Here is a 71582-nt window from a genome sequence, read left to right on the forward strand (position 1 = left end):
CTGAAACAGTTAGGAGCTCTGTACATGGGTTTCTTTGTGTAAGAACCTGTTGTGGGTCAATGAGGTGGCTCAGCAGCCAAACAGAAGCCTGCAGAGGCAGGCAGATTTCTGAGTTCAAGGTCAGCCTGGTCTACAGAGTGAGTTCCAGGACAGCCAGGGCTATACTATACAGAGAAACCCTGTCTCGAAAAAAACCAAATCAAAAAACAAACAAACAAACAAACAAACAAACAAACAAAACCAACAACAATAACAACAAACCCCAGAAACCTTGAACTTGGAAAGGACTGAGAATTGTCCTCTGATCTCCACACAAGTGTCATGACATGTCTCTGTGTCTCTGTCTCTCTCTTACACACACATACATAGAAATTAAACATTAATTATTTATGTATATGTGCCTGCATGAGTTTGTTTATATCATGGATGCAAAAATGCCAGAGAGGGCCAATTCCTAGCCACTTATGCGGATGCTGAAACCACCCTGGGGTTCCCTACAAGACTAGTAAACGCTTTAACCATTGAGCCATCTCTCCAGCCCTAAATAAATATATATTTAAAGGAACTTATTTGTATGAGAGAGAGAGAGAGAGAGAGAGAGAGAGAGAGAGAGAGAGAGAGAGAGAACAGGATCCAGATGGTGGTGCCTCACACCTTTAATCCCAGCCCTTTGGAGACATAGGCAGGGGGATCTCTCTCTCTCTCTTCTTTTTTTTTTTAAAGATGTATTTATTTGTTATATATGTAAGTACACTGTAGCTGTCTTCAGACACTCCAGAAGAAGGCATCAGATCTTATTACGGATGGTTGTGAGCCACCATGTGGTTGCTGGGATTTGAACTCAGGACAGAAGACAGTGCCCTTAACCACTGGGCCATCTCACCAGCCCTGATCTCTTTCTCTCTTTTTCATTTCTCTCTCTCTCTCTCTCTCTCTCTCTCTCTCTCTCTCTCTCTCTCTCTCTCTCTCTCTCTCTCTGACAGGGTCTCACTATACTCCCACAGCTGGCCTGGAACTTTCCATGTAAACTAGACTGACTTCAAACTCACAGAGATCCACTTGTTTCTCTTTCTTTCTTTCTTTCTTTCTTCCTTCCTTCCTTCCTTCCTTCCTTCCTTTCTTTCTTTCTTTCTTTCTTTCTTTCTTTCTTTCTTTCTTTTCTTTTCTTTCTTTCTTTTCTTTTGTTTTGTTTTTTTTGTTGTTGTTGTTGTTTTGAGACAGGGTTTCTCTGTTTAGCCCTGGCTGTCCTGGATCTCACTTGGTAGACCAGGCTGGCCTTGAACTCAGAAATCTGCCTGCCTCTGCCTCCCAAGTGCTGGGATCAAAGGTGTGCAATACCACTGCCCGGTGGTTTATCTATTTATATGAGTACACTGAAGCTATGCTTCACACCAGAAGAGGGCATCAGATCCCATTACAGATGGTTGTGAGCCACCATGTGGCTGCTGGGATTTGAACTCAGGATCTCTGGAAGAGCAGTCAGTGCTTTTAACCTTTGAGCCATCTCTCCAGCTGTTTCTGTTTCCTGAGTGCTGAGGTTGAAGTTGTGGGCCATGGCGCCTCATTAATGCAGACTAATTCAACAATTTTCAAACTCTACTTGCTGTGCTGATTGGTTTTTGCCAACTTAACACAAAGCTAGATATATCTAAGAAGAGGAAATCTTAATGGAGAATTACCACTATAAGATTAGCCTGTAGGGAAGTGGGGGATGCCATTTTTCTTGATTAGTGGTTGATGTTGAGAGGGCCCATCAGGCATTGCCTTCCTGGGCAGGTGGTCTTGGTCTGTGCAAGAAACCAAATTGAACAAGCCAGTAACCAGTACTCTTCCATGAAATCTGCTTCAATTCCTGCCTTCAGGTTCCTGTGTCCAGGTTCCTGTCTTGAGTCCAAGCTTCTTAGTTAGGGTTTTACTGATGTGAACAGACACCATGACCAAGACTACTCTTATAAGGACAACATTTAATTGGGCTGGCTTACAGGTTCAGAGGTTCAGTTGACGGTTGTTGCCATTAAGGTGGGAACATGGCAGCATCCAGGCAAGCACAGTGCAGGAGGAGCTGAGAGTTCTATGTCTTCATCTGAAGGCTGCTAGCAGAAGGCTGGCTCCCAGGCAGCTAGGATGAGGGTCTTCAAGGCCACACCCACAGGGACACACCTACTCTAACAGGGACACAACTCCTTTTTTAAAAAAAAGATTTATGTAATTTTATTTATATGAGTACATTGTCACTGTCTTCAAACACACCAGAAGAGGGCATCAGATCCCATTACAGATGGTTGTGAGCCACCATGTGGTTGCTGTGAATTAAACTCAGGACTTCTGGAAGAGCAGACAATGCTCTTAACCACTGAGCCATCTCTCCAGCCCAGGGCCACAACTTCTAATAGTGCCACTCCCTGGGTCAAGCACATTCAAACTATCACAAAGTAAACCCTTTCCTCCTAAAGTTGATTTTAAACACATGAATTATGTATAATTATATATATATTATTTATATTAATATAATTGTGTGTGTGTATGTGTGTGTGTGTGTGTGTGTGTACATGCCATGTGAGGAGGGGCTAATGGTGGAGGAAGACCCCAGCAGGAGTTACAGGGAATTCTGAGCTGGGAATTACTCCGGTCCTCTGGAAGATCAGAGTACTCTTAACCACTGAACTATCGTTCTGTTCCCAGTTGTTTTGGGCCTTGGTGTTTTAATCACAGTAATAGATTCCCATCAATACCTATCTCAGGTCTCTGAGCAAATCCTCCTAAACAAATAACAGCTATTAAGACACACTGAGTCAGGCCGTGGCACTGCACTCTTTAATCGAAGCACTCACGAGGCAGAGACAGAGAGAGTCTGAGGCCAGCCTGGTCTACAAAGTGAGTCCCAGGACAGCCAGGACAACAAGGAGAAAACCTGTCTTGGAAAATAAACCAAAAGCCACACTGAGGTGCTGTCTGATGGGAGACCAGAAGGCCATTTTGGCAAAACCTTGGTAACTCGTTCATTAACTGAGAAACCTGTGATTGAACCTCTGCTGGGTACAATGTATAGCGTCAGGTTAGGGAGGGGGAAATGCCCCTGGTCCTGCCTTCCAGGAGCTTCCAGCCAGCTGATGGAGAGGCCAGAGTGAAGCTGCATGTCTGAAAGCAAACAGGAGGAAACTATTTTAGAGAAAAGGACAGCAGAAGAGAAGGTGAAAGATGAGAACACAAAGGCTGAGTTCCTGGAACCTTAAGTAGGAAGAAGTGGCTGTTGCGGAGGGTGCTGGGAAGTGAGCCGTAATAGAAGAGGACTGGATGCAACCGGTCTGTGAGTTCAAGGCCAGTCTGGTCTACGTAGTTAGTTTTAGGTGAGCCAAAGGTACATAAACAGTGTCCAAAAAAAAAAAAAAAAAGGTGTCTGCGCTAATAGATACTAGACTAGAGGGACAAAATTGATTGTATCCTGTCCAAGTGGGTCAGCAGCAGTTCAGTTCGGGGTGGGGGATGGAGGGTGGGGAGGGGGGGCAACTGGAGACAGGTTAAAAACGTGTACCAACCCCCACCCCTATTTTTCCTCATTCATCTGCTTCCTGCATTCTATCCTTTGTGCTGGTTTCTCTATGCCCTGCAGCTGCATCTTTTAGGCCAGGATCGAGTTTCTCCCAGTTTTTGGCCTTGGGCGAATTGCCTAGTTAGAGCTTTTAAACTGCTGCTCCCACAAAGGCCTCCGAGGCACATTAACTTCATCCGCCAGTTACTCAGTAACTAACTGCGGTTCCCAGCCACGCGGAAAGGAAAGGCCTGACAGGCACCCTGCATTCGCTTCGCTTCACTAACAGCACTGGAAGAAAGCCTCTTTCTAGAAGTGAATTCCAGTAGGAACAGTCAACCAAGGCAACAATCTGAGCCTACAGGCAGCTGAGCTCTGCTCCCCGCCCCCTTCCCTTCTCCCTCCCCCCCCAGCGCAGGCCCTAGAGTGCTATGTCCCATGCCCATCCCCCAGTCCCTGGCCCAGCACTGCACCAAAGACTGCAATTCCAAGTTTACTCTTAATGTACCTTTTACCCCGCTAAACGCTTTACTTTGGGGACAAGGAAAATCAGAAGAACAATTTCTCTTTTCCAGCCCCACATGGAAACTCTGAAGTGGCTCGTGTCCCTCCTGTAGCCAGAGTGAATCCCTCTGCCGGAAGGGTCAGTGGGGAATTATTTTTAAAAGGACTCTGGTAAACATCCTTACACCCTGCAAGGCAAGAGCAAGCCTCGCTTCCGCAGAACTTCACTCACTAGCTCCAAAGGTGACCTGTGTACATTTCCGGGAAGGTAAAGCTCACTGACTTCATAGCAGACTTAGCTGAGGAGGTGCCCCCCACGGGGGAGGGGTGACAAGCTGGATGTGCCCAGCAGGTAGCTCTCACTCCTAACTTGACCTGAGAATTGTTATCCTAAAAATTTTTGTCTGTGATGGTGGGCTCCAACCCAGGGCCTCATGCATACTAGGCAAGTGCTGTATACCCTTTGCACCTTAGAATTATTAGAAGACTGTGAAGGACTTTGAGGTTAGGTGAAGGACTTTCGGCAGCAGAATGAGGAAGGGGCTTAAAGGGGGGAGTATAGGAGGTTAGGTGAGTGTGGCTAGGCGGCGTGGGGGAAGGTGTCCAGGCGGGCCCTTGCCTGGGCACCTCTGCCCCCGAGGGACCACACACACACACAGACATGGTATAGAATAGAGTTTATTCAGAACAGGGGATGGGAGTTAGTGGTAGAGAGAGAGAGGTAGAGAGAGAGAGAGAGAGGAGAGAGTAGAGAGAGTGGAGAGAGAGAGAGGAGAGAGAGAGGAGAGAGAGAGAAAGAGAGAGAGAGAGAGAGAGAGAGAGAGAGAGGAGAGAGTGGAGGCCAGCCATGACCACGTGGAGGGGGGGGGGGAAGAGCCCCAGGGGCAGAGAGGTGAGAGAGTATGGGAGAGCGGAGAGCAAAGAGGGAGAGGAGGAGCAAGTAGCCCCTCTAATAGTGGGCCAGATCTCTGGGGCGGGGCATACCTGGCTATTGCCAGGTAGCTGTGGGGTGGAGCTTAGACAAAACCCCAACACCCTTCATGTAATACAGTGGTATTATTATTGGGAGCCAGGGCTCAGATAGTAGAAGCAGGTCAATGAAACCATACCTTGATATACCTTGCCTCACCCCCACTCTGCTTCCTAGCCACCATGAAATAAGTTGTCAGATAGCCCATTCCTTTTTGCTCTGATAGTCTGTCTTACCACAGTCTAGAAACACTGGAGCCAGTTGAACATGATCTTGAAACCTCTGAAACCGTGGGCCAAGATAAACTCCCTCCCTTGAAACTGCTTTTCTCAAGTGTGTGTCAGAGTCACAAAAGTCAGATACAGGTGCCTTTGTTCGTTTGTTTTTCAAGACAGGGTTTCTCCATGTACCCTTGGCTGTCCTGGACTTGCTTTGAAGAACAGGCTGGCCTTGAACTCACAGAGATCTGCCTGCCTCTGCTTCCCAATTGCTGGGATTAAAGATACACCAACCCATCCACAAAACTTCCAACCCAAAATTTTTCCTGTCTAGAAGAAATGCAGGGACAAAGATGGAGCAGTTTTGGGCCAACTAAAACTGGCCCAACTTGAAACCCTTACCATGGGTAAACACCAATCCCTGACATTATTAATGATGCCCTGTTATGCATGCAGGCAGGAGCCTGGCAAAGCTGTCCTCTGAGATGCTCTACCAGAAACTGACTGAAACAGGTGCAGAGACCCACAGTCAAGCTTTGGATGGAGGTTGACGACTCTTATGAAGGAGTTGGGGGAAGGATTAAAGGTCCTGAAGGAGACAGGAACTCCACAGAAAGACAAACAGAATCAACTAACCTGAACTCCTGGGAACTCTTAGAGACCGGGCCACCAACCAAGGAGCACACATGGGCTCATATGGAGCAGACATGCAGCTCAGTCTCCATGGCTGCCCTGTCTGGCCTCAGTGGGAGGGACTGCAACTCATCCTGCAGAGACTTTATGCACCAGGGAGGGGAAATACACGGGGAGGAACCCTCTGAGAAGAAGGGGGGAAGGGAAGGGATTCTATTGGGGGAGGGCCAAAGGGGGGGACAGTGTTCAGGATGTAAATTAATTAATTTAAGAAATTAGTCTTATTATTATATTTTATGTGGATGTGTGTTTTGTGTGCACATGTCTGTACATCATGGCTGTGCCTGGTGTACCACACAGGCCAGCAGAAGGCATTGGACCCCCTGGGACTGGAGTTACAGATGCTTGTGAATTGCCATGTGGGTGCTAGGAACTGAACCTGGGGTCCTCTGGAAAAGCAGACAGTGCTCTTAACCACTGAGTCATCTCTCCTGCTCCACAATTTTCTTTTGTACAGGAAATTTAAGGCAGTTATTTTTGAGTCACCCTCTTCTGATTTAAGGATTTGAGAGGAATACAATTCCGGGGTACAAACTTTCTGTACCTAAGTAAGCATGTTCTCTGTCTCTGTCTCTGTCTCTCTCTGTCTCTGTCTCCTCTCCCCTCCCTCCCTCCCTCCCCTCCATCTCTCCCTCCCCCCCCTTTCTCTCTCCCCCTTCCCTTTCTGTTCACCTTTGTCTTTGTCCTTCCCTTCCTCCTTTCTATCTCTTGCTTGAAACAGGGTCCAGTGTAGCCCAGGTTGGACTTGACTTGGCTTCTGATGCTCTTGCCAGCACCCAGTCCATGCCGAGGTTGTAGGCATGGACCAGCATACCCAGGTTACCCGGTGTATTTGTTGTTTTTAACAACCTTGTTTAAGATGGAAAACTTATTTTATGCCTTCGGGCGTTTCTAGCTTTATCAGTTGTTTTGATGTTTCTTGACTCCCAGTCAGCAAGACTAGCAAACTAATCCGAGGGGAAAGGGCTTCTTTCCCTCTCTTGTCCTCTTAAATTTTCCTTGTCTTTCTTTAAAAAAATAATAATAAAGATTTATTTACTATTATATTTAAGTACACTGTTGCTGTCTTCAGACATACCAGAAGAGGGCATCAGATCCCATTACAGATGGTTGTGAGCTACCATGTAGTTGGTGGGAATTGAACTCAGGACCTCTGGAAGAGCAGTCAGTGCTCTTAACCCCTGAGTCATCTCTCCAGTCCTTTCCCTGTCTTTCTATCCTGCCTCAGATACGTGGATCACTGTCAGCTCTAATAGCATCGTATTCCAGAACACAGGAATGGTGCCTCAAAAGGAGAATCCCATCGTTGTCAAGCAAACCAGGTTTCCCCTTTAACACCCCCCCCCAAGCTTCTCTCAAATTCCAGGAAGACCTTCGAGGTAGGGCCTTTGAGGGTAGGGCGGGATCTTCTTCCCCAGTGCTTGAAGGACCCTTGCAGACCAGACTTGAGGTAATGATCAGCCGCATTGGTAGGGCAGCCTTGCTTGACTTGCACGTTTCCAGCCTCTCTGTCTTTGTTCCTTGGAGATCCTAGGTCTATTGTCAGTACCCCAAACCAGGCAGGAGGACACTGCTCTCCCTGTTCTTTTCAGTCTGGCCTGAATATGTAAATTTCTTTTCTGCTTTATCGCCCGCCCCCTTTCCCATTCGGTCCTGTGGGGTGAGTGACTGGGTATGGTCTGCAGGCCTCCAGAGCCAAACCCTCAGCCAGGATTCCAGTAACGGATTCACCCATTGCAAGATCCTGGACTCATGTTTTGTTTCTGTTTTTTTTTTTTTTTTTTTTTTTTTTGTAGTTTTTGTTTTTGAGACAGTATCTCATTCAGTCTAGGTTAAACTAAGTTAGGCTAGTCTAGTCTACATGAGATTGTCTAGACTCACAGAACTTTCTTGTTTAGAGCCTTTTAGCTTGGAGATTTCCTCCTGATCACTGTGATGGAGAACAGGATGCAGTGACATTTCCAGTCTTCAGCTGCCAGGGCAGAATGTGATTTTTGTCACCATCACTACTCACGTGTTCAGCACTCATGAGAAGTGCTGGTCAGGACTTCGGTGACAGGACGTCTGTCCCATGTATACCTTGGGGTCCAACTTCATCCCAAAGGCCCATTTGAACATGTATGTGCACAATCCTTCCGACCTCGATGAAGGTCGAGTGGACTTCCTGGACACCTTCTCATGCTGTCCCTGCTATCTTCAGAGTCCCCCACCCCTCCTCTTCTGACTTGGTAGGGATAGAACCTCCTTTTTATTTTTCTGCATCCATTGGAAGCCTAGGAAACTCACTTCAGATATGGAGGCTTAAAAATGAAAGCCTTATCTTCTGAGCACTCAGGGAGGTGGCCAGTTTGGGATCTCCCCACCCATAAAGGGAGATTGTACATTTTTATAAGATGGAACCCAAAGAAAGGGGGATAAGGTGGGCTGATGCATTGACCAATCCTATTTTGACATAAGGGGTTAAATAAGGAAGGCAACATTGGTGGCTGGGCCTTATCTGGGTCACCTGGTCTCAGGGTCCTTTGGTCAGCTTTTATAGTCAGGTCCCCTCCTGGACTCTGGCCGGGAGTTTTAGAGTGACCAGGGAATGAAGGAGTGGACAAACTGTAGCCAATTAAGTCAAGACAGGCACACATTCATGACTCCAGTGTCTTAGTTTAGACAATGGATAGCAGCATCTTCCCTCTTTACATCCGAAGAAGCAGGATAGGAGCTGGATTCTGAGGCCTGGGAACATGAACTCAGTTTTGACTCTGTCAGCAAGGTAGAACTCAGTCAGGAAACACCCTCCTAACACATCAAGGCCTGCTGTCTCCAATTGCCCTTCAGCAGTTCCGCAGGCTCCTTCCCAGCAAGTCAGCACCCTCCAGCAGAGTTCCAAAGTTCTTTGTCCTCACCAGCTGCCTTTTCTCCTAGGCAGAACTGCAAGCAGGGCCTCCCATCTCCAGGAGCAACACTCAGCAGTGGGAGAAGGGACAGGAAGCCAGTGTGATGCAGTCTACAGAAGAAATCCCAGAGACAAGGCCCTGAAATGATACAGTCTAGGGTGCTCCGTTGGGTTTGTTATCTCTGCCAGATAAAGAATTAAAGGCAGGAAAAATCTGAAACAGGTGGCAGAGAAATCTCAAGCACTGTAGACGGAGCCAGCAGTTAAAGAAAGGTGTTTGTGGGCCTGGGGGAGATTGCCTGCACACAGCAGACGACCAGGGAAAAGACCCTCTGCAGAGCAGTGGGGTCTTTAAAGCCTCTGGGGTTTTAAAGCTCCGGAAGCATCTTCCTTCCCTCATGTAGAGTTGGTCAGTTTGAAAAGAGCTAGGATGGTTAATAGGCCCAGAACTGTTGAGTGACATAAGGTGATCAGGCCTTGAACTTGTTGCCAGCCATCAGATCGGGGCCTGCTAGTGGGAGACAAAAAACTACAATGCCTTTGTTTTAAGATGTCAGGCTTTTGTCTCAAGTCAGGAGGGTAAGGAAGAAGCCGCCATCTTTATTTGCCTAGCCATGGCCCCTCTCTCTGCCTACTAGAAAGTCTGTATGACTCCAGGGGTTTCAATGAGCCCAGTTGTCTTAACCTCTTCCTGACCATAAAGGTGGCTTGGGGGAAGGTGCTAATCATCCTGGTGGAGAATGAGACCATTATCACAATTTTTTTTTCTGGATTTGTTTTTTGTTTTGTTTTTTTTTTCTGGATTTGGGTTTTTTTTTTTTTTTTTTTTTTTCTCCCCGAGACAGGGTTTCTCTGTATAGCCCTGGCTGTCCTGGAACTCACTCTGTAGACCTGGCTGGCCTCGAACTCTGAAATCCGCCTGCCTCTGCCTCCCAGAGTGCTGGGATTACAGGCGTGTGCCACCACCGCCCAGCCACTATCACAATTTTTTGAGCCAAATTTGAAGCAAACTTTATTAAATACTGTCCAGAATGACAGACACTGGCCATTCGTACTGGGGATTCCCAGAGTATGGCCCAGAGTATTCCCAGAGTTGGGAGGAATCCAACAGGAAGCTGCAAGCAAGGGACAAGCAAACTGGGTGTGGCTCCAAAGTGTGGTCAGTGTCCTCTAGAGTAATAGAACCAATGAGTGAACATACATTACAAAGGAGATTGGCTTACATGATTCCAGATAGACAGGGCGACATGGCCACTTGCATCCTAGACACGCTGAGAACCAGAAACTTCTTAGTTCACAAGACCGGATGTTCCATCAGTCTGGTGCTGGAAGCCTGGAGAATTTCTAGAGCCCCACCCCCCAATGTTTAGGACACAGTAGAAAGCCAGAGAAGCTGGGTTCTGACAGCAAGAGAGTGGAAGCACTCATCAGCAGGCAGTGAAGGAGGGCAGGCAGACACAGAAGCCTTTCCCTCAGAGCTCCTCCTCATATCTAAGACACTGCAGGAAGCTGCTGTCTACCCTAAGGGAAGGTCTTCCTCCTTTAATTCTTCAGGAAATGCCTTTACTGGTCTACCCCCAGCAGTCTCTCTCTCTCTCTCTCTCTCTCTCTCTCTCTCTCTCTCTCTATCCCCCTGTCCCTCTCTCCCCTCCTCTCATAGATTTGTCAAAGGCATTTTATTTTATTATTGTTCATGTGGTGGGAGCCATACATGTGGAGATCAGAGGGCAATTGGGGGAGTAACTTATCTCCTACCTTATAGGTTCCAGGGATTAAACACAGCACACCTCTTTGCCTACTAAGTCATCTCACTGGCCCAGAATGTCTCTTAGTTGATTCCAGATCCAGCCAACTTGATAACCGAGGTTAACCATCCCAAAAAGGGAATGAGATATTTTATTCAGAGCCCGGTGTGAGTAACTACAGTCCAGGATACAGATTTAGGTTGCCCAGAGACTCGTTCCACTGAGGAAACAGGTGAATAAAGTTTTATAGTCACCGAACAAAAAGGTAATACCAAACCAATGCATTTACCAAACGCATTGATACGGACATCCGTGGCATTACAGCAGAACAGGGAAGCATCTGATCAGGTCTCAGATGCCATTTAACGATAGTTCCAGCTTATAGGTTGGTAGAGCCTGGTGTTCTGCTAAATTAATGCAGTATAACATTTTTACTTGATACTTACTTGCAAACAGATAGGTGATAAATGGCTGATAACAAGACCAAAGATAGCCCAAAATATCTTGATTCTGGTAGGCAACATTTTGGCTTTCAGCAGGCAGGAAGTTCCAGTCCATCAATCTGCAGAATTGTCAACAACTTGGATTTGAACTTGAAAGTGGCCTTTCAGGGTGCTTCAGTCCACAACTGGAAGCTCTTGCCAAACTTCAAATCGTCTTGGATGGAGTCTGGGGAGAGGGCTCAGTTTGGGAAGGACTTTCTTCTCAAGCACGAGACATGAGTTTAGATCCCCAGCAATCACATAGAAAGCCAAATGCAAGAACAGCAACGTGACTGAGAGGGTAGAAACACTTGGCATGAAAACCTGCCCACCTGGGTTTTGATCCCCAGAACCCACAAAGGAAGGAGAGAACTAATCACCAAAAGTTATTCTCTAACCTCAATGCATTCAGTGTAGTATGTGAATGCCTACACAACACACAAAAAATATGCACATACCTTAGGTGACTCTATTAGAGGAGGGTTCAGGCCACTGACTGGTCTATAAGGTTATTTCCTGGAAAGATTAACTGAGGGGAGGGGCAGGCCCTTCCCCCAGAGTCTGAGGGGAAAAGCTAATGCTCTTGCCTGTCTCTCTTCACTGAGCACTGATGAATTCATCCACCCGCTGTTGCCCTTCAGAATCCAGCTTCTTCAGTGTCAACCCTTCCAAGGGCAATGCTCCAATCACCTCCTTATCGTCCACTAGGGCACACTTGTTTGGCCACAAAATTGCCACACTGGGGACAAAGCTTCCAACACATGAATCTTTGGGTGACATGTTTAAAGCCCACATTTGAGGTGCCGACATAAGGATTAAGTTTGTGCAGAGGTGAGGAGGTGAGAACAAGTCCTGTGCAGAGTGCCCTTCTGCCCTTCGCTGACTTGGCTCTGCTCCAGTCTCTCCTGCAAGGTAGCCGGGAGTAGCTGGGAGAGATGTCGGAACTGCGAGATCGCACCTCTGGCTGGCCGCGGGGGCTTTAGCCATATTCCCCAACGAGATTCCTGGGAGAATTCAATCTCTGTGAGGACCATTCTTTCTATAATCCAATAGCCAAAAGGGAGGGGTAGGCATAGGTTGTTGTTGTTGTTGTTGTTGTTTTAAGACCATCCTCCCATCAGGATGGTCACACTTTCATTCCAAGGAACTACACAATGTCTGCTTGTGCCTCTTCCCGAAGGTGCAGTTTCCTGGTCAAGTGGAAGCACTCTGTAAGCTGTCAGAACTTGCTCTTCACTGACTGATGTCGACACCCATCCAGCATTTTCAGAGGGCCTATGAGGGCCATGGAGTCCCCAAGAGGGCTGTGCTCAGCTCTGTATCCCACTGTATTGGGGACCCCTGACATGGACACACCACACCACACACACACACACACACACACACACAGGCTTATCAGTCAGTCCCTTCAGTCCTTGATGACTGCAGAAAATGTGAAAGCCAACATCCCAGGAAGCCATGGCATGCTTCTCAAAGGCTGCTGCTGCTGCTGCTGCTGCTGCTGCTGCTGCTGCTGCTGCGAGGTTCCAGGGCTTGTCCTGGTCACACAGCTACCTAGCATATTCGGAACCGAGGCTCCCAGTGTGTTCTTTCTCTAGACTCTAGCCCCTGTTGTCCTTCTTGATATTTTGGGCCTAAGAAAGACGAGGTATATCTGTCTCTAGAAAAACTCCACTCTTGGATTCAATTCTGATTTTTCTCTTCTCAAAGCTTGTTGAAAAGCCAAATGAAAATTTCCTTTGCTGGATTTGATTTTTTTTTTTTAAATGAATCTGAAGGGAAAAAAAATAGCAAATCCGCTTTCCTAATGAGATAAGGATTGCACAGTGCTTTGAGAGAGGCATAGCTCTGCTGTGCCTTCACATATAAGGTATTATTATGCCCTTGAAAGAAGTACGCGGGCCTGCAGGCTTCGCTGGGGTGGGGGCTGGGCCTGGCAGAGACAATTTTCTCTAGAAGGCTGACTCATCCCTTGATTATCCACAGCTTGGAGAGCTACATTCCTTGAGGTTATTTTCCACCTCAGTCAAGAACTGGTGGTGGGATCATCCTGGAGTTGGGCTCTGAGGGAGCTGACCATTGCAGGGCGATCTGGCCTCTGCCTGAGGAGCTGTGGCCTGCTGACGCATAACTAGGCTTCTGGATCTGCCTTTAAAGGAGCCCCACTGCGAGCTCCCTGCTAGTGCGGCTGAAAGGAGACCAAAGGAGACCATTGCCAGAGGTAAAGGGAAAGCCAATAGCTAAGCTTCAAAGCAGGCGTCCTAGATCTGACTGACTACTGGTGGCAGGTTTGCACGTGGGTTGGACTGAGAAAGGAGAATCCTATTAATGTGCACAGCACACAGCCAGAGGAGTGGGATGCGGGTCAGTACTTTTTAAGTTGCAAGGTGACTATTTCTGACTTAGGCAACAAACAAACAAAATATGATAAATTAAAAAACAAAACAACAACACAGAAGTGTATTGACCCACATACCTGAGAAGCCTGAGGTTGGGGCTGATTACAGGAACCACTGGATCTTTGGACTCAAACATCAACAGGGCTTGAGTTAACCTCGGCTTGGTCTCTCTTCATTGTGGGCTTCCTCCCTCAGGTTCCCTTGTGTGTTGGGACTTCTTCCCTCTAGGCCCCTGCACTACTAGCAGGTTAACACTAATACTACAGTTTACAGGAGAGAGAGACAGAAGGGGGTGGGTGGGAATATTTTTTTCCCTTACAATTCCTAACTTCATTCTGATTGGACCAACTTGGGTCCTTATATTTTTATTGGCCAGAAGTCCAGTTCTCCACTTTCAGGACCCAAGGAAAAATGTGTTTCTTAGTTATTTAACCTAAAATGGCAGGTGTTGGGGTGTTTCTCAGAGGAAAGATTGTAGAAGGTTCCAGAAGGGACAATGATGCTAAGCTCAGATAATATTGGGCTCTACCTATATAAGTATTTGAAACAGTTTCAAAGTACTCAAATATTTGAGTACTCAAATCAATCTCAAATGCATGTTATCATGTATGAACTTGGTCACCCTTTGCTTGCTGGTGGCTTGAATGGAGAATTCAGAACAAGTGTCTTGATAGAATGTCACTTTTAAGATATGAGGTACAGATTTCAGGTTGGATAGTCCCTCCAGAAACAGATGCATTTTTAAAAGGCCACCTAATAGGGGGATGAAGAGTAGTTTAATGGTAGAGAGCTAGCTGAGGACCTAAATTCAATCTTACAAGGGAGCGCGTGCGTGTGCGCACACACACACACACATACACATACACACATATACACATACACACATACACACATATACACATACACATACACACATACACATACACACACATACACACATATACACACATACACATATACATACACACATATATATACACACATACACACACATACATATATACACATACACATATATACATATATACACATACACATGTATACATATATACACACACAAGCACATACACATACACACATATACACACACATATACATGCAATGAGGGGGGTACATGAGGGACAGCATACAATCTAATACCTCAATCTAATAATAATACAAATTTAGAGGACGGTGATAATTTATAAAGTTCCTCAAATGACACACAACACAGGCAGCACCCTTTATGGGGTTAACTCTCTGGTAAGAATTGTTCTGGGCCTACTTAACCCAGTGACACCATCATCACATCTGTGTGCTGGCCCTGGGGTCACAGTCATCTCAGTCAGTTTCTTCTCTGACCAGGCACTATTTTCCAAAAGCTAACCTCCCTCCATGTCTCTGGTGGTCAATCTCAATAGTCTACTTGATTGTTCTGAGAAACATCTAGATCAACTGTTTCCAGAGACTGTTGCCTAATGAAGTGTTGAATCCAATGGTGATTTAAATTTAAACCCCTGGGAAACCGTGAAACTATGAAGGTTAGGCCGGGTTGGAGGGTCTTCCCTGAAGTGTGTCCTTGGAAGCCATCTTTCACCGGACCCCCCAGCTGCCCCCGCTGCTCTCTGCTCCCAGCTCACCCTGGGATGGACTGCCTTGCTCTGCTTCCTCTGACCTGACAGACTAAAACCTCTAAAACCGGGAGCTGAATGAACCTTTCCACCTTTGAAGTTGGTTTCTTGGGTGTTTTGCCATAGCAATGAGAAAAGTAACTAATACATTGTCTTATTCTGTTTTCTGCTGCTCTACAGAATAACACACACTGGGTAAATAATGAACAATAAACTTTTATTGGCCTATAAGATCTAAGAGGCTAAGAGATCTGGTGAGGGCCATTTTGCTACAGTTATAGCATAGCAAAATGGCGAGTACACTTGTGTGACACAGGGAGGGAGGGACAGAGTGCACGCAGTGGTTCACTTAAAACAAATCCACCCTTTCCCTTGCACTATAGCTCAGCTGGTAGAGTGCTCACCAGGCATGCCCAACCCTTCAGCAAGCCTAGACTCGGTATGCATATAGCATGCAATCCAGCACTTAGGAGGTGGAGGCAGGAGAAACCAGCAGTTGGAGGTTATCCTTCAGAAGTCATTAAGTTCAAGGCCAGCCTGGGCTACATGAGACCCTAGAGAGAGGCCAGGGGAGCAAAATAATGAAAACAAAACCCACCCCAATTCTCTGTGATAATAAACACGTTTCTTTGATAATGGCATTGATCCTTTCACTAAATAAAATAAACTATAAAATAGAGCTTCTAGGTGCTGAGAAGATGGTTCAGTGCTTAGGAACACTTGCTTTTCTTGCAGAAGACCCTACTTCCCGCACCAATGTGGCAGTTGACAATCATCTGTGACTGCAGTTCCAGGAGGTCGTCCTCTGGACTCCTCACGCACCAGGCATGCATGCATTTGGCGAACACACATACAAACCAACAAGCACTCATACACATTAATAAAAATAAAAAATAATAAATAAGCATCCTCTGTCTGGCCATTCGACATGGTCCGACATTCTACAGCTCCAAGCTTTGCCATATCCGTTTAAATTTTGAATCCGTGAATGGTCTAAAACATTCATTGAGTGAGAGCCCCCATAATCAATCATTCAGTGCCAACACCCACACAGACATGCTCAGAGATGTGCTTTACTAATTTCCTAGACATTTCTCAACCTGAGCAAGTTGACAAGATTATTATAGACAGGGATGAGGGGAAGTTGACTTTTATAGAATATAATAGAGTCTACCTGACCACGTGTATAAGACCCCACTTCCACTTCCCAACATTGTTGAGTTTAGTATCAAGTTTCCAATACAGAAACTTGGGGGACACATTCAAACCATAGCATTTCCTCTGGAAATGCTGGATCCCCTTCTTCTCCCTCCACAAGGAATGACTCTTCTGTCCCAGGTTGCAGCTCCAGATATGGTACAGACGGAACATCTACAGAGGCATTCCAAGGTTCCAGGTAACAAACCTTAAGCCCCAAATGTAACTCTTGCTACTCTTCAGTCTGTTTTGGTTTTCGGAGCCAGGATGTTCCTCTTTCGTGTCTCCCCAACTCTACTCCTCTCTCCTCTCTTTATTAGGATCTAGAACAAAGACATTGTCCATAGAGGTCAAGCAAACATGGAGTTTTCCCATGGATTCTAACAGACGATGATGTTTCTGTCTTCTTGAGTGAGCATCAAAGAACAGAAACTTCCCTTACTTGCTAATAGATAGACCTTCCAGAATCTCCCAGGGCCCACCATCCCTACAACATGTTAGACTTCTCAATTCCCATCCAGCATGCTCCTGATTTATAAGTTTTACTACTTGGCAATCCCACCACCATTAACAACTTGCCCCTAATTACTTGGAGTCACTCTTCACTGGTTGTCGTTGGCACCACTCTAGCAACACAAATTATGTCTACAGGCAAAATTCAAGCACTGAATTGATGAGATTTCTGTTTCATTCACAATAGCCAGGAAACAGAATGAGCTGAGGTGTCCATCAACTGGCGAACAGGTACATAAAAGGTGGGACAGATACATAATGGGCTTTTCCGCAATTACAGGAAGGAATTGAAGCATGACATTAGTAAGGAAACAGACAGAAGTGGAAGTCATTGTATTAAGTGAATTAAAGCAGAGTAAGAAAGGCAAATACTATATGTTTGTTTCATATGAATAATCTACAATACAGTTTTGAGTGTGTGTGGGGTGTGTGTATGTGTGTGTGTGGTGTGTTTATATATGAGTGTGTGGGTAGGTCATGAAACTAAAAAGGGGTAATGAGAGGAAAGGGAGCGATCTTAAGGTACGTGGGTAAAGAAAGGTAGTAGAAATATGTGGGTTTGGGAAGGAAAGAATCCAGCTGGAAAGAGGCAGGAACACGTGGGTGGAGAACAAAGTATATCAATACACGTGTATGAAGACACCATAATGAAGCCTTTGGGTTTTTCCACCACAATATTTTTTTTTTTTTTAGATTTGTTTTTTTTTTTTTTCCCCCGAGACAGGGTTTCTCCGTATAGCCCCTGACTGTCCTGGAACTCACTCTGTAGACCAGGCTGGCCTCGAATTCAGAAATCTGCCTGCCTCTGCCTCCCAGAGTGCTGAGATTACAGACGTGCACCACCACTGCCCGGCCACATGCCTTTAATCTTTAAACAAAATATTTAACTACGCTGACTCTCTGTGTATACGAGGAGATGTGTACCGGTGCTGTGGCACACATGAAGGTAAGAGGGTAATTCACAAGTTGATTCTCTCCCTCCATTGTGTGGGTCCCAGGACTCACAGGAGTTCCTCTGCCTCCTGAGTGTATCACCCTACCCAGCTTCTTTTTCCTCCTTATTATACAGGGTTATACTTTATATCTCAGGTTGTCTTAGACTCATTACATGGCCCTGGCTGGCCTGAAATCCAAGACATTCTCCTTGCCTTTAGCCTCCATGCACAAGAATTACAGTCATGAGCTAACACACTTTTCTGAATGTATATTCTTTTATCATTGGCAAAGCCAGACCCAATTTCTGTTTTCAGTGTAAATAACTTAGCCAAGTTCAGAGCTTGAGTGTATGTACCTAAGTTTACAGCTGAACCTCACTGGTACTTGTGCCTCAGTGCTTAGCCCAGTAGAGTGGTGTTCGTGGCAGGCTCACTTCTCTGTGTTTGAACACAGGTCTACTGTAGATGCAAGGGGCCAAATTATTTGCATGGGATATTACTATCATGGGTTTTCATTCATGGTGAGTGCCCACAAAAGGTGCCACAGAGAACAATGAACCATTACACAAACCTCACCTTGAAAAGGCAACTTGCATCTTGCCTATCCTCAGGGACAGACGTATCCCAGCCACTGCCATCACAAACAAATGAATTTCATAATAAAGCAAATGTAATCTGTGAAAACCAATTTATATCCAGCCTCTCTTTCAAAACAGACAAATGGCATCTATTTCTGTATAATGAAATCATATCTGTAAAGAATGGATCATACTTGAAATGTAAAATTCATTTACACTTGAGTATTTTTATTTATTCTCCCCATGTCATTCCATTAAAGATTTGTGTCAGACTTTCTTTACCTGAAGACATCATAAAGGCTTCCCAGGAGGTGGGCGCTTTACAAGGGATGCAGTTTCTTCCCCGAAGAACCCACCCCTCAGTTTCCCATTGCTCCTAGATCTCTAAGTCCCAAGTTAAAGCAGTTTCCATAGCCTGAAAAACAAAGTGTAACCACGAAGAGATAAGATGCACAGAGAAGAACTGCATTCTTCCACGGACTGAAGAAAGTCTACAATGTCAGGGTTTTGTTTGCTTGCTTTTACATTTATTTATTTATTGGATGTATATGTATGTTTTGCCTGCATGCATGTATGTATGTGCAGCATGTGCACAGTGCTTTTGGAGTTCAGAAGAGGGTGTTGGATCCCCTGAAACTGGAGTTATGGATGGTTGTGAACCACTATGTAAGTGCAGGGGAACCAAACTTGGGTCCTCTGCTAGAGCAACAAGTGCCTCTAACCACGGAGCCATCTATTCAGCAAGTTCACAGTTGTGGTTGTGGTTGTTGCTGTTGTTCCAACACAGGGTTTCTCTGTGTAGCCCTGGCTGTCCTGGAACTCACTCTGTAGACCAGGCTGGCCTTGAACTCAGGAATCCACCTGCCTCTGCCTCCTGAGTGCTGGAATTAAAGGCATGTGCCACCACTGCTCAGCAAGTTCACAGTTTTTTAAACAATCAATGTATCTTAACCTGGGACTGGGTATGGGAATGGATCCTAAGAGTATGGGACCAGAATGAAGGAAGTATAATGTTGAAGCAGCCAATTTTATTGACAAAAACTCCGGCTATAGATATTCTCAATCTAACAGGGCTCTGGTTGTTTGGTGAGTTAACAGAAATCTAAACCTGAAGGTGATTTAACCAAAGGATATTTCCTCTACTATAGAGCAGAGTTGCTCAGTGTTGGAAGTAGAGTCTGCCCAGGGCATTGTACAGTGTTTACCAGTCCAGCCAAGACTAGGATGAGCTAAGTGAGAAATCTAGTTTTATGCCCTGGGTGCCTTGCCTCATCTGAATCCTGCCTCGTTTTGGAGTACCCTGGCCCCTGCCTAATAGAGATCAGTAATGCTCTTCTAGTTATAATCTCCAAAGATGGCTTCGGCTATTGCCAAGTGCTGCTGGGGGCAGGGTGGGGGCAAAATCAGCTCTAGCAGAGAATCACTACTATAGAGGGAAACTTCCAAAGGCTTGGGGATATCGGAGTAAAGCAGTAGGTTTATATACACATCATCTGTCCTTTCCAATGCCCACCAGGAGGGTCCCCAAAGCAAGGAGAAATACACTGTAATTTGAAGTACTTCCTTAAAGAACTCTTTGGTGACAACTCTCTGTAGGCTACAAATTATGGCAGAGACAGCTGCCTCTGAAATGACCTCTCTGAATGCAGGAAAGAGAATGGGATTCTGGGTAGCCTGGAGCCAGCTGTGGCAGCTAGGCAGCAAAGTGGACTCATCAGAACAGTCTGACCTGCAGAGATCTTTGGCAAGAGCAAGTTGTGTTGCTAGAACTAGACTAGATGGACAGCCTGCAGAAGGATTGTTTTTCGATTGCTTTGTGCCGCTGAGAATTGAACTTTGGACCTCAGGCACACTAACATATGTTCTTCCTGTGAGTCATAGCCCAACCTTTAAACTCATTTTTTTTTAAATGGAGACACTTTAGGTCTGGCACCATAATAAGAATCTAAATGCCTCTAAGATATACAAAGAACTCAAGAAGGTAGACTCCAGAGAGCCAAATAACCCCATTAAAAATGGGGTACAGAAGCCGGGTGGTGGTGGTGCATGCCTGTAATCCCAGCACTCTGGGAGGCAGAGGCAGGCAGATTTCTGAGTTCGAGGCCAGTCTGGTCTACAGAGTGAGTTCCAGGACAGCCAGGGCTATACAGAGAAACCCTGTCTCCAAAAAACCAAATCCAAAAAACCAAAACAAAAAACAAAAAAAATGGGGTACAGAGCTAAACAAAGAATTTTCACCTGAGGAATATCAAATGGCTGAGAAGCACCTAAAGAAATGTTCAACATCCTTAGTCATCAGGGAAATGCAAATCAAAACAACCCTGAGATTTTACCTCACACCAGTCAGAATGGCTAAGATAAAAAACTCAGGAGAAAACAGGTGCTGGCAAGGATGCGGAGAAAGAGGAACACTCTTCCACTGCTGGTGGGATTGCAAGCTGGTACAACTACTCTGGAAATCAGTCTGGCGGTTCCTCAGAAAACTGGGCATGATACTACTGGAGGACCCCGCTATAGTACTCCTGGGCATATACCTAGAGGATTCCCCAGCATGTAATAAGGATACATACTGCACTATGTTCATAGCAGCACTATTTATAACAGCCAGAAGCTGGAAAGAACCCAGATGTCCCTCAACGGAGGAATGGATACAGAAAATGTGGTATATATACACAATGGAGTACTATTCAGCCATTAAAAACAATGAATTTATGAAATTCTTAGACAAATGGATGGAAATGGAGAATATTATCCTAAGTGAGATAACCCAATCACAAAAGAACACTCATGGTATGCACTCACTGATAAGTGGATATTAGCCTAGAAGCTTGGAATACCCAAGACACAATTCACATATCAAATAAAGCCCAAGATGAAGGAAGGAGAGGCCCCTGGCCCTGGAAAGGCTCAGTGCAGCAGTGTAGGGGAATACCAGGACAGGGAAGTGGGAAGAGGTGGATTGGGGAACAGGGGGATGTAATAGGGCTTACGGGACTTTCAGGGAGGGGGGGGGATCCAGGAAAGGGGAAATAATTTGAAATGTAAATAAAGAATATATCGAATAAAAAAAGAATCTAAATGCTTTAACCAGTTTAGAGATTGGAGCAAAGTCCCAAACCTAGACACTCTTGCTCGAAGTCCAACTCACTGTAAAGAAGGGTCCTACTACACAGTCAGCCATTCACAATAGAAATTCTGGTGTCAGATTATCTCAGTTTTTGCCCAGGTCTATGATATTCAGTTTGCACAGACATGCTCAGCAATTGGGAAAACCCTTGCACTGGCTTCTGAACACATCCAGTGAGGACTATTGCAGTTTACAACAAAACAAAACAAAACAAAAGCCAAGTGGAAGCCTGCAAACCCGCTTCTAGCTACCAGGTAAGTAGACTAAATGTGGTCCCACTCTCTGGAGATCAAGGCCAGCTCCAAAGACTTGAGTCTTACAGCAGTGGCGGTTCCTAAGGAGTCCCCTCTTGAATGCTGGTTTGGTCTATGAAGACATATGAACCTTGGAGAATGAACGTAGTTTGAACATTGAGGTGTGGCTCCATGGTAGAGGACTTCTGTGGACTGCACGAGGCTATCCAGAACACAACAGAACAAAACAAAAACCAAGCGAGGAGAAAGTTAGGAAGTTGGTGTTCAGTACACTCTCTCCAGATACAAACAAACAAACAATCAAACACAGACCCAGAAAGCAATTTAGCCTCAACTTGATCAGTAAAGAGTCAGCCAGCGAGTCTGCTATAACCTATACTAGCAGGACTGTTGTTAAAAGGCCAGCCTCTTCTGAAGGGAGGATTTGGTCTTCCTGATCACTGCTGAGTGGAGTGCTCAGGGTAGAACAATGAACTATAAATAACCATGTGAACAGTTATTTCACATGCATAGGTGCGGTGACTACAGTTGGTGCAGGGAGGAAGTGTATTGACTTTGACACCTGATCTTCCCACCTTCACCTACGACTGCAGGTACGCGGCTCCACTTACATATGGTCTCTTTAGTTTGATAAGAATGTTTCGAAGCCATGTGGTGGTGTCACATGTATTTGAACTCAGTACTGGGGAGGCAGAGGCAAACGCATCTCTGTGAGTTTAAGGCCAGCCTGGACTACAAAGCAAGTCCCAGGACAGCTGGGGCTGTTACACAGAGAAACTCTGTCTAAAAAACAAACAAACAAACAAATAAGCAAACAAACAAAAAATATATGTCTATAGCTTTATCTATGTTTTCCAACCCCTTACTGCCATAGAATGTGTTTATTATATTTAGTCTTTATATTCTTTACATAATCTTTACATTCTATAGTATAAAATATGGACTGTAGATTGTAGATCGGGATAAACCTTACCCCCAAACAGCTCAAGGGACTGGATATCTTTAGGTGGGGTAATTCATATGTTTTCTATGCAACAGGGAGAGTTTGTATTTTGCCAGGTGAGGTATGACTTGCGTCTGTCCTTATCAAGTTAGATATGATGTAAAAGTGACCTATACAGATGCCGAGTAGACAGGGGATAGACTGTGTTGATGAGGTAAGAATCATCAACTTATCATTAAGAAGTACAGTTGTAAGCATGGCATGGGGTGCATACCTTGCTGGCGTGTATCTCAGAACCTGAGTGGCAGAGGCAGGAAGATCTCTGTAGACCAAGGCCAGCCTGTTCTATATAGTATGGTCCAGGCTAGGCAGGGTTATGTAGAGAGACCCTGTCTCAAAAGACAAAACAAAACAAAAAAGCACAGTCCCTCAGTATCCACAGAGAGTTTATTCCAGGATCCCCCTACATGGAGACCATAGTCCATGGATGCTAAAATCACTAAGTAAAATGCATCATATCCGCATTTAACCTTCCCACAGCCTCCAGGATGTTAGAAATCACCTCTAGGTTACGTGTGATACCTCCCACAATGTGAATGCTACATGGTTCTTATACCGTGCTGTTCAGCGGCTAATGAAAACAGAAAAGCCTGGGCATATTTAATCCTGACACAATTTTCTTCAAGATATCATTCATGCATTCATTCATTCATTTGATTTTTGGATTTTTGAGACAGGATCTCATTATGTAGATGATCATCCCCTACCTCTGCCTCTCCAGTGAAATATTTTCAAACCATGTGCTAGCTCCTGAGTGTGACCCCTAGTGCCACAAAAAGAAAAATACAGATCAACAGCTGGTTGAACTCAGAAGCTGTGAATACAAAGGACTGGCAGCATGGGTAGATGCCATTTAGTTATCTGGATGCAGTTTATATAAACAAACTTTTTCTTTATTTTGATTATTTGTTTGTTTGCTTGCTTGAGATGAGTCTCACTATATAGCCTGGGCTGTTCTGGAACTCAATATGTAAAACAGGCTGGTCTTGAACTCACAGAGATCAGCCTGCCTCTCCCTCCCCACCGTTGGGATTAAAGGCATGTGCCACCAAGTCCATAGCCTTTGTATAAGTAAATTCTCTACCAAGTAACACAATAAAACTATCTCTATTTGTATTGTCTTATCACAATAGGCCACCAGAAACCAATAATACCATAATTACAATCTGTATGGCTACAACGGAACATTTCTCTGTTCTCCATTCAGCTTTCTGGGAACACCTATTACATGGCTGTGCTGCAGAGACAGGACTGAGCAAGACTCTGCCTCTCTCTTACGAGTGTACCTACTGGTCACGCCCTTCGCAGTTGTTGGTCAAAACTACGGAAAGAGTAACATCTCAGTGAGGAAAAAGGAATTTGGAACTGGGCAATCTCAGACTCTTAACAGGTTTCCTGCCTAGGCGCCAGGATGAATGTTGTTTTGATAGCTGCATGTAAATAGTAGTAAAGTCTACTATCACTGAGCCACACCACTGTTTGATTGCTTTGACATCTACCTTTCTTCTTCTTTTTTTAAAATGTTATTTATTTAGTGTATATAAGGACATTGTACCTGTCTTCAGACACAGCAGAAGAGGGCATAAGATCCCATTATAGATGGTTGTGAGCCACCACGTGTTTGCTGGGAATTGAACTCAGGTCTTCTGGAAGAGCCGCCTCTTAACCGCTGAGCCATCTCTCCAGCCTCTGCCTTTCTTCTTTCATCAGTGCTATCGCAAGCACAGTTTCCAGTGTCTTTTTCACCTCTCCACCCTCCATTTCAGTCAGAATCAGAGACGCTAAAACACTTTAGCACTGTGCTGAGAGGCAGTAACAGCCAGCCGCAGCGGATGTGATGAAGGCGGCCTCGTAGCCCATTGTTACTATATCGTATGCCATTTGAAAACTCGCAGTGTGTGAAACCCTGCAGGTATGTGTCAGTGATGGTGATGTTGGCAAATCCTTAATTAAAAATAATCCTTGTCTAAGTACTATGCCTTGGATTCATGCCACAGTAGGTCCAGTGATGGGACCGTGGGTGGGTGTGGCACTGAGACAATGTACAGGGTGAGGACCATTTTTGCTGGATGGTGGGATCAAGGGGCGTGGTTGCATTATTATCCTCTTGATTCACCATAGACAAATTTTAAAAAAGATTCATCTGTTTTTATCCTATGTGTATGAGTGTTTTGGGTGCTTGCGTATGTGGTTACCTTAGCCTGAGACTTAGTCCAGTGTCTAGCTCTTGCCCCACCCAACCTTCCCTGTCATTCCTTTCAACACCCTATCCCCTGGACCACTGGCTGCTCTCCACCCTGCATGCATGTCTGCATGGCACTTCCTCCTCCGCAGCATCTCCCGCATCCCTTCTGGCTCTGCAGAGCCATCTCTGCTTCTAGTTTCTCCCTTCACTTTCTTTATAGACCATTCTGTCAATGTCAAGCTCCCTTTTCCTCCTGCTCCAATAGATTTTGGTTCATAACTTCATGGCATTGATTAAAATGGTCTGGGTGACAAAAGGAGAAGCTGACTAAAACAGACTCAATAGGAATCCTATAAAACACTAACAAGGAATTCTCTGAGACTTAGGTACAAGGAGCCAACCAAACTTGAGGTGTTGATCTAGGAAGAGGACAAGCCCTTCCCCTCAGCCGTCTTTCTTTCCTATTCATTCTCCTGCTGAAGAACATATTTTGTTTGACCTCAGGGCAAAAATCATGGCTGTCTTCTCAAGCTACCAAAGCTATTCATTAGAGATTTAGCTAAAATTTGGATTTGGAGGGAAAAATGAAGTGGGCAGTGTATTTGTCCCATAATTTCATAAAATGGAAATTAACTGGACTAATAAATAGTTTAAGTAGGACGGGCAATTGAATGGTTCAAAATGGCCACTCCCTTTACGGATGGGGTGGAAGCAGTCAAGGGCTACTTAACGTCCCATGACAGACGGTCTGAACATCTCCAGGAGTTCCATCTGTATCTGACTCCCCCAGGGAGAACGTGAGTTCCTCAAGGGCAGCAGTGCCTCATCTTTGCATTTTTGCCAAGAAACACATGCTTATTGCTGCATTTCTAACATTTCTGTGGACCTTAATTTACACATTAGCTCATATAAATGTTTGAAACAATACGTGCAGACACACCGTACCATAAACACTGCAGTAAGGATGACACTGTAAGATGGGTCTGGTTTCCTGCCTGTGTTCCTTTTCCTATTCTGGAGAGATGGCCCAGTGGTTAAGGATGCTTACTGCTTTTCCAGAGGACACGAGTTTGTCTTTTAGCACCTATGCTGGGCAACTCAGACACCTGTAACTCCACTCCAAGGGATCTGACACCTTTTTCTGCCTTCTTCCCAAATAAAAATAAATCTTTAAAAAGTAATAATAAGGAGAAGGCATCCAGAGGCCTGCTGTCCAGGCCTGCCTTTGCAATGCAGGCCAGAGCCACTGTGGTGAGCATTGTGGGGGAAGATGGGAGAGAAAGAGGAGTCTGTGCACTGAGACGGAGAACTAGTGACACTAGGGTGGTGAGGAACAGCCTGATGTGAGGGGCCTGTGCTGCCACCTGAGGCCATGCTGATGTCCCTGGTCTGGCTGCTGCCTGGGACCACGTGGCTATCTGAGGGCTCTGCAGAGTTGGCTGCAGCATGCAGGAAAGCTGGCCCACCCTTCACCTGAGCAGTGTGGGGGAGCTGGCCCTGCCCCTTGCCAGCTGCAGTGCTTGGGACTGTAGCCACTCCCACCTCCCCACAGGAGAGCTACCCTGGTGAAGTGTGTTGGGGAGAGCTACCCCCATACCACCACTGCAACTGGGCAGCATGGGAGAGCTGGTTCTAGTGTCGTGGGTATAGGAAGGGCACCCAGGAGAGCGGGCCCTGTCCCTGCCCCTCCCCTGGGCAAAGTGGGAGAGCTCACAGGCTGACCAATTCAGCTACCACTGAGGTCCAGACCCAGGGCTTTGAGTTGGCCCCCCCAACATATACCCCATTATGAACTGCTGGCGTGCATGAAGGGGCCCATTCTTCAGAACCAAAGCTGCAGGATCTCCATGACACAAGGAAACTCCAGGATGTCCAAGAGGAGTCCTGTTGAGGATGCAGTATGAGGGAGGAGCAGAAGCCTGAGGCTTGGAGCCAGACCAGAGATTCATTGCAATGAACACTGCAAGTAAAGCTATTTGGGCCAAAGGGGATACTGTGTGACACACTGTGACACACTGCTGCTTCCACAGTGAGATTTATTTTGTTGTTTCTTTTTCTGTTTTCATTCATGTTTCCCTTTGTTGGGGGTTACAAGAGTTGGGGGCAGATATGGAGGGAGATGAGGATGAGTGGGGCTGGGGTGCATGATGTGAAATCCACAAAGAATTAAAAGTTAAATAATAATACTTTAATATATGATAGATATGATATATAAGATATGTGATATATATGATGATAACACAAGATAGCTTAGCAGGTAAAGGAACCCCACCACAAAGCCTGAAAACTGTGCTCAACCCCTGGAACCCACATGTTGGAAAGGCAGAACCTACTCCCTTTTTTTCTTTTGGGGGGGGTTGGATTTGGTGTTTTTCGAGACAGGGCTTCTCTGTGTAGCCCTGGCTGTCCTGGAACTCACTCTGTAGACCAGGCTGGCCTCGAACTCAGAGATCCGCCTGCTTCTGCCTCCCAGAGTGCTGGAATTACAGGCATGCGCCACCACCGTCTGGCGCAGAACCTACTCTTAAGAGTTGTCCATTGCCCACAAACCCTCGACTCTCCTGCCACACAATGCAGACAAGTAAACAAATAAATAAAAGTGGGGACCAATTGACACTCAACTCTGGCACTGATACATACACACACACAGACACACACACAGACACACACACACACACAGACAGACACACACACACACAGACAGATACAGACACACACACACAGACAGACACACACACACACAGACAGATACAGACACACACACACACACACACACACGAGAAACCAACCAGCTTTAATTATTTCATTTACTGAACATCTAGGTCTGATACACTCAAGTGGTTGCTTTGTTGTACAGGTTTTAGTTTGGGTTTTAGGCTTTGGTCTGGATTATTTCCAGTTCTGCAACCTCAGACTTACTGGCTTTCTTAAGAATGTCATCTAGAAAGGTTCGGCTTCTGGAAGGTTCAGGCCTCACTCAGAGCACGCAGTTCCTGTGTGAGGTCAGCAAACACTCTGCTTTCTTTATAATGCTTATTTTAACCAAATTTGCTCAACTTTCTTTAAATATCGTACCAAGTCTGTTCTCTTTCTTTTCTGAGCACTGCCAATCATATTTCCATTTTGAATATGTGACTGTACTTAATATTTATTATAGTTGTCTAATAAATGTGAAATGTGCTAAATCCAACATAATTCTGACTTAATATTCCCCAAGTTTAAGCCTTTCCAGAGCTATTAATTATTTTCAGGCTCAAAATAGTCCTATCCAATTTTCTTTTTCTTTTTTGGATTAAGTTATTTATATATATATAAAAAACCAAGGGTTTGATTTATTTATGTATGCATTTAATTCATTTATTTTGAGACAGAGTCTCATTATGTAGCCCTGCATAACCTGGAATTCGCTATATGGTCTCAAATTTGAAGAGATTTGCCTGCCTCGATATGTACCCTAGAATTAGGGTATATATCACCATGCCTGGTCCTAAGGACAGATTTTTTTTAAAAACCTTAACATCTAAGTATAACTGAAAGTTATTGATCGTGTAGCATCAGACTACCGAATAATACTAGCCCTGGCCTAATACTACTGGTCTTGTCATTTGGAATCCCGTTTGTCAGACTATCTCAATCAAAGTACCTTTTCTTTATTGGTTCCTGTGCTGGCTAGTTTTTTTTTTCTTTTACTGAAAATAATTTTTTTCTCATAAATACATTCTAATTAAGGTTCCCTCTCTCTACTCCTCCCAGTTCCTCCTTCTCTCCCATCCAGATCCACCTTCCATGTCTACTTCACAAAGGCCAGAAGAAAGAGGGAACCTCCGTTGAGAAAATGCTCTCACCAGATTGGCCTGTAAGTAAGCCATGAGGCATTTTCTTGATTGATGTGGGCAGGCTAGTGCCACAGGGGACATGCCACCCCTGGTCCTAGATGATATTTTAAAAGAAAAAAAAATCAGGCTGGGTAAGCCATTGAAAGCAAGTCAGAGGAAGGATTACTGTGGCTTCTACTTCAGCTCCTGTCTCCAGATTCTTGCCTTGAGTTACTACCTGACTAAGGAAGCATCCTGACTTCCCTGGATGAAGGACTACAACTGTAGGCCTGAATAAACACTTTCCTCTGCAAGTTGGTTTTGGTCATGGTGTTTTATCGACTAAAAGGCCTGGGGAGATGCTTCAGTGGTTAAGAGCACTGACTGCTCTGACCGAGGCCCGGAGTTCGATTCCCAGCACCTATATGACAGCTCACGCCTGTTTGTAACTCCAGTTCTGGAGAATTTGAGGCATTCCTCTGGCCTCTGTGGGCTTCAGGCATACATATTGTACACAGATAAAACATTCATACACATACACACACACATACACACACACACACACACACACACACACACGCACATGCACACAAAAGGAAAGTAGGGGCCAGCTCCATGGCTCTGTGGTAAATATGCTTGCCTCTAAGATTGACGACCTGGCTTCAAATCTTCGGGACCTACATGATGGAAACAGAGAATTGGCTCCCATATGTTGACCTTGAACTATGACTCGTGCAAGTTCCCTTCTCCAAATAAACATTAACCAAACAAGCAAACAAAAAGGGGAGGGGCACGGTGGCAGCATTTAGGGAGATGAAGGCAAGGGGATCAAAAGCCAGCCTGGGATACCACACTCAAGTGTCTACGATGAACTCGATGGATAACTAATGCCTAAGTGAATAAAGTGAAAAGCGTTATTAGGGAATTATTGCTAAGCTTTCTAGGATTCGTGTTATTATGGTTATGCTGGCATCATTATTTTTAGGAAGACAGATACCTGGAGTGAAATATAATGGTAGCATAAAATGGATGAAGAAAACGGCAAACTATAAAAAAATTGATATTGGGAATATAGACGTTTTTTATTACTCTTCTTTCTGCCCCCGTGCATATTTGAAAATACTCTTTGAGCAGGGCATGGTGGCATTGTTCCCACAGTCCCTCCGGAAGGAAAGATGATCTAGGAGGATCTGGGGAGCCCATGAGCCCAAGGCCAACCTGGGCAATACAGTTCTGGATGGATTGCAAATGTAAAATGGACATATGCAAAGGTTCAAGAAAAGAATGTACGAAGGGAAGGTTGTACGTCATAGGTCTGTGTCAGTGAAGGAATTAAAATAGCAAAGAAAGAAAACGGAAGGGAAAGAACATCTACTTGCAGCCGTTCATCCCCAGGAGTTCACGAGGCAGCAGCTTGGTCTCCAGCATGGCAGCACTGAGGTGGGGAGCCTCTCTGGGGGCGGGGTAGAGGAAGACAGTCAAAGGGCACTGTCCCAGACAGAGGTTATGTGCGTGTCCTGGCACTGGATCCTCAGCTGCCACTGTCACACTCACGGCTGCCACTGGGATGCCATGAGCCATGAGGCTTTCAACAGAGCTGGGCAGACGGCGGCGGCAGCGGCGGCGGCGGCGGCACTATGTTTTTGTGCTTCTGGAGTCACAAGGTAAGTAAACCTCTTTATTTTATAAAGTACTGACCCTCAGATTATTTTTATTACAACAAAATGGACTGAGACTTTATGAATCAGAGACCACGATGTCAACAAACCTGTAAATCTCACACATATACCAAAAGTCAATATCTCTTTTTTTAATTTTAAATTAATTAATTTATCTAATGTATGTGAGTATACTGTCCAACCCTCAGACCCACCAGATGAGGGCATTAAATCCCATTACAGATGGTTGTGAGCCACCATATGGTTGCTGGGAATTGAACTCACAACCTCTGGAAGAGCAGTTGGAAGTGCTCTAACCACTGAGCAATTTCTCCAGGTCCCAGAAGTCAATCTCTTAGTATCCTAGATTCTATACTGCCTTTTCTTTTTCTGTTACTGCTATTCTGTCGTGTTACCTGTAGGATTTTGCCTGCATATATGAACGTATGGCTCTTGCATGCCTGGTGTTCATGGAAGTCAGAAGAGGGTGCTAGATCCCTGGGCTGGAGTTACAGATGGGTGTGAGCCACCACATGGGTGCTGGGAGTCAAACCTGGGTCTTTTGCAAAAACAATTGCTCTTAGTGCCTGAGCCAACTCTCTAACCCCCTAACATTGAAATAGAGCCCCAGCCTTTATGACTGGCTTCATGTGAACGTGCCATTCAGGCTGTACAATCAACATGTAGACAGCACCACCTGCCAAAACTACAACAAAAGCCCAATCCCTCAGAGTCTATAATTCTGGGAAAGTCTCGAAATGCACCTACCTTGCTTTTTGGCTTCTGCAGTTTTGGTTCTGGCTAACTGTTCTAGTTAAATGAAGTATGTCAGCCCAGAACATAATCTTTGTGCTTCAAGGCGCAACCTGAGAAAGACTCAGGGCTACACCAGAATCCTGAACGCCCAGTGTAGTCACGGGCTAGCTAATGAAGATTTTCTATTGGCTTAAACCCAGGCAGTCTTCCCTGGTGAATACCACACAACAACATAGCTTTGCAATGGTATATTCTAAACTATCCCCAAATCACTTGGCTCACTATAGTTCCAAGTGCTTGTGGTTACTGTTGGGGTTTCTCTAGGTGTGTGTGTGTGTGTGTGTGTGTGTGTATGTATGTGTGTGTGTGTATGTGTGTGTGTGTGTGTTGTACGCATAGTGGTTTTTGTTGTTGTTGTTGTTTGTTTTTGGGGTTTTTTTTGGTTTTTTGGATTTTGTTTGTTTGTTTGTTTGTTTATTTGTTTGAGACAGGGTTTCTCTGTATAGCCTTGGCTGTCCTGGAACTCACTCTGTAGATCAGGCTGGCCTCAAACTCAGAAATTTGCCTGCTTCTGCTTCCCAGAGTGCTGGGATTACAGGTGTGCGGTTTTTGTACACTGTATAAAGTTTACCCTGGTGTTATTCAAATGTTGATTTCTCTGCCCTCATATCTTGTTTCAATCCAGACATATCACTGTAATGTCTATACCAAGAATCTCCTGTAAACAATTATTATCATTTATTCCCTGCCTTGTTAATAAGTACTGATCACCCAATGGCTGGGCAGAATAGAGAACAGAGCGGGATGGGAGCGAGAGGCAGGGGAGGGTTGGGATACTCAGATCAACAAGAAGGATGGAGGATTGGAGTCACAAGGAAGGGGTTCAGGGAGAGATCATAGAAACACACCTGAAGCCCAAAGAGCCAGAGCAATAGTAATATGCAAGTATAATAGGATAGGCTGGGAGGTAGCCAGATTACAATGGAAGGCTAAGGTAGATTAATTTAATGTTAGCATTTATATTAAGACTAATTCTCATGGTGGCGCATGCCTGTAATCCCAGCACTTGGGAGGCAGAGGCAGTCGGATTTCTGAGTTCAAGGCCAGCCTGGTCTACAGAGTGAGTTCCAGGACAGCCAGGGCTACACAGAGAACCCTGTCTCGAAAAACAGGCAAAAACAAAAAACAAAAAACAAAAACAAACAAACAAACAAAAAACCCCAAAAGACTAATTCAGGATGGAGACATGGCTCAGTGGTTAAGAGCACTGACTGCTCTTCCAAAAGGTCCTGAGTTCAATTCCCAGTAACCACATGGTGGCTCACAACCATCTGTAATGGGATCTGATGCCTTCTTCTGGTGTGTCTGAAGACAGCAACAGTGTACTCACATACATAAAAATAAAATAAATAAATCTAAAAAAATTAAAAAACAGAGTGATTCATTTATATTATGTGTGAGAGAGAAAGAAAAAGGGGGGAGGATTATATGGGTACCCACAGAGAGCAAAAGAGGACATAGGATTCTCTGGAACCAGACCATAACAGTTGTGAGTTGCCCAATGTGAATGCTGGGAACTGACACAAGCCCCCATGCCTGGTTTTAGTGTGATTTCTGATAGAGAAGGACTCAAAGCTTTTGCTAATATCTGAAAATGGGAGCCTAACCTTAGTACACTGTGTACTTCTCTTTGTTGTTGGTTTTCGAGACAGGGTTTTTTCCTGCAGTCACAGCAGTTCTGGAACTCAGTCTGGCCTCAAACTCAGGGTTCTGCCTACCTCTGCCCTCTAAGTGCTGGGATTAAAGGTGTGTCCCACCACCACCTGGCTCCTTGCACTTTTTACACTCAAACAAATTCTGCTGTCCGGGATGGTTTGCAGCCAGTTTATAGTCCCAGCTGTTTGGCAGGCTGAGGCAGCAGGCAGATCACTTGAGTCTAGGAGCTTGAGAACAGCTGAGAGGCAGTGAGCCCTCACCTCAGAAGAGGCAGTGCTGTGGATGCAGGTCACTGGGAGAGCACTTGCCTCACTTTCCAGAGAACCTGGGCTCAGTAGCAGGGATGCACATCTTTAATCCCAGCCCAGAGGCCGGAGAGACAGGCAGAGCTCTGTAGATCGGAAGCCAGCCTTATCTATATATTGAGTTTCAGGACACCCAGAGCTGCACAGTAAGACCTCATCTCAAAACAAAAACAAACAAACAAACTCCACAATCCTCTCCTCTGTCCATGCTGGGGTTTTAGTTAGCTTGATCTAAGCAGCTCCTGTGCATGACCTCTCAAATCTTCACTGCCTTTCACTCTGACAACCTACGTCTTCCTTGGCGATACATGAGCCTTGTAGTGAGAAGGGATATTGTAATATAGACATTCCGTTTACAGCTCATCCCTCCACAATCTCTTATTTCCTGAAGGCTGACGGGTTGTGGGCCTCCACTAATCTCCATTGACTGCAAAAAGAAACTTCTTTGATGAGGGTTAAGAGATGCACTAACCTATGGGTATAAAGATAATATAAATTTAGGAGGGTGTTTAACACTATGTTAATTTAGCAGAATAATAGCATTAGGACTTTTTAAATTTTTCTTTTCTTTTTTTAGATAGGATCTCAATATGTGCCCCTGGCTGATCTAGAACTCAATGTAGACCAGGTTTGCCTTGAACTCCCAGAGATCCATCTGCCCCTGCCTCCTAAGTGCTGAGATTAAACTTTCTCCAGTCTTTTTTCCAGCTCTATCTGAAAACAGAGTTCTTACCCCATTTCCTTCTCGAAAACTCTTATTTCCAAATCAATTCAGCACAAACTCAGCAATCTGATCTCAAGTCCTTCTACAACTTGTATTCAATTTAACACATACGGCATTAGCTGGCACTGCTGTGCCAAGCCGTGAAAAGTGATATGCTTATTTTTCACACAACACACGATCTGCTTTTATCCGCCCAAGCCTCAACACACCTTTTTGTGTCTACCTGGATCTCATATCCCCACTCTCTATTACTCTAAATCTCTCATCCTCGCAGTTTCTCCTTCCATGACACCTTCTGGTGCTCAACTGCTACCAGTTATATAATAGTTATTCATGCAGTTATTGTATTTCCACACTGGATTTTGAATCCTATTGAAACAGAATACCAGGGCTGGAGATATGGCTCAGTTGTTAACAGCACTTGCTGTTCTTACAGAGGACCAAAGTTCAGCTCCCACCACTGACATTAGGCAGCTCACAAATCCCTATAACTCTAGTTGCTAGGAATCTGACATCCTTTTCTGGCCTTCAACAGCACCTGCATGCACGGTGGTACATATACATACAGTTAGGCCCACATACACACACATTTTAAAAGAATCTTTTAAAGAAGTGAAATAAAGTACCACATTTAGTGAACCCCCTTATTAGCTGTCTCCGTGTGATTTACATGCACTAACAGATTCTAATTTGATCAACATCTTACGCTGCAGCTCTCTCCCCACTCAATGTTAGAAAAAGTGTAGTTTGGGAGATCAAGCTATTGATGGCAAAATCAGACTCCTCCCCAGGTTAAGAGTAACTTGTGTAGCCAGTACAATGTCCACCACATTGTACTCGGGATTCAATCTGTGCATATCCTATCAGCATGCTAAAAACAAACAAAAACAAAATTTAAAAACCAGTCTCTGCATGTAGACCAACGTTCTGAGAGGGTTTGGAGAGAGGGACTAAACGGTAATGTCTAGACGGCTAGACAGCGAGAACTCCACTATTGGGTTATGAGGCTTTTAAAATAAGCATTTAAAGTATTTGATTGCTAAGCCGGGTTCTTTGCTCTCCAGTTGTTAGTACTTGTCGTTTGTCGCTCTGATTTTATTGTCTTGACCCCTGAGGCTCACCTTCTTTTCTGTTCCCACAGCGTTTAGCGAATTGCTCAACACACAAAGTGTGTACTTGTTGATTTTAACATACGTGTGTTTGCGAGCGTGCACAGCAATTGGGCAGAGGACGTGGGTGTGGGATGCAGAGAACATTCCTTTTCCTCATTCTTTTCTGCTTAAGCAGCTGCAGCCTGCAGGCTTCCCGTCTAGGCGGGGAGAAGCAGAACCATTGACCCTTTAGCAAGTTGTCCCTCACAGAACAGGTGTCTCCCCCGCCTCTCGGAGGAGAGGGATGGCTGGCTGCTTAGTGACATGAGCCGCCGACCAATGAGAAGTCAGCTTCAGGCAGCCTCACCAATGGTCGTCCAGGGGGGCGGGCCTGGGTTTCCTGGGAGCCGGGCGAGCCAAGCTGGTCTGCGGCCGCGGTGGAGTCTCCGCCACTCACGCTGCTTGCCGCGGCTTCAGCGGCGGCGCCGTTCCCGGCCGCGCGGCTCCCCGACGCACGGTTCGGGCGGCTCCCGGCGCGGCGCGGCGCGGCTGCCCCGGCGTTCGGGTCCCCGTGGCCCCGCGGCTCCCGCCCCGAGCTGCAGGACGCGCAGGTGGGCCGGCGGCCGCTGGGAGATAGGCCCCCCGGGGGCAGCGGCGGACCATGGCGCGGAGACCTGGCGTGCCGGCTGCCTACGGGGAGGAGTTCTCCTTCGTCAGCCCGCTGGTGAAATACCTGCTCTTCTTCTTCAACATGCTCTTCTGGGTGAGAATCGGGGGGCGGCGTGGTGGTGGCGTCAGGGGGCACCCAGACTCCTGGTCGGGCATCCCCGGAGCGCCGAGGGGGCAGCCTGAGGCTGGGAGCTTTGGCCTGGGCTGCACGGTGCCCAGGAGCGTGTCGAGCGGTGCTTCCTAGTTTTCTGAGCTGGTGACACTTGGGGGCATTTCTCCCGGGGAGCAACACCACAGTGGCGCCGTGTCAAGAGGGGCCATTAAGAGGTGGGCATCATCCTTGCTGCCAGGGATGAAGCTTTAGCAGGGATGAGGATCTGTGTCAGGCCGTAAAATAAAAAGGCTTTGGAGGGGAAAGAAAGAGCTGGCTGGACAGCCCCATGGGCATATTTCATGGTTAGGGACTTTCAGGCCTGGGGGCTGGAAGGCCCAGTTGGCAAAACAAGCGGGGGGGGGGCGAGGGTGGAGGAAGAGAGAAGGAAGAGAAACCCCAAGCCTTCCTTCGCCCCAATTCCTCAGGGGCTTGTGTCAAGGGGCTATATTTGTCCCTTTCGCAGGCCTTAGTGTCTGCTCCTGTCAGGGCTGAAAAGGGTTAAGAATGGTCTCCAGGTCTGATGGGTAACCCTGCATGGCCCTAAACTTTGTCCTACCTTCTTCAAGACCAGCTTCTCTATTTGGAGCAGACAAGTCTTCAGATAATTCAAATAGGGTTTTGTTGTTGTTGTTGTCGTTGGGCTGAAAGCTGTGAGGGATCCTTTCAGAATCTTGTGTTTGGGGTGGAAAAGTGTAAACAATATTAACCCAGAGCTCCAGGCACCTGGATTTCCATTCCCACTCTACCATCTTTATCGATTTGACGGATCTGGGTAAATATGTTCAAGTCCTCGGACAGGCCTTCCCTTCCTCCCAGCAAAAATCTCATGCAGTGTTTTGAGAGATGGCAGGAGAAAAGGCTGAGAATTCAGGGGGAGGGGAAGCCCGTTAGAAAATGCTAGCTGAGTCCTGTTTCGTAGCCAGAGAGTGCGTGGGCCCCTCTGGATTTGATAACATGGGAAAGTCCTTCCCCATCTCTCCATTCTTCTGCACAAAACTGCAGCCCCGGGAGCCTGTCTTCCTTGCCTCCCTCAACCTGAGACCAATAGTTCAGATATGCCGGAGGGAGGGAATAATAGTGGGTCTCAACTGCCTCCTGGGAGAAGGCAGATCTAAGGCCACTGCTGGCAAGGTTTCACAGGGGCCCTGGTGTGAGGCACAGGCACTGGGCACCTAAGTGCTAGCCTATTGGGACAGATGAGAGACAGCCCAGAGTGTGGGGATGACTCGCTCACTCTCAGTCACCGTACTCTTGGGAAGATTGAAGTTTGAGCTTCTGTCACATTCTCGGTTTTGGAACTAAGGTAAAAAGAAAATCCAGCAGGCATCTTGTTAAACTTCCACATTTTTTTACAGGAGGAAGTTAAATCACAACAACAGTCAGCGTTTTCCACCCCCAGCAGCTGGGGCCAGCAGCTGGCTAGGGGGCTTGGGCTGGTTGGTGATTTTCTATCGAACAGACATGCATGCATGCAGGGAAAGTCCGTGACCCAGATGGCTGCTACTGTGGCTGGGGTAACCAGTCAACCCAAGTTCTCTTGGCCTCCGTTCTGCTTCCCTGGGCGGTTTGAAAACAAGAAAACCCCCCTCACCAACTCCCCGCTGGGCTGAGGGAATGTACTGAGGGGAACTCACCGCATAGGGGCAGGCACCAGTGAAACCACCTTCAGTGAGTCCTCACTTGTGCTTTCAGCCAAGGCCTTGCTCCTTCAGAGCCTTCCTCTGACCTGCCCCCCCTCAGTGCCGGCTGCTGGGTGCCTCTGTCTCTTGTGTTCAGGATCATTTTCTTGGATTGTTGGTTCCACCCTATGCCCCTTTTATCAGACAAATAACTTTGGGAAGAAGGACACTATCTGGAAGAGAGCCAGGCTTATATAGGTCCACTTACCTTGGTGAAGAATGTAAACTACGTAAATAAAATAATGTGTGTAAAAATAATAAAAAAATGTAAGTAAAAATGCCTCATGAAGGCCATCTGCGCACACAGGTGACAAAATGCTCCCTCACCCTGGATAAACATGGTCCTGCCTAAAAACTAAAATAAGATAAAAATTTAAAAAAAAAATGCTTTGTTTGAAGCAAGCGTGTTGGTACTACCCCCAAATTAGAGCGGAACCCCCATTTTGAACCTACCACAGATGCAAAAAGTTGGTGGGTCTAGAAATAGTACCTGTAAGGACAGGAGGCCCAGTTTCTCTGTGGCACCCACTTACTGTGTGATGCCGAGCCAACATAGCTGTCTCTCTGTCCTTAATCTTTTTCCTCTAAAGGAGGAATTTGTCTATTTCTGTGAACTATTTATAGATGAATAAATCACCTTGGGAACTGTTTTCTCTCTCTAAGACCTAAAGGATCTAAGCATGAGTCTCTCTGTGTCTTGGTCCCTGGGATGCTGGCCACCCTAAGGGATGGTGGAAAGATGGTACTGTCCAAGCAATACTGGTTGTCACTTCTCTCCTAAGCCCAGAGCCCCAATTATATTCCACACACGTGCAGCTATCAATACAGGGCCACTTCTCCAGCTCAGAGCTCCTCTCTGTTACCATCCACTTCAGGGACTGGTGACCATGTGATGTCCCTTGTAGGCTTCCAGTGTCCTAATCAAATAAATTCCCCCTTTCTGCTTGGAGAGCACCCACGGCTGGGGCAGTTGGACCACTCTGCAGGCAGAGTGCATGTTTGGCCAGCTCCTGGGAGCCATGTAGGGGTAGTCTTTGTATCTGTGCCTGAGACATGTTAGGAAGGTAGCGAGCATCCTCTGGGCTCACACTTGCGGATGGTGGCAGGGGCCACATCTATGGCGGCAGGGACTCTGACTCCCGGGGCATCTGGAATCTGACTCAGAAGCTGGTGCCTCCCTTAGAATCAGAACCAATCCCCCTGTTTATGTTTTAATCTCATTTCCTCTTTGGCATGGAAGCTCTGGTTTTCTCCCCAGAATCAGGTTGCTGGGCGACTGGTTGTTGAGTTTCTATAGTCTGAAAGTAACTGCTCCAAGATCCTAGAATTTGCATTTAAACTCTTAGAAGTTTAGAAGCCTCCCCCTCCCTATGTTGGCCATCTCTGTACAGAGTGAACACTGTGATAGGGAGACAGTGTCCTAGCCCGGGGCACTTGTTGGTCAGAGTTTTATCAGTGCTGCCCTGCTTCTCTCTCTCTGGTCCTTTATCCACTCCGAGCAGCAGTTGGGGTGCTTGTGTTCCCTGTACTGCTTATTTTCTGTCTCCCCACCTATAGCCCAGGCTCATGAGCGTGGAGACTGCCTAATTTAACACTGACTTCTTACTACCCGGGGCAGGAGTGGATGCTGAACAGATGTCTGTCTGTTCCTGAGAGAGCAAAGGTTCTTGGGATGAGGCCCAGTGTCCTTTCTCCCTCCCTTCTCATAGACTTATTCTGTGAAACTGTAGCATCACCTTGTGTGCCTGAGCACTCTCAGTGGTGAGGTACCCAACTGTGTCTTCCACCTGACACCTCTTCCTCCAGCCAGGTCAGAAAAAAATGACAGTCACCCCCAGCGACACATGTGATTGCCACCCCCAACATGTAGCTTTCTTCTGTTTGTCTGTGACACATCTGATCCCCACCCTGCCAGTCTCAGCCGCTGGTGAGGAGTCTTTCTTATACTTCAGACCGCAGTCGATAGAATCGTAGTTATACTGAAAGTATTGACCTAATACCACTTTGTTACAAATGCCATTTTGTACTTACTACGGGGCAGCATGACCATTACACAGCCTAGAGAAGCCATAGGAGATCTGTTAACTTTGGACTCCTAAGTCCAAAAGATGATGTCGTTTCAAAACACCTTTGGAAGGAATGTCCTGATTTGGATGAAGCAGCAGCAACCATGGTAACCCACCCCCTGACTCACTTCTGGGGTCATCCAGGCACTGAGCGGCGCCCCAGAATACCTGTAGCACTCTCTGAAACTTCTCAGAAGCCAGGGGCAAGTGACCTGTCTTCAAGCCTGACACAGTCCCTTAAAGTCCTTCCATCTCTCCTGACCTACACTTCTCCCAAATGCCGTGCTCACCCCCTCCTCTCCCCCTGCATTCCTGCCCCCACAGGTCACATAGGCCTCAGTAAATGAACAATCAGATTCTTGGCTTTATTTTATTTTATATTATATTATTTTTGTTTTGATTTGTCTTTTGAGACAGTATGGCCTCAAACTCATTATATAGCCAAGTCTGGCCTTGAATTTCTGAAACTCTTACTTCTAACTCTTGAGTGCTGAAATTTCAGACAAACTCATACCACTGAGTGTAGCTTCTGTCTTTTCTTTTTCCTTCCTTCCTTCCCTTCCTTCCTTCCTTCCTTCCTTCTTCCCTCCCTCTCTCTTTCCCTCCCTCCCTCTCTTTCTTTATTTCTCTCTTTCTTTCTTTCTTTCTTTTTTTTTTTGAGACAGGATTTCTCTATGCGATCCTGGTTGTCCTGAATATGTATTCTCCTTCTCCCCCTCCTCCCCTCTCCCCCTCCCTCTCCCCATCTCTCTCTTTGTGTGTGTGTATCATCACGTTCTACTTTGTTTGAGACAAGGTCTCTCTCTCTTTTTTTTTTTTTTGGATTTGGTTTTTTGGAGACAGGGTTTCTCTGTATAGTCCTGGCTGTCCTAGAACTCACTCTGTAGACCAGGCTGGCCTGGAACTCAGAAATCCACCTGCCTCTGCCTCCCAGAGTGCTGGGATTACAGGTGTGCGCCACCACCCCCCGGCAGTCAGGGTCTCTTATCAGTGGTGCCTGTGCTAGTGTGACTGGCCTCGGAGCATGTAGGTTTTCTTGTCCCTGCCCTCCTCTCACAGTAGAGGCCCTGGGACTCTAGACATGTGTTACTAAGACCAGCTTTCCCATGGGCTCTGGGGATTCGAACTTAGGCCTTCATGCTTACACTACAAGTTTTGCCCACTGAGCCATCGCTCCAGCCCTTCTTTATGATTTTTTTTTTTTGATACAGGCTTCAAATTTACAGAGACCTCCTTGCCTCAGCCTCCTGAATGCTGATGTTCTAAGTATGAGCCACCATGCCTGTCTCCAGCTAGTTTTAAAAAACAATAGAAAAACCAGATTAGTGAATCCCTGTGATCCCATCATTCTGGAAGCAGAAGGAATAGAGGATCCTTCTGCCATAATTGACTCCCCAGTGAACTCAGTCAAGCCTGCACATCTACATGGCAAGTCCCAGGCCAGCCTGGGCACATAGTAAGACCTTGTCACTAAAGAACAAGCAAGCTTCAAACCACTGTACGTAGAGATAAGAGCCACCACTTCTCAAATGCTTTCTTATCTCCCCAGCAACTCTGCTGTACTAAGTCTTGTACTAAGTAGAGAGCTAAATTTTAAGCAACGTAAGTGTAAAATTCTTCTCAGGGTCTTGGTAGCAGACCATCAGATTCTGATTTAGACTGGTCTTTCTAGGACTGTGAGCTTGGCTTGGGGTTGGGGGGGGACCTCCTCGCTTTGTAGCTCAGGCTATCTTTGAACTCACAGCAGTCCCCCTGCCTCAGCTGCCTGAGTTTGGGGATTCCTGACCTGGATCAGTATGTCCAGTAATGGTCGGATTTGAACAGTTACACTACGGAGAGCCTTTGTGGCCTTCCCTTCCTCATGCATTACCTTTGAAGAGAAAAGGCAACCATGGTCTGAGGAAGACAAGGTCAGCCACAGACATGATGAGGAGAGGGGTCCTGTCAACTCCTCCATTTCATCAAGGCGACCTCATCCAGTTCAGAGGGAGCAGGCCAAGACCCGGTGTCACACAGTGGCCTCCTCAGAATCCGGGAACTGCAGTGCTGGATGACACAGGCCCAGCATGTGCAGGTCCTGGGAAACAAGAGGAAGGGCCTCGCATTGCCCTAGGAGGTTGTGAATTCCTGCAGTCCACGCAGAAACAGGATAGACTATCTGAGAAACAAAGTAGAGACTCGTTTCTACTTCCTCTAGGGTGGTGTCACCGTTTTGGCTTTGGTAGTGCTAAGGATTGGGTCTGGGTCCTTTATTTCCATCTTCAGAAAAGGGAAGAGACTCTAATAGGGCCACTGAAACGACCCCCAGCTATCTGCAGACTGGATTATAAGATGTGGAGGTCACTCCAGCCGGAGGGCCCGCTTCTTCGTTCCCTGTCTTCCCCCTTCTAGGTGTCAGACCCTCAGAGCCTCCCACTGGTCCTCCAGGTACCATGCTGTGTTCTCGTGCTTTCTCTCCCCTCCCTGAGCCACACCTGCTTTGGAGATTGCCAGCTGCTCCCCAGGAGGACTGAGGGCAGCTGTTCTTCCTGCTTCATGATAGCCCCATGGGGAAGACATGGGGTCAGGGTGACTGCGTGCAGAGATAAGAAGGCAGCCAGCCCAGTGGCTGCGGTCCTAAGGCTCTGAGGACCTAGAATTAGGTTCCTATCCCATTTCAGCCACTCACTAACTGAACTAGGCAAAGTCACCTGAATGCTGTGGACCCCGGCTCTGTAAAATGGAGCCGTAAATGCCCTCTTGGTTGGAATGAGATGTTAGTATATGAGTCTAGTCTGGGGCCCGCAAAACAACTCAGCAGGTGAAGGTGTCTGTCACTGAGCCTCATGACCTGAGTTCAGTCCCTGGGACCCAGAGCATAGAAGGAGTGACACAACTCCCAGAAGCCATCCTCCGATCTCCACGTTTACACGGTGCCACGCACGTGCCCAGGCGGACACTCACATAAACAAACGAGTAAGCAAGTGACGTTTAGTCTGGTGCTGGCTCGTGGCACTCACAGAGGAAGTTACTACCACTGTCCTTGGAAACAGCTCTGGGAGTCCCCTGTGGGGTGGGCTTAGGTGGGGGCCCTTAGGTGAAGCCTCCACCAGGAAAGAAGAAAATGGCGTGTGTGTGGGAGCGACTCCAAGAGCCAGCTTTAGCTCCTTTGCTCACAGTCTCACCATTAGCTATGGAAGATGATAATGAATTATATTAATGATTAATATTTTCTATTGTGCAAAACCTCTGTGTGCATGTGTATCCCCTAGGACAGGGCTCTCCACTTGTATCTCCCAGGGCCTCCTCACCAGCAATCAGTTTGCCCAGAGTTGTTGTTTGAGCTTGGGAACCTAGGTTGGCTGCCTCAGCTGGGGGTCCTGAACTAGTGCCATAGGGGATAGAGCAAGACTTATTTCCATACGTACGTATGCACGTACGTATCAAATCATGGCTGTCTTTTTCTAATTTGCAAGAGAAGCCAAAATAATGGAGGAGTTTTTTTCCATTTCCTGTTTTCTTTTTGAACGGTATCAGCACCTTGGCTGTTCACCCTCTGATCAACGCTAGCAAGGGGCAAAATAAAAGGCCCCAGTCCCAATACCGTAACAGAAACACAGAAACTGTTTCGAGCATTGCCTGTGTTGTTTTATGACATGCAGAGACATATATCTTATAGAATATTATGGTAGCAAAATTATGTTTTTATGTGATAGGAATTAGTGTCTTGTGCTTCCTCAAAATGCAACAGTATCTATGTAATATTCCTGTCAAAAATGTGTAACTTAGCAGGTGTAGCAAAGTGGGAGGGGTGTGGCTAGGCAGCACCAGGAGTTCAAGGTCATTGTGACCTACATAGTGAGTGTGAGGCCAGTATTGACATGAGACCCCGTTTAAAAATGTCACCCCAGAGGCTGGAGAGGTGGCTTAGTGGTTAATAAGAGCACTGGCTCTTCTTTCAGAGCACTTGGGTTCAATTCCCAGCACCCACATAGAAGCTTAAAACTGTCTGTACCTCCAGTATCAGGAGATCCAACGGCCTCACACAGCCATACATGCCGGGAAAACGTCAGTTCACATTAAGTAAATCATTTAAAACACAAATCACTCCAAGCTTCCAGTCTAGCCTGTCTCCGGTTTTACTAGGGCTCCCATTGATCACCCTGACCTGGGGTGCCTGGCCTGGGGTGCAGATCAGTGTCTCAGTTAGCCCACGTCAGCGAAGCTGCTGCTTACAGCGGACCGGAACCAACGCAGAGACCAGCAACTGGACAAAGTGTAGAGAGTGAGAGACGGGAGGAGCATCGAGTTCTACAGGGGGATGTTTTCATCAAACCCCTCTCCTTAGACCCAGGGGACTCTGTGGAAAAGGAAGGGAAAGAGTGTAAGAGCCTGGTGGTGGATGACTCCAAGGAACCCATGTCTTCAAGACCCAGCAGAACTCACGCACATATGAACTCACAGAGCCTGGCGGCCAGCACTGAGAGCCGGGAAGTCAGCTGCAGTTGATACCCAGTGGCAAAGGGAACATCTCCTTCCTCCAGGGGACTCTCACACTTCAGACCCAGGGGCTGTTGGCTAACACAAGACTAGCTCAGTGATAATCTGTGGACCTTTTGGTTTGTTTTAGCATTCTTTTGGCTTATTGGTCTTTGCCTGTTTTGATTTTTGGTTGTGGGGCTTTTTTTCCTCTTGAGTTTCTTGTTTTTCTGGGGTCTTACATTTAGCTGTCATGTTTCCTTCTTCTTCTCCTGGTTGTGACAGTTTTAGACTCGGTTTTGATGGCCTTGAGTGTTGTTGAGGTATTGTAGTATTTTGTAGATGGTCCCTTTATGAGAAGCGCCTGATGTCTGCTCATGGTGTTCCTGTGGGTTTTGAGGAGGAAGACCACAGTGGCAAAGTAACAAGTTCCTGCAGTGATTCATCACCATCATCCAATTGCTGCTGATCTTGAACGAGAGGCTGAGGTGCTGTTGGTTGATTTCCCCAATGTGCAATTGCTTTTTCCTCTTCTCTGCTGTGCTGTTTGGAAGAAAGACTATGCACAGCACACACATAAGGAGTAATGAGTTCTGTTCTATCTCTTTGATGGCTACATTTAGTAGATAGTCTCTATTAAGTCATTTATTTGCATCAATATAGGTGCACAGATAACTATATTATACTATGGGTAATAATTTAATAGTTAAGATTTTAACGTTATTTTGAGTTATATGTGCATGTGTGTATGTCTGTGTGTAGGCGTGTGCATGTGAAAACAAGTGCCTAGGGAGGACAGAGGCATAGGTCCCTGGAGCTGGAGTCACTGGCAGTTGTGAGTCATGAAGTGTGGTTACTGGGAACCAAACTTGGGTCCTTCGTAAAAACAACACACACACACACACACACACACACACACACACATATTTGGTTTTTCGAGACAGGGTTTCTCTGTGTAGCCCTGGCTATCCTGGAACTCAATCTGTAGACCAGGCTGGCCTCAAACTTAGAAATCCGCCTGCTTCTGCCTCCCAAGTGCTGGGATTACAGGCGTGCGCCACCACCGCCTGACTCAGCCCTATTCTGATGCTCAAGGTTTTTTAGCTCTGGTCATTGATAGCTCATTCACTTGGTGCTTGTCTCCCCCCAGTGTGAGAATTCTGATTGCATGTGGTAAATGTCTCTTGTGGAAGCCAAAGGAAGACATGGAGTATTTCCCTCTATTCTTCTCTGCTTTATTCCCTTCCTATAGAGTCTCTCATTGGATCTGAGCCTCTCCACTTTGGCTAGGCTGGCAGCCCGCAGTCTCTGCAGATACGCGCTCCCCAGTGCTGGGTTACCGGTGTGCTCAGCTGTACCCAGCTCTTAGGTGGTGCTGGTCCTCATGCTTGCACAGCAAACGCTCTGACCCACTGACCCAGTTCCCCTACCCCGACTTTATTTCTCGCACCTTACTTTCTGACCCAACCTGTTCCAGGCTCATCTGAATACATTTCTGCTGTGGTCCTAAACTAGCCCAGCAGATGACCATTTTCATTCCAAGGTAATAACTTACTTTATATAAGAATAAAGGGACTGGTGCACACAAATTATTTTATATCATCTGAATGACAGCGTTTTAGGGACATATATTTTCCTAAAAGCTAGGCTCAGCTATTTTGGAAATGGTACCTAGCTTTTCTTTTTTTAACTTCTTTAATTTTTGAGATAATACAATTACAATATTTCTCCCTTCTTTCCCTTTTCCCTACTCCCCCTCAAATTCCCTATACCCCTCACTGTTTCCCTCTAAATTCATGTTTTTCATTTATCAATTGTTATTACATGCATATTTATGTGTATGTATATATATATATGTTGTCCCTAGATATAACTTGCTCAGTCTGTATAAGTTTGCTTGTTGTATGTATATTTTTAGGACTAACAATTTGGTACTTAGCTTTTAAAAGTTTCTAGCCAGGCTTCATTCTGTCCATTATGTGAAAATCCATTCTAAGAAGAGAAGTGACTTTATCTCTATGCTCATGAAAGCAAGCCATTGGTGGAATTCTCATCATGGGGATTTTGCACTAAAGATTGGTACCATAGGAGAGGTACAATGAGAGGGAGATTGTGCCGTGTTCAGATGCTGCTGCGGCACCCACACACACTCGGTCAGAAGTCCTTCTGCTCTTTCAGCGTAAGAGGTGAGCGTCTGAATCCATTTCTGAAGCTCCGTACATCGTTAAAGCTGATGTCGCTAATGTCTGTGTCACTAACCTTGTTGTGGCCGTGGCTTTGAGGACTCCAGGGTAGGAAGTGCGGCCAGGAATGGAGACGTGAAGGACAAAGCTGTGAAGCACAGGTTTGGAGGGCTCAGGGGACAGACGTCCTTAATGATCAGGTTAACAATTAATAATACGCAAGCCACAATCTGGATTTTAATGTAACCCGTTTTCCATTTTACATTCCTGGTTGGCTGCACTTGAGGCTTAAAAGTCCATAACCTGGCTGCAGTGGGTGTGGATCGCCAGGAACTCTCAGAACTGCAGTCCCTGGGTCTCCATAACCTGGCTGCACTGGGTGTGGAACTCTCAGAATTGCAGTCCCCGGGTCTCCGGGCCAGGGATTCTAAACTGCTTGGTTTGCAGAGCAGCCTGGCCATTTAGAGTTGAAGCATCTCCTCCATCCGGGTGCCCAGGTGACACTAATGGCAGCCAAGTTGAGGGCCACTATGGATGCTCTTGCTTTCTCCACAGGATAACACACTGGTTGTAGGCCCTCGCACACCTTATCTAGCAGCCAGTGGGGCGGATTTGAAGAGCGCATTAGTTTCTGTTCTCCCAAACTTTATGTTTAAAACAACACAAAATTAATCTTTCACATTTCTGAAGATCCAAAGCCCAAGGCTTTCCTGGGCTAGCATCAAGGTGTCTGTAATTCCATCTTCCTACCTGTGTTCTCTAGGGCAAATGTCCTTTCCTGCTCTACATTCTGAAGCTGCCTTCATCCCTTGGTCCATGGTCCTGCATCACTCCAACCTTGCTCCCACTGTCCTGCCTCTCTCTGAATCTGCCCCTCTTCCTTTCTTCTGCTTGTGACCATATTGGGTCCTGGGCGGTGGCAGCAGGGAGGGGTGGGCTCTAAACCCTAAATCCCAAACCACATTTGCAAAGAGTCTTTTTGGCAACATAAGATAATATATTCACAGGTTCACAGAATTGGGACATTATTGTCCTTGGGACATTATTCTACCTATCCCAGTAGATGGGGCAAGTGTTGTAGTTACATGCCCATGGAGAGAATTAAGTTGCCCTGTGATATGTCGCCTCTCTTCCTCTCTCCCATTCTTCTCCCACCTGTCTCTTTTGTTGAAGTAAGGTCTCATGTAGCCCATTCTGGCTTCTAACTTCCACGGTCTCCAAGGCTGGGCTAGAGCTTCTGATTCTCCCTTGTGTCCCCTCAGAGCACTGGGATTGCAGGCACGCACAGCCACACCTGCCAGTTTGATACCCGTACAGAGTTATCCAGTCTAGAAAATGTCAGCGTGTGAGGAGATCAGCAGCAACAGAAATGCAGAATAGCTGCTCGTTTTTAGTTAAGTCCATAGTAAAGCGATATCCACAGCTGCAGTTACCTGCAGTAACCAGGGAAAGTCTGTGGAGGGCAGAGGGAGGACAGTTGTGGAGTGCTCCAGAGACTGAACTCAGGTTGTCACACTTGCACAGCAAGTACCTCTACCTGCTGAGCCATCTTGCTGATCCAGGCAGGTGTGGTAAATTTTAAGGGACAGAGACATTTGCTCATGCTGTTAGAGGGCTCTTCCAGGCCTGGCGGTGGCTGGCATCCTGACCTAGGGTTTCCCTGCCTCCGCCCATGTTTCCTAAGCCTGGCCGCGCTGGAGACGTCGTCTGCTGTGGGTTGTTCCTGCCCACATCCAGCGCCTTAAGCTGCCCCGTTTATCCAAAGCAGAATACGAAGGCTAATAATATTTGGACCCAAGTCCAAAGGGGGCCAAGGGCTGGGGTGGGGGTGAGGAGACAGGGCTGAGCATGTTGGACCTGAGGAGGGGCCAGGAGAAAGCGCCGTGGATCCGCACACTTGATCTCAGCCGAAAAGGCCGAGAAGTGATAGCACTATGGGTTCTCAAAGAAGCATTCCAAAGGATTGGCATTAACTGCATCCTTGTCTTCTGATAAATAGTAAAGAATTTTAGAAATAACTGCCAAATGGAAAACTGTCTTCCTCCCAGAGGACTGGTTTAACCTTTAACCCGTCCCAGGGCCCAGCTCCCCTCTTTCCCTGGGGACCTCGCAGGTGGCACTTTCCAGCAGATTTTTGTCTTGCAGGATGTGAGATCTAGCTGCCATACCCTTCCCTACTGAGCTGCTCAAGCCCCTGCTGCTGAAACCTCTCTGCCAGAGCTTGGCCTAATCTATTGCCATGGTGACAGTGGGCTGCTGCTTAGCACCAGCCTGGAAACTGGGCTGGAAGCTGAGAGGAGAGCTGGGGCTACCAGGCGCTCTCGGAGGCTGGAGGCCGAGGAGACCCCTCTGGGGGCCCTGGGAGCCTCTACTGGGTTTGTTCTCACAAGGAGGGGCCATGAAACTTGTAAGGCCTAAATCGTCTTCTTCCATATTGGAGTCAGAGTTTCTAAAGATTCCTTTCTACGGTAGAGCCAGTAAGCATGCTCCGGCCTCTCACATTGCTGTGTGCTTTTATTCTTGGCTTTCAGTGGAGATAGAGAGGCAGAGCCTGCACCTGCCGGGAAGACCTGCCCCTTGATGTAGGTGAGTTAGGATTCAGAACAGAACAATTCCTAGGTAGTCCTGTTGGTGATGGTATGTAATATTCAGTGTCAGAAACTTAGATGTTTTCCAAACATCATTTGGCTTAGTGAGTAAAGGTTCCCGTAGCCAAGGCTGACAGTGGTGATCCTGGGCCACCGTAGTGGAAAGAGAATCAGCCCCTGCAGCTGTCCTCCTGCTGCACGCCTGCGCTGTGGCAGGAGCTCACACATAAACAGATGTCAGAAATTGAAATTAATGTATTCTTATTTATATAAATATGAGCATTTTGCCTGCATGTTTGTAAGTGCCCGCAGAAGCCAGAGGTTCCTTCCAGAAGAGGTAGGAAGTTCCAGGTAGTTGTGAGCTGGCATGTGGGTGCTAGGACCTTAACCCAGGTTCTCTGCAAAAGCAAGTGCTCTTAACTGCTGAAACTCTTCTCCAGCCCCTAAAATATTTTTTTAAGACATAAAAAATATAAGTTTAGCCAGGCAATGATGGCTCACACCTTTAATCCTAACACTTGGGAGATAGAGGCAGGCAGATCTCTGAGTGTAAGGCCAGCCTGGTCTCTAGAGAGAATTAAAGGACAGCCAGGGCTACACACAGAAACCCTGTCTTGAAAGACCAAAAGAAAGAAAGGGGAGGGGAGAGAAAGAGAAAAAAGAAAAATAAAGATACGATTATATTTTAAATAGTTTTGGCTGGAGAAATGGCTCGGTGGTTAAGAATGTTTACTGCTATAACTCGGGACCTACCTGGAGTTTAGATTCCAACTCCCACACAAAACATTTCACAAGCACTTTTAATTCTAACACAACAAGATCCAAGGATCTTCTGTGCGCTCTTGTGGTTTCAGTGTGCACCCACACAGACATGTGCAGACACAGATGAAAATTAAATTTTTTTTTTCTTTGAGACAGGCTCTTGCACTGTAGCACAGGCTGGCCTCCAATCTTGGCCTCCCATCTCAGTCTCCTAAACGCTGGAATTAACTACTGTAAGCCATCACACCTGCCTTTTGTTCTTAAAGCCGTCTTCACATGCAGAAATCAATGGACACTCAGAAGGTTGTCCTAAATGGATTCTGTATTTAAATCTTTCAGAAGTCCATGCTTTGTTTTAATTGTGTGTGTGTGTGTGTGTGTGTGTGTGTGTGTGTGTGTGTGTGTGTGTGTAAGTTTTCATGCTTGTGATTGAACCCAAGGCCTTATGTGGTAGCCTCGAATGTACCTCCAGACCTGTCTGGAGGCCTGCGTTTTTAATCACTGTATTAAACTTGTACTGTCTTGATTTCTCCATCTGTGAAATGGGGACACTATCTATCTCACAAGATTCTATGTTATAGAGAATTGAAGGAGACAGTGTGGGAGTTTCTCGTAGGTAAAGCACCCTCAGCAGTGCTGGGTAGGGCATCGCTGCACCCGTGCCCCAGGAAAGCTGGCCTCCCCTGCCCTCCTCTAAAAGGTTTTTCGTACATCCAGAGCTCTCATTTTCTCCTGACTCCTTTCCTGTTCCCACAGGTAATTTCCATGGTCATGGTGGCCGTGGGTGTCTACGCCAGGCTGATGAAGCACGCAGGTGGGTTGCAGGTCTCTCTGCCTCTCCACACTCCTGCTGCACCTCTGCTTGCTCCAATTCTGGCCCTGGGCTGAGCGCGGAGGTGCAGCTCCCTGAAGCCAGTCTTCCTGGGCCCCTTAGGAATGGCAGTTCACTGGGTTTTCCTGAGCCCCCACCCCTCCCAAGGTCTGCCTGAACTAAGTCCTGGAGAGAAGCAGTCAAGGACTTTGCCCCCAGCCTGTCCTGAAGTAACTCAACCTTACCTCCTCTGCAGAGTATCTAGGAATCTGCCCAGCTAGTGAGCCCAATGCCACGCTAAGCCATCTCATGAGCCTGGAGTAAAGGCTTTTCCCTAGTTCCTCAGATTACACGCCAGGCTCCTGCAGCACACTTTTGTTCTCCTCTTGAGGAGGTCTTTCCCATAATCTTCACCAGACAAGGAGGTCCCCCCAGTACATGAACAACAGATTTGGTACACCCCTCATCCATTCTTGGGAGCCCCCTCAGTGGGCAGCGGGCTCCAGCTGATGGTCAGCCTTTCTCCCAGAAGCAGCCTTGGCTTGTCTGGCGGTGGACCCCGCTATCCTGCTGATCGTGGTGGGCGTGCTCATGTTCCTTCTCACCTTCTGTGGCTGTATCGGATCCCTCCGCGAGAACATCTGCCTGCTGCAGACAGTGAGTGCTCAGGCCCTGCTCGCTCCTCCTCCTCGTGCTTCCTGCCCCCCCCCCCCCCCCCCCCCCCCGTCCCTTCTGTCCCATCCTACCCCTAAGCCTGTGCTGTCCAGGCCACTGCAGAGTTCTGCTCTGAGGGACCTAGCAGGGTGACCACCTCCATGGCATTGTCCTAGAGGCAGAAATCTTTGTCATGTTGAGTGCGTGGAGGAGAGTCCAGCTGCCTCTCGTTGGCCCTGGGAAGGGCTGCCTCAGAGCAGTGATGTCGTCCCTTGTCTTGCTTGTGTGCCACAGTTCTCCCTCTGCCTCACCATCGTGTTCCTGCTGCAGCTGGCTGCTGGCATCCTGGGCTTCGTCTTCTCAGACAAGGTAACACTGCGAGCCTAGAGGCCTCTTAGTACCAGAGGGAGGAAGGGGAAGTTCCTACTGATTAATTAACGACAACACTTTCCCTCAGGGAAGCCTCAGCCTTTGAAAGGTTCCCCTTAGGGATGGATAAATGGCCTTTAACATCAACCTGTTTAAATGGAATTTCATGACTATAAGGTTTTTCCTTTAACACCTGATGCCATGTCTTTGTATGGGGGTGGGGTGTATTAACATGAGAAACATTAAAATAACCTACATACTTAAATGGTAAATGATTAAGTAGAACTCAGTAATCAAAACCACAGACAACTTGAAGAGACTCTTATTCAAACACTGTTTATTGAACTAAATGCAGAAAGCAGAGAGAAGGCAGACCCTGTTCTGCACCATGCGTCCCATCTGGAGGAGGGTTGTCTGAAGCAATGGTCCTAATTAAGAACCAGCATTTCCTTTAACCCCAGCACTGGGAAACCAGAGGCAGAGGGATTTCCATGAGTTTGATTCCAGCATTGTCTACCTTGTGAGTTCCAGTATAGCTGGGACTAGTAGTAGTTGTAAATCTTTCTATTTTTTAAAAGGAAGAAATATGTAGCAAGGTGTATTGGTACGTCCCTTTATTCCTAGCATTCAGGAGACAGAGGCAGGCCAATCTCTGAGTTTTGGGACAGCCTGGTCTACATAGTGCATTCCAGGCCAACCTGAACTACCTAATGAGATTCCCACCTTAAAAACAAATCGACACCTCCCCCCAAAAAAGGGGGGAAGAAAAATAAACCAGAACTCCATTTTCAAGTTACAAATAGCTACCAGGAATAAAGTACAAGACTATGAAATAAAGTCACAGGAACAGAAGCCAGCTGTGGTGGCGCATACCTTTGATCTTGGTGCTCTGAAGGCAGGGGGATTTCTGAGTTCCAGGCCAGCCTGATCTACATAGTGAGTTCTAGGACAGCTGGGGCTACAGAGAGAAACCCTGTCTCAATAAACAAACACACAAAAAGCCATAGGAAAAAAGTAGTTGATCAGAGAGAGACCGTGGTACAAAATTACTAGGCTAAGAGCTGCTCAGCTGATTTGTAGTTGACAAGTCTTTCTGGCCTAATAAAGTCGACTTGAGTCTAAAGAGCAATTTTCTTGTGTCCACTAGAGGGCAGTGTCTCCACTTAGTGAGCCCCTTTCTGCTAAAACAAAACTTCGCTGCTGTAACAAGTATTCTGGGTACTAATACTCCGCAGAGGTAGATAGAGGTAGAGAGAGTCTACATAGTGCATTCCAGGCCAACCTGAACTACCTAATGAGACCACCACCTTGAAAACAAAACGACACCTCCCCCCAAAAGTTGGAGGGGGGGGGAGAAAAATGAACCAGAACTCCATTCTCAAGTTACAAATAGCTAATAAGAATAAAGTACAAGTTTGGAAGGACAGTTCTGAGACGCTGTGGTGTCAGGAGCACTGTTGCTCTGGCCCACTGGTACCCAAGGCCAGAGTGGACGGGCCTGAACCCACCAACGTCTTCCCTTGTAAGATCTGACTTTAAGGCTGATTCAGAGTAAAGATGATCTGAGGGAATATGGCCTTGACCGTTGTTAGTTGCCCTAATTTTAATTTTAGTCTGTGATTCCCTGCCCCCCCCCCAAACTCTTGGGAGGCAGTCACTAATACTTTTAGTGACATGGGCCTGACAGGGACAGGGTTTCTCAATTTTTAGGCCTTTGAATGATAAAGTACAAAATAAATTTGTAGTAGAGCGAGGCTCTCTACTGAGTTAACGACCCACAGGATGAGGTGGAATCACCCCTTGTATAGAAAGGGAGGCAGGAGTAGGAGCAGGTGGCAGTGCATGGCAGGGTAGACAGGCTGGAGCCGGGACCGTGCGCAGGGGCTTAGGGACATCTGGCTGCACCAGCTTTAGTGGCTATCAGCGCACACAGAATCGGGAGAGCACTCAGCCCGTGCTGATCCCTGGAACCTGGCTTAAGAGAGGGAAGGGCCTCCCTGGGCCTCTGACCCTGCAAAGTGTGCTGTGACAGTAAACCATAGACGCCTGGAAAGGAGAGCAAAAGACAAAACTACAGTGTGGGGACTCTCCCGCCGCTGTGATAAAGCACCATGATCAAGGCAACTTAGAGGTGTTTCCTTGGGCTTACCAATCCAGAGGGGTAAGTCTGTCGTAGCGGGGACACAAGGCAGCAACGGTGGTATGGTGGCACAACGTAAGAAGCTGAGGACTGGCATCCTGAACCGCAGGCAGGAAACAGTGCCCTGGGAATGCTATACAGCTTTTAAATGACAAAGCCCCCACCTAGTGACATGCTCCCCCAACAAAGCCACACCCACACCGCCCTACCCAGTACTACCATCTAGGGACTATGAACTCAAACATCTGAGATGGTGGGGGACATGTTCACTCAAACCACTGCAAATGTTGATCCGTGTTTGCTATTATTTCTGAGGAGATTAATAATTATGACTTAATCCTGTGTCCTGATTGTATCTGGCAGGCGCGGGGGAAAGTGAGTGAGATCATCAACAATGCTATTGTGCATTATCGAGATGACCTGGATCTGCAGAACCTCATTGACTTTGGCCAGAAGAAGGTACCAGCCATGTGTGCTGTGACCACCCAGTGCCTGTGGGTAGGGGTAAAATGTCATTGCAAGACACTCCTCCTTTTCTAGGCCTGTGGACTTCTTTTACCTGATAAGTAATGTGTTCTAGGAAGGGCTTTGGTGGGGACAGGTGCTGTTAAGGGCATAGAATGCTACTTATAACATTACATATATATGTGATATATACATATGTGTGTATACATGTACATGTATATATTGTATATAACATACACATATGATACACATATATGTAATAATACATCTGCTTATGTAAAGAAGAAGAAAGGAAAGACTATTAGTATTACAAAGGATTCTGGAAGAATTAAAAAAACATTGTAAGGGATTACCTATAGGGGAATGAGGAACAATCAAATTTTATTATATGTCACATTAAAAATTGTGACCAAATATATGTAATCAAAAAATACTATTTTGTGCCAAGTGATGGTGGTACACACCTTTAAGTCCAGCACTCTGGAGGCAGAGGCAGGTGGATCTCTGACTTCTAGACTAGCCTGGTCTATAGAGTTGAGTTCTAGGACAGCTAGGGCTACACAGTGAAACCCTGTCTCAAACAAACAAACAAACAAACAAGCAAACAAGCAAACAAAAACAAAAGCATTTTGTTTTGTTTTGCTTGTTTTGTAAACCAGGAGTAGACCCAGAGCTGGGAGCACCATGAACAAATCCTCTGCAGCACTGAACTGTGCCTGTAACCCAGGATTTACCATTTTACCATTAAAAAGATTTGTATTAAGTGGCTATGTTGACATAACTTGTAACCCTTCCTATTTGGGAGGCTGACAGGGTTCAAGGCCTACCTGGTTATCCAGTCAGTTCAAGGGCAGCCTGAGTAACTACTGAGACGCTGGGGTTATAGCTCAGTGGTGAGCGCCTGTTTTGTATATGTGAGGCCCTAGGTTCCATCCCCAGCATAAAAGGGGAAAAATTGGGCTGGAGAGATAGCTCAGTGGTTAAGAGCACAGACTGCCATTCTAGAGGTCCTGAGTTCAATTCCCAGCAACCACATGGTGGCTCACAAACATCTGTAATAGGATCTGATGCCTTCTGGTGTGTCTGAAGACAGTTATTCATATAAATAAAATAAATAAATAAATCTTTAAATAAAATAAATCTTTAAAAGGCGGGGAGACTCATTCTGTATGTAGCCGTAACCACCACCTGTTAGCAGAATCCCACTTTGCCTGTATGGCAGGCACACTGTCCCTTCTATTTGAAAAGTGGAATTGGAAAGATGAATTCAAAGCTAGACTTGGCTTCATGTTGGGTTTCAGGCCAGCTGGTTACAGGAACCCCCATCGCAATGGCAAATCAAGACAAAACTCTTCAGGACAGTGCAATAGCTCAGTGGGTGAAAGTGCTTTTATACAACCCTGACAGAGAACCTGAGCTTGATTCCAGGGACACATACACACACACACACACACACACACACACACACACACACACACACACACACGCCACATATACTAAAACAACAAAACCTTCAGTCTTTCCCTGCCGAGCGTGCCCATTAGACACTTGCCATTTCCCCCTCGTGGCGCCAGCGCCATCAGCTGTGTGACTCGAAGAGCATGTGAATGGAATTGGACATGTGTGTCTCTTCGAGACTGATTACTTCTACTTGGCAAGTTGTCAGGTTTCATCCATGGTGTATGTAGCGTGTGTCAGAATTTCCTTTTTTAAGGCTAAATAATACTCTGTGTGACTGCTTCCTCATGCTGTTTATCGCCGTGTGGACCCTCAGTCACCTTCACTTTTGGTGGTTCTAGTTTCGGCTGCTATGAATCAGAGTTATGGTTTTGTTTTTTTGTTTTGTTTTTTTTGGAGGTTTTTTTTTTGTTGTTTTTTGTTTTTTGTTTTTTTGTTTTTTTTGTTTTTTGGATTTGATTTTTTCGAGACAGGGTTTCTCTGTGTAGCCCTGGCTGTCCTGGAGCTCACTCTGTAGACCAGGCTGACCTTGAACTCAGAAATTCTCCTGCCTCTGCCTCCCAGAGTGCTGGGATTACAGGCATGCGCCACCACTGCCCGGCTCAGAGTTATGTTTTGAATCAAGGTGTCTCTACCACAGTGCCGAGGCTCTGCTCCCCTGCTGCAGCCCTGGCTTTGGGATCCAGCTTGCTTGCTTGCTTTCTTTCATTTTTAAAGATTTATTTATTATATGTAAGTACTTATATGCAAGTATTTATTATATGTAGCTATTTTCAGACACAGCAGAAGAGGGCATCCAATCCCATTACAGATGGTTGTGAGCCACCATGTGGTTGCTAGGATTTGAACTCAAGAGCAGTCAGTGCTCTTAACCGCTGGGCCACCTCTCCAGCACCCCCACTTTGCTTTCATTGAGTAACTGTGGGCTCCTGATATTGAAGATTTTCTTTTTGTGATTTTTTTCTTATGTCAAGGATTTTGGTTTGGGTTTTTTTTTGTTGTTGTTTTGGGGTTTTTTGTTTGTTTGTTTGTTTGTTTTTTAGAGACAGGGTTTCTCTGTGTAGCCCTGGCTATCCTGGAACTCGGTCTGTAGACCAGGCTGCCCTGGAACTCAGAAATCTACCTGCCTCTGCCTCCCAAATGCTGGGATTACAGGTGTGCGCCACCACTACCCAGCTAGGTTTGGGTTTTTTAAAAATATTGTTTTCTTCATAGTACTGGAGTGAATCCAGGTGTCAAGCATTTTAAGCAGCTGCTTGCTCTATCACTGAACACCTCTGCTCCCGTCCCAGCCAGTAATCTGTAATGTCTCCTTTTCCAGACTGCTTTATAGGGTTATAAATCTAGAACCTTTTCTCAAGAAGTTAAATTTAAATAATATATACAATTCTCCTCTGTGTCTCTCTCCCTCCCTCTTTCCTTCTCTCTCTCTCTCTCTCTCTCTCTCTCTCTCTCTCTCTCTCTCTGTGTGTGTGTGTGTATATATATGTGTGTGTGTGTGTGTGTGTGTGTGTGTGTGTGTGTGTGTGTATGCGCATGCGCATGCACAAGCCAGTTGACGTATAAAGCACTAACTAGGTTATAAGAAGATAAATGCGGAATTAAGAGAATTCCTTTAGTGAAAGCCTTTAGTGAAGCTTGAGCCCCCAGATGTGCTTCCAATACCTTGCCGTGCTACAGTGGGAGCTCTCCTTGGGCTTCCCCTGGCCACCTCCGTGTGGGGGATCAGGGATCCCTAACCTTTCTGGTGGGCTGTGTTGCAGTTCAGCTGCTGCGGAGGGATTTCCTACAGAGACTGGTCTCAGAACATGTACTTCAACTGCTCGGAGGACAACCCCAGCCGGGAGCGCTGCTCCGTGCCTTACTCCTGCTGCTTGCCCACCCCCAACCAGGTGAGCAAACACCGCTGCGCGTGTAATTTCCTCCCGAATAAGCGCCAAGTTACTTCCTGGTCAGAAAAGCTGGTATGGTGACACTCCGTTCCTGAGCTTAGCTGGGTGGCTGTGCAGGGTTTGTCTTCACCCCACTGTGATGGTCACTTTAGCCTTTCACCCTGAGCCCCACGTGGGGCAGAGAGAAAGGGGAGGGTTGGACCGAGAGAGCTCAAAGGAAAGGACTTCTGTATTTAGCCATTTTTATTCCAGTGTTCTCCACAGACATTCTCTAACAGCTTAGGGGCTGGGAAGGCTGGCAAGTCTGTCAGCCAGTGTTTTCTTGGTGTGGGAGTACCGTTCGGTTTCTCAACGTTTTCCTCAGGCAGTGATCAACACAATGTGTGGCCAAGGTATGCAGGCTCTGGACTACTTGGAAGCTAGTAAGGTCATCTACACCAACGGCTGTATTGACAAGTTGGTCAACTGGATACACAGCAACCTGTTTCTGCTTGGCGGTGTGGCACTAGGCCTGGCCATCCCCCAGGTAACCTACCCTGTCAACCCGCAGGTCTCACACTCTGCAAAGGGTGTGTTTTGTGGAGGCGTCCAGGGATCAGTTGGGTACTGATGGAGAAGAGGGACTGGAGAGGGATGGTACCTGCTGCCCTGGAAGGACTGAGCCGGGGAGCGCAGGACAGTCTATTCCTGCTGCTTTCTTTCTGCCCTTTGCAGCTGGTGGGGATCCTGCTGTCCCAGGTCCTCGTGAATCAAATAAAAGATCAGATCAAGCTCCAGCTTTACAACCAGCAGCACCGGGCTGACCCATGGTACTGAGAGTCCTTCCTGTGCCTCCACCGGGCCGGCGAGCATCTCCAGCAGTGGAGGGCGCCTAGAGCACCCAATGCACATTTGGATTCCAGCCCCCAGCCGTGAGGGCCCAGTGGAAAGAAGCAAGCTCTAGAAGACAGGACACAAGATGGCTCAGGTCTCAGAAGGATGTACCTCATCTCCCCGTCCTAGCCTCAGCATTGTCCTGTTTGTAACCTTGAACACTTGAGTTTGTGTTTTTAGTTCCCTTCGGGCAGAGGTGTGGAAACAGCGGTGTACAGACAGCTGCAGGGTTACTAGCTGCATACTTTTCCCTGAGGCACAACAGTCAGCTCTGTTAGGGCTGAGCTAGGTGGACAGAGTCTGCTGCCAGGGAGACCTGGCTGTGCAGAGCAGACACTAGCAGCCCTGCCTGGAGCCCGTTTGGCATGGCTCCAGCTGGAGAGGAAGGGAGTGAAGCAGGCAGCAGAGTGAGCCTAGGGTTGGATGGGGACAGCTGGGTATATGGGGGACAGGAGCGAAGGGGGTGTGTTTACCAGATGCTTGCCTTGCTGCACTCCCAGGTAGTCAGAGTGAGCTATATCCTGCCCCGCCCTCATTTCCATGGAAACATGGCAGCAAGGGCAAGGGGCATAACAGCAGCCAAATTCATCCCCATCCGCTTTGTAAAATGTTTGGAACCACGGTCCCTGTATTCTGCATTCGGCAGGAGTGGACTAAGCCATACATGCCCTTGAATTCCTCTCTGTCTGGCCTCCCGCCCCAGCAAGTGGGGTTTTCTTTAACTTGGCAGAGGAGTGGCAACACCTCCCACCCGCATCCCCTGCTCCAGAACTCAGTGTTTCTACAGTGTAAGAATCAGGAATCTGGCAGAAATGGCAATAAAAGTTTGTTGACATGGGCTAAGCTGTCCTGCATCAATTTTCCATTCGGGCAACTAGAAGAAACGTAGAAGGGATCAAACTATGGGTCCTGCCTTCTGGAAGAGACTTAAAACCCCTGAGCCGCACAAGGCCTCCAGTTCACTCGATGACCCATCTACATTAGGGTCCAACCCTCGGGTCTAAATTAGGTAGACCGGTTTCAGGCACAGATCTACAGGAATGGTGTTACTTTATCCAAAAATCCCAACCTTAGGTTTTTGTTTGTTGTTTGCTTGCTTGCTTGCTTGCTTTTTTCCAATTACAGTGGGTTGAAATTCATTTAGGATGGGGCAGGGAGCTAGGGCACAGCATTCTATATCAGAGTGGAGGGGCACCAAGAAGAAGGCTCCATCTTTAACTGGAGGAACTGGGTACTGACAACCAGTTGTTAGGGAGGACTCGGCAAACACTGAGCACTTAGCTGCCTGTGGGGCTTCCTCCGCCTGGAACAGCTTGCGAGGGCGCGGGCGGGGCGCGCGGGGCGGCTCTGCTACATGGGTGGTCCCTCCGTGTGACTTGGGAACCTAGGAGAGTGTTCAGTGGTCTTCTCAAGGATCCCTGCATTTAGGGCCTTGGATTAAGGGGGTCTTTGGCCTAGTCCAGGAGACTTAAAGAGAATCCTTCAGGTTCTAGGAAACAAAAGCGTAGCGGGTGCCTCCCGCCCCCAGGGTTTCCTCTGCCAGCCTCCTGCGCCTGCAAAGGCTCCTTTCCAGCGGGAGCCTGGGGCCCCTGCCAAGGTTTAGCTCCCAGCTCGAGAAACAACGGAAAGAAGAAATAAAATCACGAATGTAAAATTAAGAGCGAAGACCTTTTATTCCTAGGGAGAAGAGTGTGTGTGTGTCGGGGGGGGGGGGGGGGATGGGGGGGGAAGCACACTTTCATGGTAAGTGACATATAATTCTCTCACAGTGCCCGAGACATGCGTTTTATTTGTTTCCTTCCTTCAATAACATGCACCAGAGTATGAATCTTGAGTTCAGGATTGGGATGGTGTGGATTCCCCAGACCTGCGGCGTTGAGTAGCTCACCGGAGTGCCTTCCGCTTGGACTACGGATCTCCAATTTCTGCCCGTACCCCAGACTTTAAAATTCAGTGAATAAAATGTTCAGAAACACAGATCAACGATTCTGGCTAAATTCAAGTTTGTGGGTGCTCCCCCCAACGACTACCCCTCCCCCCTCGGACTTGTCCCTTTGCTAGAAGAGAAAATGTCTCCTTGTTCAAAAGACTTCTTGTTTGTTTCTTAATTTCTTTTTTTTTCTTTCTTTATTCCCAGTTAAATTTCTACGTAGTCCTAGTAACTTTAGGCGATCTTAAGAACTTTAAGAGTTTAAGAATATTTTAGAACAGCTGATTAAATAGAAAGTAAGAATTTCAAAAAACCCAAGGTGAGTGAGAATCCAATGGAGATGTTTCACTGACCGCTGAAATCAAGCTATGAAGTCAGAAGTAGCTGGCAAGGCCAGAAGTCATGGAAACCTGGCTGGGTGGCATAGCAAGAGAAGTGCCGCTAGTTCACACCCTGTAATGAGACAAATGGCTTCTTTCTCTTCCTCCTCCCCCTCGTCCCTCTTCCTTCTCCCTCCCTCTTTCTATCCTTTTCGTTCTGTCTTTCATTTGTTTGTTCTTTCTCTCATGTTTGCGGCAAGGTTTTACTGGCTCACAGTCATCCACCTGCCTCTGCCTCGTTGCTTTTTTCCTTTTTCAACAAATCACCAGAAGTTAGTGTTTTAAAGGTGCACACATCTTTTATCATAGCATTCAGGAAAAGAGCAGACACCATTGAGCCTGGCTGAGCCAGAATCCAAATGTGTCAAGGACCTAACTTTTGGGGGGATTTTTCCAGCTCCCAGAGACTCCCTGGGCTCCTTGCAACGCCCCCTTCCTCTTCAGAACGCACCACCCTAAGGTCCATCAATTTTCTGATTCTGCCTTGTATAGCCTTGTGATTCTCCAGGATAGCTGACCCATTTTCAGATCCTTAACTTGGGGCCAGTCAGATGGCTCAGGGGACAAAGGCACTTCCTCCCATGCCTGAGTTGGATCCATAGAACTAAATAGTAGGAGGAGAGAATGTACTTTTGTAAGATATCCCCTGACTGCCACACAAAAGCCAGAGAGTGCTTCTGTCTGTGTCACACAGACACAATAACAATGTAATGAAGTTTTAAAAAATCTTAATTTAACCACATCTCAAAGGTCCTTTCACCATGTAGGGCTTTATAGGCATTTTTTGAGAAGGGCAAAGACACTTTCCCTTTCCAGCCTTATGCATGACCTAAGGTGAGGAAGACAGAACATAATCAGAGTGGGCTACCTGCAAGAATGAGGTAGGAATTCTCACCTGGCATTGACTGAGTACTTACTGTGTATACACACTAAACTCTGGCGGCTAACGTGCAAGCTTCATTATGTTTTAACTTGCCGTAAGGTCAGGCATGTTAACAGCACCAGGATCAGTTTCAGAAAGAGGCTCAGGATGTGCTCAATGGTGAGCCTGTAGTCTCAGCTAGTTGAGAAGCTGGTTCAAGAGCACTTGAAGCCAGGAGTTCAAGTATGAGCAGCATAATGAGACCTTCACAAAAGGGAAAAACAGAGGCGGGCTGTATACAGCCCAGCTGCTTCCACCAGAAGAGGTCTACTGTGTTTTAAAAAAAAAACCTCAGCGGGGCAGTGGTGACACACGTGTGTAATCCCAGCACTTGGGAGGCAGAGGCAGGCAGATTTCTACTTTTTGTTTGTTTGTTTGTTTGTTTGTTTTTCAAGACAGGGATTCTCTTTGTAGCCCTGGCTGTCCTGGAACTCACTCTGTAGACCAGGCTGGCCTCGAACTCAGAAATCTGCCTGCCTCTGCCTCCCAAGTGCTGGGATTAAAGGCATGCGCCACCACTGCCCAGCGTCAGGCAGATTCGTGAGTTCAAGACCAGCCTGATCTACGGAGTGAGTTGCAGGACAGCCAGGGCTACACAGAGAAACCCTGTCTCAAAAACAAACAAACAAACAAAACCTTAGAATTATTTCATAAACACACCCCCATTCTCTCCAGAGTATGTTTATAGAAAGTGGATATTTCAGATAGCCAGACAAAGCATTTAGAGGAAGGCATCAAACAAGGGGGAAACTCAGAGCTCAGGTCGGTGATTAAGCTTGCAGTTGCTGTAGCTCGGTGGCTAGCAGGCATGAAATCTTAGGATCAAACCCCCATCCCCCATCCCCCCAAAATTATCCAGACCTGCAGAGTCTTCCTTCTCACACCATGGCAGGAGCCTGATGAACCAAGCAGAGGAACAGAGCCCAGAATGTCCAAAAATAGTTTTCAAACATTAGTGCTCAATGTAATAAATGAAAAGCAACACAATGAATAGAAATCATTAGCAAAACAGATTACTATATGGAAACCGACAGATTTGTATCTTATATCACATACCACGGTACATTCCAAAAGGGTAAAAGAGCTGATTTTTTTTTTTTTTTTTTTTTTTTTGGATTTGGTTTTTTTGAGACAGGGTTTCTCCGTGTAGCCCTGGCTGTCCTGGAACTCACTCTGTAGACCAGGCTGGCCTCGAACTCAGAAATCCACCTGCCTCTGCCTCCCAGAGTGCTGGGATTACAGGTGTGCGCCATCACCGCCTGGCTAAGAGCTGAATATTTTAAAGGGAAATCAGAAAAGATAAAAGAGAGAAGCAAAGACTCTTTGTTCCAGATCTAGGGAACTGGATGGACAGTGCTTCAGGGCCTCTGCCCCACACCGCTCCTCCTTCTGTAACCATCTTCCTCCTCCGCCTCTGCTCATGTCCTGGTTTCCCTCTCCCTTACAAGGACACCAGCCCTTGAACTAAGTAAGGCCCCACCTTATTGTGGTATGTCCTCATTACATCTGCAATGGCCCTCTCCAGAAAGGGTCACAGTCTGAGTTGGAGGTAGGGCGTCTTTTTTAGGGAGGACACAGTTTAACCTAACTCAGATACCTTGTACGAATAGTCCCAGAGTCAAGTTCTTCTTCTCCTGGGACTTTGGCTTTGAGAATGAGATTCTAGTCCCAAAGGGAAGTTGGAGGCTGGCCCTCTGACAGTTCGTGGACTAAATAGCAGAGCGCATGTGTTTCCCAAGAGGGGAGAAAGAGGCTGAGGCTGAGTGAAACTGGGAGGGAGGCAGAGATGGAGGGCCAGAGCAAGGAGGCCGGAGTAGTTTACCTTCAAGCTGCTTTCTACCTTGCCTGGCCCCACCCCCCCACCCACACCCATCTCCCCACCCACACCCACTCCCATCCCCCACACCCCACACCCCTCACCCCGTTCCCTGTGTGCTCACAGATGGCCTGCTGCCTTTGCTCATGGAAGCTCAACTTAATTCCTCTTGCTTATAGACAAAACCTTAAAAACAAACAAACAAAAACAGACAAAAAAACTACAGGAGAGATAGCTCAGTGGTTACAATGGCACGGGTTGCTCTTCCCGAGGATCCTGGTTCAGTTCCTAGCATCCACGTGACAGTGCTCAACTGACTGTAACTCCAGTTCCAGAGGAGCTGGCACCTTCACACAGGCCGGTGAAACATCAATGCATATAAAAATAAATAAATCCTAAAAAAAAAAAAAAACAAAAAAAAAACAAACAAACCCTAGAAACAAATGGCAGGGCTGTGCTCACTTTCAGTAGGTGCTCCAGTACTTTTTCATGAACTTCATGTAAAAGACAACCAGAGCTTCTGCCCTGCAGCTTGGTAGGGCAAAAGTCTGACATGGGTCTCCTGGGGCAGAAGCAAGGTATCAAGCCGACTACAATCCTTTCTGGAATCTTGCTTGACTCGGGCCGGCCGGGCAGCATCTGTCTCCTGGCCGCCTGCACCCCTTGGCTGTAGCCGCTTCCTCTAGCCTCAGAGTCAGCCATGGCAGGCTGGGTCCTTAATTCCTCTCTCTGGTTCTGCAGCTTTTAAAGACTCACACAATTAGCTTGGGCCTGTGCGCACAACCCAGTCCGTCCACCCTCAGCATCTCAGACACTGCCAGAACTGCTCACCTCACAGACAAAGCCCCCTTTTACCGCCTGAGGTGATGTGTGTGGTTGGTTGTGGGTGCTGGGTATTTAGGATGTGGAGATTTTTAGCGTTAATTATTTGGTCAAATGCACAAGTGTAATACAACATACTGTGAGCATCTGTCCTAAGATAGGAGGCCAGTGGTTTAACTGTCACGCTCTCTTCCCTATCCTTACAAAGCGCTTTCCTTGATTGAACTGCGCTGTTTGACAACACAGGGTGAACACCGTCAGATTCCAGGCCTTTAGTTAGCTGCCTTGTCATAGCTGAAGTTTTAGAAAGACATTAAATGAGAGTATATTCCCAGAAGGCCTGATTGGAGCCGGGGGAAAAATAGGAAAACATGGGGTGAAATCTGTACCCCACTGTGACGAATAGTCTATTGACACAGCACAGAATCACCTGGCAAAGAACTCTCAATGGGAAACTATCTGGGTTAGGCTGACCTGCAGGCATACCTGTGAGAGATTTTAATTTTTTTTAATTTTATTCGATATATTTTTTATTTACATTTCAAATGATTTCCCCTTTTCTGGTTCCCTACTCCCCGAAAGTCACATAAGTCCCCTTCCCTCCCTCTGTTCTCCCACCCATCCCTTCCCACTTCCCTGTTATGGTTTTGTCTTATACTGCTACACTGGGTCTTTCCAGAACTAGGGGCCACTCCTCCGTTCTTCTTGTACCTCATTTGAAGTGTGGATTATGTTTTGCATATTCCAGTTTTCCAAGCTAATATACTTATTAGTGAATGCATACCATGATTGATCTTGAGTCTGGGTTACCTCAGTTAGTATGATGTTCTCCAGCTCCATCCATGTCTAAGAATTTCATGAATTCATTGTTTCTAATGGCTGAATAGTACTCCATTGTGTAGATATACCACATTTTTTGCATCCATTCTTCTGTTGAGGGATACCTGGGTTCTTTCTAGCTTCTGGCTATTATAAATAGGGCTGCTATGAACATAGTGGAACATATATCCTTATTACATGCTGGGGAATCCTCTGGGTATATGCCCAGGAGTGGTATAGCAGGATCTTTCGGAAGTGACGTGCCCAGTTTTCTAAGGGACTGCCAGACTGATTTCCAGAGTGGTTGTACTAATTTGCAACCCCACTAGCAGTGGAAGAGTGTTCCTCTTTCTCCACATCCTCGCCAACATCTGCTGTCTCCTGAATTTTTAATCTTAGCCATTCTGACTGGTGTAAGGTGAAATCTCAGGGTTGTTTTGATTTGCATTTCCCTGATAACTAGTGAAGTTGAGCATTTTTTAAGATGTTTCTCCGCCATCCGAAGTTCTTCAGGTGAGAATTCTTTGTTTAACTCTGTACCCCATTTTTTAATAGGGTTATTTGGTTTTCTGGAGTCTAACTACTTGAGTTCTTTGTATGTATTGGATATTAGCCCTCTATCTGATGTAGGGTTGGTGAAGATCTTTTCCCAATTTGTTGGTTGCCGATTTGTCCTTTTGATGGTGTCCTTTGCTTTACAGAAACTTTGTAATTTTATGAGGTCCCATTTGTCAATTCTTGATCTTAGAACATAAGCTATTGGTGTTCTGTTCAGGAACTTTCCCCTGTACTGATGTCCTCAAGGGTCTTCCCCAGTTTCTTTTCTATTAGCTCCAGAGTGTCTGGCTTTATATGGAGGTCCTTGATCCATTTGGAGTTGAGCTTAGTATGAGGAGACAAGGATGGATCAATTCGCATTCTTCTGCATGCTGACCTCCAGTTGAACCAGCACCATTTGTTGAAAAGGCTATCTTTGTTCCACTGGATGTTTTCAGCCCCTTTGTCCAGGATCAAGTGGCCATAGGTATGTGGGGTCATTTCTGGATCTTCAATCCTGTTCCATTGATCTGCCTGCCTGTCACTGTACCAATACCATGCAGTTTTTAACACTATTGCTCAGTAATATTGCTTGAGGTCAGGGATACTGATTCCCCCAGAATTTCTTTTGTTGCTGAAAATAGTTTTAGCTATCCTGGGTTTTTTGTTATTCCAGATGAATTTGAGAATTGCTCTTTCTAACTCTATGAAGAATTGAGTTGGGATTTTGATGGGTATTGCGTTGAATCTGTATATTGCTTTTGGCAAAATGGCCATTTTAACTATATTAATCCTGCCGATCCATGAGCATGGGAGGTTTTTCCATTTTTTGAGGTCTTCCTCTATTTCCTTCTTCAGAGTCTTGAAGTTCTTGTCATAATAGATCTTTCACATGTTTGGTAAGAGTCACCCCAAGGTACTTTATATTGTTTGTGGCTATTGTGAAGGGTGTCATTTCCCTAATTTCTTTCTCAGCCTACTTATCCTTTGAGTATAGGAAGGCTACTGATTTGCTTGAGTTGATTTTATAACCCACCACTTTGCTGAAGTTGTTTATCAGCTGTAGAAGTTCTCTAGTGGAGTTTTTTGGGTCACTTAGGTAGACTATCATATCATCTGCAAATAATGATAGTTTGACTTCTTCCTTTCCAATTTGTATCCCTTCGACCTCCTTATGTTGTCTAATTGCCCGAGCTAGTACCTCAAGTACAATATTGAAAAGATAAGGAGAAAGTGGGCAGCCCTGTCTAGTCCCTGATTTTAGTAGGATTGCTTCAAGTTTCTCTCCATTTAGTTTGATGTTGGCTACCGGTTTGCTGTATATTGCTTTTATTATGTTTAGGTATGGGCCTTGAATTCCTGTTCTTTCCAAGACTTTAAGCATGAAAGGATGCTGAATTTTGTCAAATGCTTTTTCAGCATCCAATGAAATGACTATGTGGTTTTTTTCTTTGAGTTTGTTTATGTAGTGGATTACATTGATGGATTTCCGTATATTGAACCAACCCTGCATCCCTGGGATAAAGCCTACTTGATCATGGTGGATGATCGTTTTTATGTGTTCTTGGATTCAGTTGGCAAGAATTTTATTGAGTATTTTTGCATCGATGTTCATAAGGGAAATTGGTCTGAAGTTCTCTTTCTTTGTTGGATCTTTGTGTGGTTTTGGTATCAGCGTAATTGTGGCTTCATAGAAGGAATTGGGTAGTGTTCCTTCTGTTTCTATTTTGTGGAATAGTTTGAAAAGTATTGGTGTTAGGTCTTCTTTGAAGGTCTGATAGAATTCTGCACTGAAGCCATCTGGTCCTGGGCTTTTTTTTTTTTTTTTTTTTTTGGTTGGAAGGCTCTCTATGACCCCATCTATTTCTTTAGGGGTTATGGGACTGTTTAGATGGTCTATTTGGTCCTGATTTAATTTGGGTATTTGGTATCTGTCTAGGAAATTGTCCATTTCCTCCAGATTCTCCAGTTGTGTTGAATATAGGCTTTTGTAGTAGGATCTGATGATTTTTTTTTTTTAATTTCCTCAGTTTCTGTTGTTATATCCCCCTTTTCATTTCTAATTTTGTTAATTTGGATACTTTCTCTCTGCCCTTTGGTCAGTCTGGCTAAGGGTCTATCTATCTTGTTGATTTTCTCAAAAAAACAGCTTCTGGATTCATTGATTCTTTGTATGGTTTTCTTTGTTTCCACTTGACTGATTTCAGCTCTGAGTTTGATGATTTCCTGTCTTGTACTCCTCCTGGGTGAACTGGCTTCTTTTTGTTCCAGGGCTTTCAGGTGTGTCCTTAAGCTGCTAATGTATGCACTCTCCATTTTCTTTTTGGAGGCACTCAGGGCTATGAGTTTTCCTCTTAGCACTGCTTTCATTGTGTCCCAAAGATTTGGGTATGTTGTGCCTTCATTTTCATTAAATTCTAAAAAGTCTCTGATTTCTTTCTTTATTTCTTCTTTGGCCAAGGTGTCATTGAGTAGAGTATTGTTCAGCCTCCATGTGTATGTGGTCCTTCTGTCGTTTTTGTTGCCATTGAAGACCACTCTTACTCCATAGTGATCCGATAGGAGGCATGGAATTAGTTCGATCTTTTTATATTTGTTGAGGACTGTCTTGTGACCAATTATATGGTCGATTTTGGAGACCGTACCATGAGGTTCTGAGAAAAAGGTATATTCTTTTGTTTTAGGGTGGAATGCTCTATAAATATCAGTCAAGTCCAATTGGTCCAAAGCTTCAATTAGTTTTATTGTGTCCTGTTTAGTTTCTGTTTTCCTGATTGAGGAGAGTGGAGTGTTGAAGTCACCCACAATAATTGGATTGATCTGCGTGTAAAACCCACCCAATGTGAGTCGTTCCCTGCATTGTGCGCTGGACTGCACGAAAGGGTGATCTAAGCTCCAGCACGCATGCGATATTCTCTGCTCCCAGCTGCTGGAGTCACTCCACGCTCCTGCCATCTTACTTCCCTGCTGTGATTGACTACAACCTGGAGTTGTGAACCAAGTAAACCCTTGCTCCCTCAAGTTGCTTTTGGCTGGTTAATTTGTCACAGCAACAGGGAAAGAAAGCTCACAAACTGACAAATTACATTTATCAAAATGAAATTACTGAAGTGAAGCAGTTGGCAAAGAAATAAAAATCTGACCAAACGTGGTGCCACACACCCAGGATCACACACCCAGTGAATCTCAACACGGGAGGCCATCAGGAGTTCAAAGCCATCTTCAGCTACATAGTGAGTCTGAGGCTAGCCTGGGCTACAAGAGACTTGCCTTAAAATATATATAACTAAACTTAACTAAACAAACAAACAGAAAAAGCAGAAAGAAATCAGGAATCTCCTCTGAACTAAGTCTGGAGTGGATATGGGATGAAGCCCTTAGCAAAGTCAGCAGACTGCTACAGAAAGAACCCTGACAGGAAGGCAGGCAAACTCGAGTATTGACTCAGCAAACACGACCTGCCAGGTGCCTTTAGAGTACTAGAGAGGGAACACGGCAAGTCTCTGCCCTTTTTAGTTTGCACTCAACTGGAGGAGACAGATTTATCTGAATATGCAGTCTAGCACACACTCTACAACCATATAGTTAGAGATAGAGGCTTTGAACAAAGCTAGCTCAGGCTAGGAATACACTGAAGGGTACTACGCTTGCCAAGACTTTTGGGGAAGATGCTTGTGATCCTAGCAGTTGGAAGGCTGAGGCAGGAGGAAAACTGAGTTTGAAGTTGGCCTAGCCTATGTTAGCAAATACCAGGCCAGCCAGCACTACCTGGCTCTGAGATCCTGTCTCAAAAACTGACAGACAAACAAACAAACAACAAAAGGCGGAGAGAAAGACTTTGCTTATTAATGAATTGCCTCCACATCTCCCTGGTGAGTCTGTGTATCAAGCTGATAACTCCACCATTGCAACAATCCTTTCCTGATGTCAGAACCCAGCTCCTTTGGGGCTTCCAACACGGCCTGAAGACCAGCGGCTCTGCAGAAACCCACCAGGTCTTCAGCACCAGACGGGCTGCTGGCTCATTCAGCCTTGTGGTCTGAGCAGCTGTTATCTAAGCCATGTTGTGTAAGCCAATCTAATAAATCATCTTTATTGGATTACCAACTATATGCTCGCTTATTTGCATATGTGTGTATAATTCCATATAATTTTATCAAATATGTAGCCTTGCATAGTCACCTCCACAGACAAGATATTTAGCTGTTTGAGTGAACTATGTCACTGCATAGCTGTTTAAAAAATATTCAAGGGATAGGGCTCGAGAGATGGCGCCGGGGTTCAGGATGCTTACCCCCTCCGTCAGAGCACCAGGTTTCAGATCGCAGCACCCGTATCAGACAGCTCACTAACACCCTCAACTCCAGCTCCAAGGGATGCAACCCTCCCTCCGGGCACTGTTGGACACAGAGAATAAAGTTAAGAAGACTAGAGGGATGGTTCTTATTTAAAATCATTTTTACCGGGCAGTGGTGGCGCACGCCGGTAATCCCAGCACTCTGGGAGGCAGAGGCTGGCAGATTTCTGAGTTCGAGGCCAGCCTGTTCTACAGAGTGAGTTCCAGGACAGCCAGGGCTATACAGAGAAACCCTGTCTCAAAAAAGCCAAATCCAAAAAACAAAAACAAAAACAAAAAAATCATTTTCTGTTCTTCTGTAGGACCAGAGTTTGGGTCCTGGTACTGATACTGGGTGGCTCACAACCACCTCTAACTCCAGCTTTAGGGGATCTGATGATCTCGTCTGGACTTTAAAGGCACACATGTCTATGTCTATGTCTGTGTCTGTGTCTGTGTCTGTGTCTGTGTCTGTGTCTATGTCTATGTCTATGTATATGAATAAATAATAAATAAGTGTTTATTTTATGGGGTTTTTTGTTTTTGTTTGTTTGGGCTTTTTGTTTTTGTTTGTTCAGGTTTTTTGTTTTTTTTTTCAAGATAAAGGTTTGTCTGTGTAGCTCTAGCTGTCCTGGAACTTGCTCTGTAGATCAGGAATTCTGTAGGAACTCATAAAGATCCTCCTGCCTCCTGCCCAGTGCTGACATTAAAGATGTATGCCACCATGCCCAGCTTATTTTGTGCTTTTTAAAAAAATTATAATCTTTTAAAAGATACCTGTACCTGCCATGCATTTGTGGGTACCCACAGAAGCCGGGGGAGCCCATTGGATCCCCTGGAGTTGGAGTTACGAGCAGCCTGAGCCATCTGGTGTCAGTGCTTTTAACCATCTCTCCATCCCCCAAACAAATTTTCTTTTTATTAAAAGGCAAACATTGGGGCAGGAGAGATGGCTCAGCAGGTAAGAGCACCGACTGCTCTTCCAAAGGTCATGAGTTCAAATCCCAGCACCAACATGGTGGCTCACAACCATCCCTAAAGAGATCTGACGTCCTCTTTTGGTATCTGAAAACAGTTACAGTGTACTTACATATAATAAGTAAATCTTTAAAAAGAAAAAAAAAAGAGCAAACATACTCATGGTGTAGGTGGTATAGTTCAGTGGTATCCACTTGCCTCTGTGGGCACCCGGGTGTGCTCTTCAGGACTAGAAGGAAAAAAAAAAACCCACCTCAACTGTGTCGTCATTCACACAGGTGTTACCCTTTTATGGCCACACCCATCTCTCCCTACCATCACTAACCCCTGGCAACCACTAATCTGTTCTCCATCTCTGTAATTACGCTATTCCACAAATGATGCAGAAATGGAACTAGCTGGTAGGCATCCCTGAGAGACTTGCTTTTTTTTTCACCCCACATAATTCCTTTACTATCCACCTGAGCAGTTACCGGTATCAATAACATCGTCCTTTGAAATTCTGAGCCCTGTGTCATAAGGGCAGACGATTCCCAGTTCATCCATCCCTCATCCGACACAGGGTATTTGGCTGGTTTCCAGTTTGGAGCCATTACAAATAAAATTGCTATGAACATCTGTATACAAGTTCCTGCAGGAAAATAAATCTTCATATCTCTTGGATAAATGCCCAGGAATATATAGATGGTATTTTTGTTTGTTTTCGTTATGTGTTGTTTGATTTCAGGAACAGACAAACTGTTTTCCAAAGGGTTTCATGTTGTATTCACCAACAGTGTGAGTGACCCCAGTTTCTCTACAGGTTTCAAGCATTTGTGCAGAACAGCCTCTCTGTGTGTGTGTGTGTGTGTGTGTGTGTACATGAGTGTGTATGTGTTTCCATTTTCTCGGAAACCCAGGGCCTCATATATGTAAAGCACTCTACAC

General features: G+C 46.2%; 1 protein-coding gene across 3 annotated transcripts; it reads left to right on the forward strand.

Moving 5' to 3' along the window:
- The first annotated feature begins 35310 nt into the window (after positions 1–35310).
- Tspan33 (tetraspanin 33) lies at positions 35311–60092 on the forward strand. Of its 3 annotated transcripts, none has more exons than XM_052173357.1 (8): positions 35311–35657; positions 50210–50267; positions 50794–50921; positions 51213–51287; positions 53791–53886; positions 57114–57242; positions 57607–57768; positions 59936–60092. In XM_052173357.1, the coding sequence occupies exons 1-8, from the start codon at positions 35556–35558 to the stop codon at positions 59996–59998; spliced, it is 813 nt and encodes a 270-aa protein (XP_052029317.1). In that variant the 5' UTR covers positions 35311–35555; the 3' UTR covers positions 59999–60092. The 3 variants fall into 3 exon arrangements, with proteins under 3 accessions (XP_052029317.1, XP_052029315.1, XP_052029316.1); XM_052173355.1 differs by lacking the exon at positions 59936–60092 and adding an exon at positions 57957–58953 and having other exon boundaries at positions 35313–35657; XM_052173356.1 differs by lacking the exon at positions 59936–60092 and adding an exon at positions 57957–58953 and having other exon boundaries at positions 35313–35657; positions 50797–50921.
- The last annotated feature ends 11490 nt before the right edge of the window (positions 60093–71582 follow it).

The sequence above is a fragment of the Apodemus sylvaticus genome, chromosome 2 (assembly GCF_947179515.1).
Source record: "Apodemus sylvaticus chromosome 2, mApoSyl1.1, whole genome shotgun sequence".
Classification (NCBI taxonomy): domain Eukaryota; kingdom Metazoa; phylum Chordata; class Mammalia; order Rodentia; family Muridae; genus Apodemus; species Apodemus sylvaticus.

Coding starts and splice junctions, on each gene's coding strand:
- Tspan33 (XM_052173355.1), top strand. CDS start 35,556: ATGGCGCGGAGACCTGGCGTGCCGGCTGCCTACGGGGAGGAGTTCTCC. Junction 50,268..50,793: donor CAGGCTGATGAAGCACGCAG/GTGGGTTGCAGG, acceptor CCTTTCTCCCAG/AAGCAGCCTTGGCTTGTCTG. Junction 53,887..57,113: donor TTGACTTTGGCCAGAAGAAG/GTACCAGCCATG, acceptor GCTGTGTTGCAG/TTCAGCTGCTGCGGAGGGAT.